Here is a 60948-nt window from a genome sequence, read left to right on the forward strand (position 1 = left end):
TTAACTTGTTTAAATTCAAATTGCACCCCATTATCTCCCCGATGAGGATCTGGGCACTTGCACTTGTGAAATGAGATTCTTCTTCCACAACATCCACATCACCTAAAAAAAAACACACACCATGTATAAAAATGCAGGCACACATCTATTACTTGAAGCTGTGGTCTCAGACACTCACCTGTTGTGGCCACTATTTCGCCCACTTCATAAATGTCTCCCTCCTCATCCTCAGGTTGTGGTGTGGGGAGTTCCCCTTCTTTAGGAGGTTGGGGGTCCCTGGTGTCCTCAGATGTCCAGAGTCTTTTCTCCCCTATGTGAATTGAAAAAAGGTATACTTAGGTCAGATATAGGAATATGAAACATTGCTTGGAAGTGTCGTACAATTGTCTGTTTTGGCAGAGTTCCAAGCTGAAGACATTATTTTTTTCCCTTTCTAAAGCTGGAATACTTCCCTTTTTTGTACAATCTTCACACATGGAGACACCCCTAGTATCCACTGGAGCACCTGTGTGGGATACCATAAAAAGGTTGTTATGGTGTCCCAGACTAGTGCTCCTGCGTCCAGATGTGTAAACAGCTGCTGAGTGTCCTCTCCTTACACTGAATCAAGTTTGCATTTCATTCTAGTTACAAACCCATCTAGACAACAATGTAATAAACTTCTTTTAATACAAATAGGCATGACCAAATGTAGTTAACCTGCATCTGCCAAAAACATTGTACTAGTGGGCGAACAAACGATGTTTACTACAACCGATTACTGTGCCCATGAACCTGAAAGTTGCCATTTTAAACTGTACAACAGTAAAAAAAAGCACATGGAGCAGCATGCAAGTAATAATAATAATAATAATAATAATAATAGGAACACAGGACAAATACTTACTTTTTAGAAGCACTTTCCTGATCCTTCTGTACTGATCCTGCTTCCTCAATTTCAGGTCTGACCAGCGTTTCCTCAATTGCTCCTTGGATCGTCGTACCCCAAAATTCCTGTGCAGACTTTTCACAACTTTAGTCATGAACTTGGCCTTTTTTACATTTGGGTTTGGGTACGGTCCATACTTCCCATCATAGTCGGCTCTCTTCAAGATGTCCACCATCTCCACCATCTCTACAAAGGACATTGAGGCCTTATATCTCCTCCAGGATCAGGACGTTTGTGGCTCCGGGCTTTCCTCGTCGTTGCTTCTATTATCACGCATCTGTTGTCTCTCCGCCATGTGCTCTCCCACTGCGCCGAAAGAGAAGGGGCAAGGAATAGACTAGAAAGTAGGTCAGGGGAGGGCGGAGTTTAACGCATGCGCAGTGTATATAAGCATAACACGCGTGTGTCATACGTATGATCTGTGAGCAGGAGTAGGAGTAGCGGAAGCTCCGATCGTGATAACGAAGGTACAATTTTAACTTGGGAGATCAGTGGCCTATACTGCTTATAGATAGAGGCCTATATTGGGACAAGATTAAGAGAGTTTAGCCTGACATTAGGGTTTGTTTTGTGTTGTGTCTTGCAGAGAAAATGGATGGCTTCAATGATCATGACTTTCTCCCCCTATTTATTGATAAGTACAGGGAGCTGCCCTGTCTGTGGCAGGTGAAACACCCCTTTTATACTAATAAAAGAAAGAGGAAGGCAGCGCTGGATCAATTGCTGGAATTAGTGAAGCCCCAGATCCCCACGGCAACCATCCCCTATTTAAAGGCAAAAATTGGTGGTCTGAGGAGCACTTATAATAGGGAGCGCAAGAAGGTCCAGGATTCCCAGAGATCAGAAGCTGCAGCAGATGACATTTATGTCCCCAGGCTGTTGTACTATGACAGACTGCGTTTTCTGTCAGACCAGAGTGAAATCAGGCCATCACTCTCCACTCTTCAACGCTTCCTTCCACCTCAGATGAGGCTTCCGACGTACAACCTGGGCCTTCCAGCCCGGAAGATGTGGAGGAGCCCAGATTGAGCCAGGTATAGCATTATTCAACATATTTCTTGTCGTAAAATTAGTGATGTTAACTAGATGTTATCATTGATCACTAATTTCTGATTTAACAAAGTGGTTTACATATCAATAGACAGTAGTAGCCAAAAATGATTGGGACAAGAATGAAAAATGCTGGGCTCAGAATGATAGTCTTTTCTATTTATTAACATTCAATTTGCAACAATCATGAGCTGAAAATTGTGTGTGATTGATGAACAAAAAAATAAAACTATGTCCCTTTTTCATACACAGGAAAGTCTCAGCCAGGAGGAGGCTGTGGAAAGTGGCAGCCAGGAGGTGGTGGGGGTAAGTAGCAGCCAGGAGGTGGGGGGGGGTAAGTGGCAGCCAGGAGGTGGCCGGGCCCAGTAGCCTGACAAAAACCCAGATCCTTCCCCTCCGCCTTCAAAACAAAAGGCCCAGGAAGGGGAGTAAAATGAAGGAGGCAGCACTTGAGTTAATTTGGCAGGCTAATGCGAACCCCCCCAATCTTCAAGAGGCCTATGCCTGCATGACAGCCTGCAAAATGCAGGAAATAGAGGAGGGCCAACGCCTCTTCTGTGAGGAAGTGATCTGTCTGGCCCTAAATAAGGGGTTGAGGGGCGAACTCACAAGCCAAACCCACCTGTGTGAGTTGGACCATCCTCCTCCTCCTCCACCTCCTGCCACAACACCAACACCAGAGCCACAGCCTGGAAGCAAGCATAGAAGCAAGCGTGGAAGGAAGACAAGAGAGTGATGGCCTGGGTTCAGTCTGGTCTGACAGAAGACGTTGTATGACCACAGCCTGGGGACATATATGTCATCTGCTGCTGTTCCTGATCTCTTGAAGTCCTGGACCGGATTGTGCTCACTATTATATGGACTCCTCAGGCTACCATTTTTGCCTGTAAAATAGTTGATGTCTGCTCTGTGGTACAAAGGCTTCGCCAATTTCACCAGTTTATCCAGCATTGCCTTCCTCTTTATTTTGTTATGACCCCTAATAAATGTCTATTTTTTTTCACAAATACTTGCCTATGTGTTTTACTTCATAAAGGAGAGTTTGTGAGTAGGCAGGTACATTTCAAAAAGACAATGTCAAATTAACAAGGGACACCAATACCAACCAATCCCCTTGAGGTTAAAAAATACAAGATGATAATGGTGTTGTGGTAACTTGACACACAAAATGACAAAAAATATTATGGAGATCACTAGAAAAAAAAAAAAAAACAGGAGATCTTGATAAAAAAATAAATAAAAAAAATCACTATAAGAACAATTTGAAACATTATTATGGAGATCTGACCAAAAAAATAAAAAATATTATTCAGGAGATCACGAGAAATAATAAAGAAATCAGTTTGTCAGAACTCTGTGTGAATATGAGCAGGAAAACAACTTCATTATTCTAGCATTATAAAGAAGAAGAGAATGCGCTGCATTAAAAGATAAAAAAATTTGCAGCGTGACAAATGTGCTATCTCCATTACGAATGGTAGTTTTACCAGACCGAGCGCTTCCGTCTCATACTTGATTCAGAGCATGCGTGGAAATTTGTGCGTCTACACACGCTCGGAATTTACGAGAACGGATTTTGTTGTCGGAAAATTTGAGATCCAGCTTTTAAATTTTTGTTGTCGGAAATTCCGACAGCAAATGTCCGATGGAGCCTACACACGGTCGAAATTCCGAGCGTGTATACGCGGCATAAGGGTTTGGGCAGAGGAACAACAGTTTTACAGGACATTAATGATTAGGAAAGCAGAGAATAAACAACTTTTTCAGAGGCAAAAGACCTTTGGGGAGGGGGAAAGGGTGGAGCGAATGTTGGCCTATCTGGTCAAGACAAACTCTTGAGGGTAGGGTTTCTTCACATACTCCAGAAATTGTAGATAAGTTCAAAGAATATTATGAGCACCTGTATAGTTCTCAGCAATAGGAAATGGGGGAGGAAGTGGATGCTTTTTTTAGGGGCTTGGCGATTCCAGCCCTCTCTGAAACTGACAGAGATGAACTGGACCTGCCAATAATATTAGAGGAACTGCAGCAGGCCACAAGGGAGATGGCAGACCAGAAGTCTCCTGGTCCTGACGGTCTTCTGGCAGAGACCTATAGACACTATGGGAAGGTGTTATTACCCGAGCTGTTGGGGAACTTAAATTGATGGAGGGGGAGCTCCCCACATCTATGATGGAATCTACCATAGTTGTGATACATAAGGAAGGCAAGGATCCACTTAATACATCCTCATATAGACCCACTTCTTTACTGAGTAAGGATGTTAAAATTTTGGCAAAGGTCTTGGCGACCAGGTTAACTAGGGTCATCCAGAAACTTGTCCACCCCGATCATTCGGGATTTATACCTGGAAGATCCACTAGCATAAATATAAGACATGTGTATTTGAATTTACAGGTCCCGGCTGATGGGGATGGATCAAGGGCCATTTTTTCTTTGGATGCCGCTAAGGCATACTTGTGGAGGGTCCTGGCTGAGTTTCAATTCGGCCCACACTTTATTAACTGGATAAAAATGCTATACAAGGGGCCAGAGGCAAAAGTGAGAGTGAACAATGTCCCCCCTGCTCTTTGCCCTCGCAATCGAACCTCTGGCAGTGGCTCTTAGGTCTTCCCCGCAGGTAATAGGATTTAAAAGGGGAATAGTGGAAGAAAAAGCGCCATTATATGCGGATGACCTTTTATTATATCTAGGAGATACGCAGGCTTCCTTGCTGAAGGCAATGAAAATAATAAAAAATTTTGGCCAATTTTCTGGACTCACTATCAACTGGGAAAAATCCGCACTGTTACCAATAGATCCCCTGGACAGTGCCTTGCCTGAGGAGGTCGCCCAAATTCAAATAGTGGACAAAATGAAATACTTGGGAATTAATATCACAAGAGACCCTAAACAGTTTATCATAAATAATATTATCCCACTATTGGAAAAATTCAGGGGAAAAACTAAAACATGGAAACGTCTCCCATTATCAGTAGCAGGACGATGTAACTTGATCAAAATGCTATGGATGTCACAGCTTTTGTATGCATTGCATAAGTCTGCAGTGTGGATATACAAAAAGTGGCTCCAAAAGTTAGACGTTCTTTTCAGAGAATTAATTTGGAAAGGTGGTCCGACAAAAATCCGTCTGCGTACCTTACAATTACAGAGACAGGAAGGATGGGTTGCACTTCCACACCCTTAGAGCTATTTCCTCGCGGCACAATTCAGCATATAGGAGGGTGTAGCGGATCGGAAAGGGGGATATGTAGGGAAGGAAATGTTGCTACAAAACAGCCCACATGGATCAATGGTAGAAGCTATGGAGGCGGGCTCTTTCCCCTCTAGGCTCCCCAACACTTATGCCCTGTACATATGATAGGATTTTCCGATGGAAAATGTGTGATAGGACCTTGTTGTCAGAAATTCCATCACACATTTTCCATCGGAATTTCCGACACACAAAGTTTGAGAGCAGGCTATAAAATTTTTCGACAACAAAATCCATTGTTAGAAATTCCGATCGTGTGTACACAAATCCGACGCACAAAGTGCCACACATGGTCAGAATAAATTAAGAGATGAAAGCTATTGGCTACTCCCCCGTTTATAGTCCCGACGTACGTGTTTTACGTCACCACGTTCAGAACGATCGGATTTTCCGACAACTTTGTGTGACTGTGTGTATGCAAGACAAGTTTGAGCCAACATCCGTCGAAAAAAAACCATGGACTTTGTTGTCGGAATGTCCGATCAATGTCCGACCGTGTGTATAGGGCGTAAGTCTAATGATTTTTTTACCAACTATGTCTGACTATGCTACATTCTGCCAATTATGTTTTGTTCTATATCATGTGCAACATGGATGTTGATAGTGGGCATGATACTATTTCCACCTCCATGTTACTATGTGTATATATTGTATCTTATGTTATTATTATTATTATTCAGAATTTATATAGCGCCAACAGTTTACACAGCGCTTTACAATATATAGCTATACTTATATTACCTGCATTGTGGTTTCTATTATCTGTATTAGTATATGTTATTAAAAACACTTTACAGACCCACAGCGTGTTCTTGCGTCCAGGTACATGCTTCATCTAAAGTCCAAAACCCCACCTTTTGTCTCGCATATTAGGGATGGAGGCATTGGACTGATACGTCCTACACCTCATCTAAAGTCCCAAATCTTTCTTTTGTAAGTCTAATGATTAAAACATGGAATACAGTGAAGACATTGCTAGGGTATAAGGGACTTACAGAGTATACTCCCTTATGGGAGAATAGAAATCTGGGTGAAATCCAGAAGATGGGGACAATTAAGGAATGGGAAAGGTGCAGAATAACGTTTATTAGCCAGGTATATAAGGAAGATACTCTGAAATCTTTTCAGAAATTGAGGGATCAATACTCAATATCGAATAAATCCTTTTTTAGGTACCTACAGGTCAGGCATGCTTTGGAGGCACAGTTTAGAGAGAGGGCACTTAAATAAAGCAAGATTCCTTTGCTCCAGAAGGTTATTAACACAACCACCCAAAAGGCCTTTTTTCAAGCTTATATCCACATATATTTAAGGGGAGCCTGGAGGGGGTAGGGGCCCCACTAAGTAGGAGGAGATGGGAACAAGATGTAGGAACTATATTGGAAGAGCAATGGAGTAGAATCCTTGAATTGAGCTCCTTGGTCTCACTTCCCCCCTCCCAAAAGATGTCACATTTGTTCCTGCTAATAGAGCTTATTATATTCCCTAAAACATTTTTTGTTTGGCCGTAAATTAGACGTTAGTTGTCCAAGATGTGTGGAAAGGGAAGGTGATTAATTGCACATGTTTTGGAGGTGTCCGAAGCTATTCCGGTACTGGAAGGAGGTGTCCGGAGTTATAGGTCAGGTATTCGGAGGACCTCCAAACCCCGATGTAAGGCTTTGTGTATTGGGGTTTGTAGAGGGGGAGGGGAACCCCGGATGCACCCACATTGCAATCCTCAGATGTCTATTTCAAGTGAGGAAATTGATAGCACAAAGGTGGCAGTCGTGTCGCCCCCATCCTGTATAGAATGGGAGTGAGGCATGAATGAGACAATCTGGAAGGAAAAATCTGTATATCTCAGACAAGGCTGTTTAAAGAAATATGAAGAGATCTGGAAACCCTGGTGGGAGGTAAAAGGATATCCTTCCTAGAGTGAGGTGGAAGACATTAATAGCCATGAACCATTTGTACAGAGGAGGAAGTAAAAGAAGGTTTGAAGAGAGGACAGAGATAAATGATACCTATGTCAAAGGAAAAAGAAAAGGGGTAGAGAACGAACGCAATAAAAATAAGAGGTGTCGTATAGGAATGGTAGAGTAGTGTGAATGAGGGTGAAAGGTGTGGGGCATGGAGGGGAGGGAGGTCGAGAGTAGGTATTGGGATAGTGAGGAAAGAGATGGAATAGAAGGGAAGTGAATGGTGCGACAGGGGGTGTTATGAGGGTAGGAATTGAGGTCTCAAATGGGAAATTTATGGGAGGAAGATGGACTTGGTATGGAACAAATAACTGAAAAATGTATTGCGAATATGTTCTCTTTCTCCTCTCTCTTTATTTTTGTATATTAAATGGGGTGGGATGGGAGTGGGACAGGGGACAAGGGTTGCTTTGTATGTAAAGATGCTTAATGGGAAAAACATTTTCAATAAAGATTATAAATTTAAAAAAAAATGTCAGGTTTAGGGCAAAAGTCAATGGATCACTCTAACAATTAGCCAGGCTAGTTACCACCTAGCAAACTAAATTTGTGAGCAGCCCTGTTCAGGACCAGGGTGCTGCATGTACATTTACACTTATAAAAATTCATTTTTACAATAATTTTAACATTAACTTGATCAGCATTCCAGCATTCATATTCACAGGCCAAATCAAGGGTTGTAGTGCAGTATCTAGGGGTAGGGCACATGCGTCTTTATTAGCTAGCAGCAAGCTTGTTATAAACCCAGAGCTGAAGAGAAAATGGTAGAGTGGCTAACCAAATTATTATCATCCTCCTCTGTCTCCCAGAAGCAGAACAACTTGAAGTCATCAGTAGCTGCTAAATTTTTTTTTCCTAAGGGTTACCTTGTTATTGATTGTTGAAGTGGCGCTTCCTATCCTAGCCACCCACGAGTATTGGCGTCAGATCTGGCGGCGCAATGTCTCCTGGGGCGGCACACTGACTCCTGGGAGCTATGAATCAATCTTCCCAGGAGTCAGTGTGGCTAGCCGCCACTAATTATCGAAATCTTCCGAAAGCGGAAGTGACGCGATGACGCCAGGACATTGCCATCACAACGGGGCGGGCACTTCCGACGACGCTGCCCGTTGTGATTGCAAGGTGAGAACTTCTACGAAGAAATTATATAAGTTGCTTTTAGAGACGAAAACAGACATCAGGGGATATTATGCACCAAAAAAGCGAGTGGTACATTTTGATTACATGAAATATTATGTTGGAACTCCGCTTTAAGTATTGAGGAAGGGGATAGCATGCCTCCCAACTTTCTGAGATGGGAATGAGGGACACCTATTAGAAAAAGTATGTAGGCATAGGACACGCCCCCCTTAAAGGAGAATTGTACAAAAGAAATGATTGGTTAAACCCACAAGTGCTTTTTTTTACCACTACTATTCCTTTATATTGGCTTTTGGAGGTTACAAATGCAGAAATTTAGAAACTGGATGAAAGGTTTAGCACTGGGAAACACTTTTTCAAAGAGAAATAGTGCATTTTTAATACAAGTATATAGATCAGACCAAAATGAGGGACAAATGAGGAGGTAAGAGGGACAGAGGGACTTTGTTCTGAATGAGGGACAGTTCCTCAAAGTCAGGGACAGTTGGGAACTATGGGGATAGTGATGATCAGGGCCAGATCTAGCCTATCTGATGTGGGACTGCAGTAAAAATATACAGGGGGGCCAGAAAATGCAAGGTCAACACGCAGTGTATAGGAGTAGAATGGCAATGTACAGGGATCAGCAGGGCAGAGGATTGGGTCAGCAGTTTGTAGGAAAGTCTACAGAGGCTGATAGTTTGTAGGGCAGTGTAAAGTGGGTTATCAGGGAAGTGTAAAGGGGTTAGCAGGGCATTATACAGTGGGCAGCAGAGCAGAAGACAAGGAGACAGCAGGGCAAAGGGCAGGGGGTCAGCAGGGCAGAGAATGATAGCTCTGCAAGAGTCAGTAGGGCAGTGTACAGGGGTCAGAAGGACACAGGACAGGGAGTCAGCGGGGCAGTGTATAGGGCATCAGCGGGGCAGAGGAAAGAGGTCAGCTGGGTGGAGAGCAGGGGTTATCAGGGCATAACACAGGGGTCAGTAGCACAGAGCACAGGGGTCAGCAGGAAGGAGGACAGAAGCCATAAGGTCAGAGGACAAGCATCAGCAAAGCAGAGGAAAAGGGTCTGCAGGGCATTGTATAGGAGTCAGCAGGATGGAGGACAGGGATCAGCGGGGCAGAAAAAAGGGGGTCAAAAGGGCAGTGTACAGTGGTAAGAAGGGCAGTGTGCAGGGATCAGCAGGATGGAGGACAGGAGTCAGCAGGACAGAGGTCAGCAAGGCGTGGGACAGGGGTAGGCAGAGTGGACAACAGGGGTCAGCAGGTGCCATTTCCCCTCTTAGCCAAAATCCCCCGATCCCCTCCTAGCACAAATATCCTCCCCCCATTCCTCTTCCTAACACAAATCCCCCCCCCATTACTCTTCCCAGCACAAATAGCACCCCCTATTCAAAAAAATGCTCATCCCAAGCATATATAATTTTTACCCCCTCCTGCATGGAAGAGGAGGAGAACACAGCACAACCTGTACCTCCTCCTGGCCCTCTCCTGTCTGCTACTGTCACTTCTCAGCTGACTTTTTCTGACTTTTTCAGTTTAGTTCCCTGCAGCAGAATGCCCTCCTCTCCCCAGAATTTCCATGGGGTGGCACGCCTGGTGGGCACGACTGAAATTCAGAGGGGCACAGCCTACCCCAGAAACCCCATAAAAACCTGGCCATGGGGATGATGACTTCTCTGAGTGCCAGATATAGCAAAGGAGGAAAGTGAGGTGGAGGCACAACGTCAGTGAGAAAGGAATCATCTGGGGAAGGTCTCAGAGAAGTGGAGGGAGCAGCCATCCTGTTTCACCAGATGGAAGAGCTCCATGGGTGCCGGGTACTGTTATACTCCAGTCTATTGCCCACAGCTCAGTCGTGTGGACCATTTCCAAAACGTGCTGTCGACCGCACCATAGTAGTTTCCAGTCTCTGACTAAAGAGTATCAAGCTTAGAGATGCCATCAGTGATTTGGGTACCACGTGTTTGAAGAGACACATGACTTCTCACCACACAGATCATTGGGAGCAGCACCTCTATGCTAGCCTTCAGTGGAAAAAAGGCCACACTCCTCCTTCTGCTTCTAAACCTACCTTCCCACCTCTATTCCCACTATATGAGAGCCCCCATCAGCAGCCTCCAGCGATAGGAGTTCTTCATGGGGTTCAGAGGTTTACCATATGGCTCTTCCAATGGAGAAGAAGGTCAGAATGGTGCTACACAGAGCGAGGCCATGCATAGGCTTAACCCTTGCTCTGATTTTGTCAACCCTACCCTGCCACTGTAAGCTTTAGCACTTTACAGGCAAATTTCTATGTCCCAGCTTTTGGAATGGAGGAAGAAATACAACCCCAGCCATCCCTATGCACAATGACTCTATGGCAGCTTGGCAAAATTGCTAACTTTACAGCTCCTTCCTGTCTAGCTGGTGGATTTGGCCCAGTTTGGTGAATTTGTGGCATGTGTTTACTGCAGTGGAACATTCCCAAATTACATTTTTTTGCCCCATTATGCCATCCCTGCCCTCCACCATCATGTGGAAGGCAGTGTGTCTATGTCGCTGGATCACATGGTCAGCAGGAAAGACATGTATTCCAGCAAGTATGGGCAGAGACTCTACATATTGTTCTCAGTTCACTGGGTAACTCTGCTGGCAGCTGGAAAGAGTGCAAGATGGGGCACACTATTGGAGCCAGCTGTACCACCTGCATCATTACAGCTGGTGACAGTGACAGTTGCATCCATCTCTTCCTCCTCAATGCTCTCCTTGGGTGAGTTGTCCTCTGAAAAGCAACTCAAGAGGCTATGCAATGACTCAGGTAAAAAAAATGCCATCCAATATGGTATGCTTAGTGGACAGGAACCACACTGCGCCTGAGATTCTGTTGGCTCCTCAGAAGCAGGCCCAGAGGTGGTTAACTCCATCTTGTGTCAGGAAAGATTATGTGTGACAACGGCCCCAACCTGTTGTTTGCCCTATGGCAGGGAGAGTTCACACATGTGCCTTGCCTGGCACTAGGGATGAGCCAACAGTTCGGTCCTAACCTAGGTTCAGACAGAACTTTGTCTGCTTGGGCTTTCATACATTTGACACCACGTTCAGCAGGAGCCTTGCATCTTATATAAAAGTGGAATTTCTACCGCTTCTATATATGACAGTTTCCAGTTTTGATTGGTCCCTAAGGAACTATTGAGGTCATTGAATCCCCGCCCATTTTAAACGAAGTGGTGAGGAAAGCAGTGACATCATTGGCCATATTTGGGCAATGACATTGACCAAATATGGCCATGCCCAATAATATCACCACTATCCCCGTCCCTTCCCTTACATAGCTGACGACAGCTTGGGGAACTGTCATTAGACTAGTACCACTGTCAGGATCAACTGTGTGAGCCAGGTCTTTTTTTAACATTTTTGGCAATGTTTATTTTTTAATAAAGGACTTGTCAAAAGTTTGGATGTCTTTATTTCTAGAGTACAACATTTTTTGTAAATGAGTAGGGATACTATGTCCCCCATAACCATTTATGTGGGGGAGGGTATTTGGGGGCTCCTTTATTATTAAAGGGGGCTTCCAGATCCTATAAGCCCCCTGCCTGCAGATCCCCACAACTGTTGGTCAGGGTTGTGAGGAAAAGTTCCTTGTAATCATCATACAAGGTGCTTTTTCAGGTAGGGTTTCCATAGACAAGGCACCCACCCCATTGTTGAGAACATGTGGCCTGGTATAGAGAAGGAGGTGGTCAGGAGGAGGGGGGTGCGTGATTGTTTCCCCCCTTTTCTGGCCAGATAGGCTACATGTTCAAATTAAGGGTCTAGTATCACATTTTTATGGGAATCTCAATTTTGTTTCATTGTTGCTGTAGGATGTACTACAGCAACTGTGACATTTACAACAACAACAACAAAAAAAAAGGAATGACAGGTCCTCTTGATAGAGCGATCTGGAGTCAAAAAGACCCCAAATATCTCCTTTACCTTTTAAAGCAAAAGGTCAAAAAACAAAAAAAAATGATCTTTTGCTTTAAAAAAAAAAAAGTTTACTTCCACCCTAAACCAAAATTGACCTCATGACGTTGCTCCAGTCCTTCAAGGCCATAGCAGGTGATCAAAGACAATCTAGCCTTTTATTGCCTCTGTGACCATCCGGCCGCACCGTCGGAACGTTTCTTGGGCGAGTCGGTGGAAACGTTAAGCCCCCAGAAACACCGTTGAGCGGCGGGAGGCGGGGGGGGGTGTGTCCCTGTCCTGACACTTCTGAAAGCTCATGAGCCGCTTGGAATGCTTTCAAGAGAAAGCCAACTTCAAAAAACAATGCCAAGGTTATGGCTGATATCTTCAGCCATAATTATGGTAAACCACTTGCAATGTATATATAGATATATCTATAGATATATCTATAGATATAGATATATCTATAGATATATCTATAGATATATCTATATATACGAATTGCAGTCGGCAAGTGATTAAAGAGCTGATAACATTGATTGCAGCAAAAGCCAACAATTATGTATGAAAAAAAAAAAGAAAAAATGCATAAAAAAGGAAAAATAAATAAAAACCACAAAGAGCATTAAAGCAAAATTGAATTAAATGACCGTGTTGACCTCAGTTTTTTAATTTAACTCCCCTGGAGATATTGTATTCAGGTTAAATATCCATTATGTTCCTATATGTGAAATTAGTGGTGTGATGTTCTTTTAATTTCTTTTGTAAAAAATAAGCCTCGCAATAGAAAAATAAAAATAAAAAAAGTGCATTAGTTTTTGATTAATATTTTTACCCATTATATTTACATAATCTTTTTAAAGGTTCTTCTGGTATTAGTGTAATTGGTATGGATTCAATGACCCAAACTCTTGCCCCTCGGTGGCTATGTCAGTGTTACTCTGTTCAATGAACTTCTGGCGCTCACCCAACCTGGTCCGTAGGGTTCTGATGGTAAGTCCCACATATAAAAGACAAGTCAAGGAACAAGTCAAGCAATACACTACACATTCAGAAGAACAGCTATAGAAAGATCAAGAAAAGAGGAGGGTAGGGTAACGGCCGCAGTTGCTGCTCCTGTCAGCCAGTATCCCAACCCCCAAACCGGAGAAAGAGGGGGACTATTACGGTACTCAATGTCGGTATACGGTAAGGGTAAAAAGTAAAAGGGGAAATGAAAATTTTTTTTTATACAAATTCACTTTTATTAGAAACAGCATTCATAAAATTACAGTACCACATACAATAGCGGTTGTAAACAACAAAAGCAACAATACTACATATAACCATAAAAGGGGAGATACCACAAAGTCTGAACCAGTGGATTCCGCACAATTTTGATGGCAGTTATGTGTACAACTTTATTTCTCGACCGGTTTCGCGGTTAACACCGCTTCTTCAGGAGAACCATATCTACAATATGATATAGAGTAGTTGTGACATATACAAACATAACAGTATACACATATAAGAATATTAACCTAGGCTTTAACCTGCTTTTCCTGTAGTTAGCTATAGAAATATGACATGGAAAATGATTTACCATAACCAAGAAAGACCTTCTACCCATGAGATGACATTTTTTCTTTCTACACTGAAGAGCATCTATTGAGTTCCCAAACATGTCCCCCCCGACTGATACAAGGTTTAGTACCCTTAGTAATTTTGCTAGGTGCTACTTTTAATGTTGGGTGCCCACGGTAAGCAAATGTGGGTTTTGAAGGGAGGGTAAGTCCCAAATATGGATCCTGAAACAACATGGACCAACCTTTGGATAGCATTTTATCCACATTACGGAATTTGTCATGAAATTGGGTTAAATCCTTGTCCTGTCTTTACTGACATCTTTCTCTTTCACTGCTGGAACCAGGTATGTTAGATATGACTTTTCACCCACTTCAGGGGAGTAACCTTTTTCGAGACACTTAGTCTTTAATTCCTGGCTTTGTATGATAGAGTCTTCCTGCAAGGTTCAATTATTTCTAAGCCTGCAAAACTGGATCTTTGGTATGTTTCCGATCCACCTAGGACAGTGGTTCTCAACCTGGGGGACGAGACCCCCTCGGGGGTCGAATGACGATTTGCCAGGGGTCACCGAATCCTGGGCTGTTCCTGAAGCCTGCACCACTCACCCAGCCTTTTTGCAGCCGCCCAGCAGATCTGTCCCTGGAGCCTGTGGCCGCCAAGCTGGGCTGTTCCTGGAGCCCGCGGCCACCCACTCAGCCTCTTCGCAGCTGCCCATTCAGTTCTTGGCATTTGCATGGCTGAGGGGCAGAGACTAGAGGTCAGATGACTGGTAAGGAATGTGAAGTGGAAGGGGCTGGAGGAGACCCTATCACCTAATTTCGGCATCAGTGTCACTGCTTTGAGACACCACGGAGCTGGAGACACAGTGAAGCCGGAGACAAAGTGAGTAATACTATCTGTAATTAGAGTTGAGTCCCCACTACAGTTCTCAGATCAGCAGATGACCTTGATCAAGAGCACCTAAGTTGGCTGATCAGAACTCCCCCCAGCACTGCCACTGATCCCACCCCCACCAGCACCGCCACTCATTCCACCTCCCCCCCCCCACCATCAAGGAGCAAGAGAAGGAATAAAAATAGAGAATACATGGAAGGGAGAGGAAAAGAGGGGGAGGAACAAAGAAAAAGGGAGAGAAAGAATAAGAGAAAGAACAAGAAAGATGGCTAGAGAGATGGATGGGGAATAAAAACAAGAAATTAGGATAGAGAGAGATAAAAGGGAAAGAAAGGAAAACAAAGAGAGAGTAGTACATCCTAAAATGTACCATAATACTGTACAAGTGGAAGGGACTCAGGGAGCTCTAAATGTTCGTGCGTTAGGGACGCAAATTACTTGTCTTGCCTTGGGTGCTGACAACCTATGCTACGAAAATGTTACTGTTAGGGGTCCCCACAACTTAGGACATTTTATCACGGCACTAGAGGGTTGAGAACCACTGACCTAGGAAGATGACAATTGGTGGAATGCAGGTATGAATTTCTTGTGGCGGACTTGAAATGGCCTTTTGAGATGATGGTATGCCCTTGGAAGCTTCATTCTAGATCTAGTGATACAAGAGAGGTGACATTACAGACATATGTGAGAGAAAAGTCCAACAACATTGTTAATACTTTTTTGAACTGAATGACAGAAGAGGGTGGACTGTCCACGATGATAACTATATTATCTACAGTATATATTTAAAGCAGAGGCCCTAAAAGGTGGGTTCTGCAATTTTTTATGTCACACGGTATTTGTGTACCGTTTTTTCAAAAGCAATTTTATGGAAAAAATACACATTTTTAAATTTTAACTACTTCAGCCCTGGAAGGATGTAACCCCTTCCTGACCAAGCCATTTTTTTGCAATATGGCACTGTGGCGATTTAACTGAAAATCGCGCGGTTGTGGGATGTTGTACCCAAACAAAATGTATGTCTTTTTTTTCCCACAAATAGAGCTTTCTTTTGGTGGTATTTGATCATCTCTGCAGTTTTTATTTTTTGCGCTATAAACAAAAAAAGGGCAACAATTTTGAAAAAAAAATGTTTTACTTTTTGCTATAATAAATATCCAAAAAAAACCCAAACAAATTTCTTCATCAGTTTAGGCCAATATGTTTTCTTCTACATAGAAGAAATAAGCGTATATTGATTGGTTTGCGCAAAAGTTATAGCATCTACAAAAGAGGGGAAAGATTTATGGCATTCTTCTTATTATTTTTTTTTACTAGTAATGGCGGTGATCTGCAATTTTTATCGGGACTGAGAGATTGCGGTGGACAGATCGGACAACTTTGACACTTTTTTGGGACCAGTGACATTTATACAGCGATCAGTGCTAAAAATAGCCACTGATTACTGGCATGGAAGGGGTTAACAAGTTAGTGGTGATCATGGGGTTAAGTGTGTCCTAAGGAGGTGTTTCTAACTGTAGGGGGAGGGGACTGACTGGGAGTACAGAGAGATCGGTGTTCCTGATCACTAGGAACAGCAGATCTCTCTCTACTTTTCTGATAGAACAAGGATGTTTGTTTACATTGACAGATCCCCATTCAGGTGGCCGGCAGACATTGCGGGCGCCAGCCACACGCATTGGCTCCCGTGTCGTGCCCGCCCCCCCCCCCCCAGAGCTCTTAAAGTGGCCGACGTACAGCTACGGCGATTTGCGCAGCCGTGTCAAACTGCAAGCAGTTAATTCAAAGAAACAAAATACATAACACAATTTTTTTTGCAAAATATAAAAAAGATGATGTTATGCCGAGTAAATAGATACCAAACATGTCATGCTTTAAAATTGCGCACGCTCGTGCAACTGTGACAAACAACGTAATTTTATTATCCATAGGCAACACTTTAAAGGACTTTACAGGTTACCACTTTATGTATACAGAGGTGGTCTAGTGCTAGAATTACTGCCCGTGATCTTGCGTTCGAGGTGATACCTTACATGTGTAGTACGATCTCTGTTTAGTTGCAATGCGGGACTGATATTTGTCTTTGCGCGTGAGCAAGGGGGAATGGGAGCACTTCATTTTTTTTTTTATTATACATTTTTTTTTTTTTTTACACTGTTGCTTTAAATGTTTTTTGCATCACTTTTATTGCTGTTACAAGGAATGTAAACACCCTTGTGACAGTAATAGGCAGTGACAGGTACTCTTTATGGAGAGATCTGGGGTCAAAGAGACCACAAATCCCTCCTCTGCCATTCAAAATACCAAGATCTGTGTGACTGGGCCAACTCAATATTGAACCCTACGGACTAATGCCCCGTACACACGATCGGACATTCCGACAACAAAATCCATCGGATTTTTTCCGTCGGATGTTGGCTGAAACTTGTCTTGCATACACACGGTCGCACAAAGCTGGTCGGAAATTCCGAACGTCAAGAACGCGGTGATGTACAACGCGTACGACGAGCCGAGAAAAATGAAGTTCAATAGCCAGTGCGGCTATTAATTCTATGAACTTTAAAATGTTTGACAACTGTTGGTCTATTTGGCCCAAATGACTCTGATAAAATGACAATATAAGGATGTATATCAGATGATGCGTATACCAATGTATCTTTTGTATTTTGTTTAACTATGATAATAACCAATAAACAATATTGAAATAAAAAAAAAAATAGCCAGTGCGGCTCTTCTCCTTGATTTCGAGTATGTGTGGCACTTTGTGCGTCGGAATTGTGTACACACGATCGGAATTTCCGACAACGGATTTTGCTGTCGGAAAATTTTAGATCCAGCTCTCAAACTTTGTGTGTTGGGAAATCCCGATGGAAAAAGTCCGATGGAGCCCACACACGGTTGGTATTTCCGACAACAAGCTCCCATCGCACATTTTCCGTTGAAAAGTCCGACCGTGTGTACGGGGCATAAGTCTGAGATACCATTAAAGTTCATGCGCGTGTAAAGGCAGGAGTCCCAAAACTCGTGGTGAGCTGTGTAATTGGGGGACCAGAGATAAAAGTAGTCTATTTGTTATTATGATTACATTACACGTTGTGTAAGTTTTAATTTCTCTTTTTATGGTGAACAATGAGGCTCTTGTTGTATAATTTTAGCTTTTGAGAAATGGTGATCACGCTGATGGAGGTCACAGGAGGAGTTATTAATGAGGAAAGAACATTATAACACCCCTCCATCCTCTCATCTCACCATTACCAGGAGGAACTTCTGAGGGCTGAGACTGGACAAAGGGAGAAGGCTTCAACCAGACCAACAACACCATACACAGAGATTGCAGGTAACACACAAAGCTGGGGAACTAAGCTGAATATGTGTGGTTGTCCTTGGAGTAAGGATGAAGATGAGAAAAATCCGCAATCCTAATAATTCTTGATTCTGGTCAGTGACCAACAATATTAAAGCCAGAAGTCAGGTCAGGACAGTCAGGAACCCAACACCCTTAGAAGGAAGGTCACCACTGAGCTCAGACACTGCTGGGATAGGAAAGGAGAGGGAACCGTGCAAAGACGGATTTTACAGTATATCAGGCAAGCTCATCCATGTGATGCTGGGGGGGGGGGGGTGCTCAATGTATGCTTTGTCCTGGAAATAAGTTGGGACGTAGGAAAGGAAACATTGGGAGTATTTCACCCGGGCTTCTTTGGCGGTGTTAAAGACCTTCAGGTATGACATTTGTATTACACAATATATTTACAAATGACACAGTGCTTTTTAAACCACCGGTCCCCTTGTCTGCATGGACCCGTTTATGGAAAAGGTGAACTTAGCCTTTATTGTAGAGAATAGATAGATCCAGTCTCACCAGTCCCTGTCCTCCAGAGGATGGTTACCATTATATATATATATAGAGTTGTGGGAGGAAACCAAGCAAGATTCCGAAGCTGGTTGCAGTATGATAACGCAAAACCACCAATTGAATAATAGACCCCAACCCCTCCCTCCCCATCCCCCTCCCTAGCTTCTCTGTTCAGACAGTAATAGAGGTTCAATTAACCACTTGCCTATCAAGCACTTACACCCCCTTCCTGCCCAGGCCATTTTTCAGCTTTCAGCGCTGTCGCACTTTGAATGACAATTGCGCGGTCATGCTACATTGTACCCAAACTAAATTTTTATCATTTTCTTCACACAAATAGAGCTTTCTTTTGGTGGTATTTAATCACTGCTGGGTTTTTTTTTTTTTTTTTTTTTAAAGACCAAAAATTTTGAAAAAAAAAATGTTTTTTACTTTTTTCTGTCAGTAAATTTTGTAACTAAGTAATTTTTCGCCTTCACTGATGTGCGCTGATGAGGCGGCACAAATGGGCACTGATAGGCTGAACTGGTGGGCATTGATGAGGTGGCACTTATGGGCACTGATGAGGTGGCACTCATGAGGAGGCACTAATATGCCGCACTTATGGGCACTGATAGGTGGCACTGATATGTAGCACTGATGGGCACTAATAGGCGGCACTGGTGGGCACTGATAGGCAGCACTGGTGGGCACTGATAGGCAGCACAGATAGGCAGCATGGATAAGTGGTACTGATGGGCATTGATGGGTGGCACTGATGGGCGACACTGATGGGCATTGATCGACAGCAGTGATGGGCTTTGATGGGCAGCACTGATAGGCGGCACTGATTGCCAGCACTGATTGGCATCACTAATGGGCACTTATTGGTGGCACTTGTGGGCACTGATTGCTGGCACTGGTGGGAACTGTATGGTGACACTCTTTTACTATACTGTAATCAGGGCACTGATGATCAGTGCCCTGATTACATTCCTACATGTCCCCCTGTGAGGAGATGCCGCTGATCGGCTCTCCTCGCCACACACTCTGTCAGTGTGAGGCCAGGAGCGCAGATTACCGGCACTTCCTTGTTTACATGTGACCGGCTGTGATTGGACACAGCTGACCACATGGTTAAAGAGCCGCAGACGCGGCTCTCTACAGAGATCGGGGTTGCGCCGTTTTATGACGTTGTCCCAGAACGAGAGCCGCACCACCCCGCCATCATTTGATGGTGGGCGGGCGGCAACCAGTTAAAGAGAGACAGTCTGAAGACAAGCACCTTCTTCTCTCTCTCTAGAAAACCCATAGGGGTCCATCTATAAAGGTTTTCCCGCAGCATTTTCCCAGGACTTACACATTGCTTTAATTGGATTTAACCACTTAGAGACCGCCCACCGCACATATACTGTGACAGGGCGGCTTTATTGCATGAAACAATGTACCTGTACATTGTTTCATGCACAAGCTACTGTGGGCGCTTGCTGAACGGTGGGGGAGCCAGTAAGCGGGTCTGGTGGCCACCTGCGATCGCTCCACAGAGGGGCAAAGCAGGGATCTGCCTATGTAAACAAAGCAGATCTCCGTTCTGACAGGGGAGGAGAGAGAGATCACCTGTTCCTAGTAATTAGTGTGTGTGTGTTCTTCCTGTCAGCCCATCCCCCGCACAGTTAGAACATACTAGCAGCGAACACATTTAACACTTTGGTCGCCCCTGATGTTAACCCCTTCCCTGCCAGTGTCCTTTATACAGTGATCAATGCATTTTTTTTTAGCACTGATCACTGTATTGTGTCACTGGTGCCCAAAAAGTGTCATTAAGGGTCATATTTTTCCGCCGCAATGTCGCAGTCCCACTTGAAATCGCTGATCGCCGCCATTACTAACAGTAAAACAATAAAAAATAATTATAAGTCCATAAATCTATCACATATTTTGTAGACACTATAACATTTGTGCAAACCAATCAATATACGCTTATTGTGATATTGTTTACCAAAAATATGTAGCAGATGAATAAATTTGTTTTTTTACATTTTTTTTGGATATGTTTTATAGCAGAAAGTAAAATTTTTTTTTTTTTGTTTATAGCACAAAAAATAAAAACCGCAGAGGTGGTCAAATACCACCAAAAGAAATCTCTATTTGTGGGGGAAAAAAAGGACATAAATCTCATTTCGGTACAGCGTCGCATGATCACGCAATTGTCAGTTAAATTAACGCAGTGCCGTATCGCAAAAAATGGCCTGGTCATGAAAGGGGTAAATCCTTTCGGGGGTGAAGTGGTTAAATAAAAAAATGTTAGAATCACGGGAGAAAGTTGTATGAAGACATTTATACTGGAAATAGATCCCCATAGTGCTCTGTGATTCCAGTCTCATCAGTGCTCCCGTTATGAAATATGAAAGTTTTGTAGACATGTGCACTCTGGAAATTTCTGTTTTTGTTTCGGTTGCATTTGTTAAATGAAGAATTTAATTTCAGATGCTTTTCATTAATTGAACCGATTCTTTTTCGGAATTAGTTTCGTAACTTTGGCATTTGGCCCATCCCTAATCCTGATATCTGTACTCCTAAAAGGAGAGGTCATCATACAGAGAACTCTATTATACTGATATGGCATGTTGGTGGTTGTTAGGCATCATGACTGACATGGATCTACATTGCTACATTGCTGGACAACATGACTGACGGTGGTTGCACATCGTGGGTCATTTTTTTCTCAGTCTGGTATGGATTGTATTGGAGAACCCCATGCAAAAATAGAAAAAGCATGAGGTCCACACCAGACCCTTATCAGAGCATGGCAGGCCAGGAAAGAGGGGGTGAGGGTGCCTTGCCAAGGGGGACTCCACTGAAAAAGCACCTTGTGCCCATATTGTTGAGGACAAGGGCCTCTTTCCCACAACACTGGCCAGTGGTTTTGGGGGCCTGTGGGCAGAGGGCTTATTAGAATCTGGAAGCCCCCTTTAATAAAAGGGGGGCTGTCAGGGCCTGGATCACTTGCTGGTGGCATTGTGGTTACCAGAGCTGAAAGGCGCAGTTCCAGTGGCATTTGTCCCCCAGCAGCCAGCAGATCCCAGTAAGTAGGCTCCACCTAATGCTGGGTGCTGGAAAGTTACATAATCTCTTCCTTGACTTTTCAACAGTGCTTCAGTGTTAGCCTTTATACCTGCTTGCTGATTATCTTGATCCCTGCCTTATTCTGTATCCTGTTACCCTATCTCTGCTGCCCTTGTTCCCAGTCCTAGTCCTGCTCATGCCCTGTTTATGAGAGCTTCAGCCCATTAAATATAGTGTATTATAGTTAGGTTGTTGGTTTGGTTGTACTTCACTGTCAAGTTATTGTCAATTCCTGGATCACCTGCTGGTGGCACTGCGGTTCCCAGAGCTGAAGGGCTCTGGGAACTGCCCACTGTTGGCAAATTGTTTGCTGGCTTTCTTGTGCATCATCTTTAGAAGAGGTTTCCTTCTTGGACGACAGCAATGCAGTCCGATTTGATTGCGTATGGTATGAGAACTGTTCCAGGGTCTTGGCAAACTTCTTATAGCCTAGGACATCTTTATGTAGAGCAACAATTCTTTTTTTTCAGATCCTCAGAGAGTTCTTTGCCATGAGGTGCCATGTTGAACTTCCAGTGACTAGTAAGAGAGAGTGAGAGCGATAACACCAAATTTAACACACCTGCTCCCCATTCACACCTGAGACCTATTAACACTAACGAGTCACATGACTCAGAGGAGGGAAAATGGCTAATTGGGCCCTATTTGGGGTGTACTGACTTTTGTTGCCAGCGGTTTAGACATTAATGGCTGTGTGTTGAGTTATTTTGAGGGGACAGCAAATTTACACTGTTATACAAGCTGTACACTCACTACTTTACATTGTAGACAAGTGTCATTTCTTCAGTGTTGTCACATGAAAAGATAGAATAAAATATTTACAAAAATGTGAGGGGTGTACTCACTTTTGTGAGATACTGTATGGTCAATGATGTCACCCTGGAAGCCACACCCCTTTGTATATATCAGCTGTCATCAGCCAGACCTGTCAGTTGACATGAGGGAAGCGCTGGAACAAGACATGTTCAGACTAATGCCGCGTACACACGGTTGGACTTTTCGACAACAAAGGTCCGGCGGTCTTTCCGACGGACTTTCTAATGACCGGACTTGCCTACACACGATCACACCAAAGTCCGACGGATTCGTACGTGATGACGTAGGACCAGACTAAAATAAGGAAGTTGAAAGCAAGTAGCCAATAGCTGTCCTAGCGATGGTTTTTGTCCTTCGGACTAGCATACAGACGAGCAGATTTTTCGACCGGACTCGAGTCCGTCGGAAAGATTTGAAGCATGTTCCAAATCTAAAGTCCGTCAGATTTTCGACCGAAAAAGTCTGTTGGACCAGTCTGGTCGAAAAGTCCGCTCATGTATTACGTTTGGACTGAACACTCATCTCATCTCTAGTTGTGACTTATCTGGTCATTAATTGAAGACGGTGTCCAGATACCTTTGGCCATAAAATTTTTTGTCTGTTTCTACTAACAAATGCTGAGCAGAGATGACTTATTTCTCATTCATGTTTGTATGTTCTCAGGGAGATGGAGCTGAGTGTGCTGGTGTTGCTGTTGGTGGTCCCTGCATCTTTTGCACAGGAAGGTAGGTTGTAGAACCTGTGTACACTTACTGCTAGTGGAAATCAGTCGTGTAATATTCCATCTTCTTTGCTATTCAAACACTCCTCTGCTTTTCTTTTTCTCCTTCATTTATAGAGGCTCCACAGAGAACAGCTTGGCTTCTCCCCAGCCCCCCACCCATTCCCGACCCCACCGATAGGATATTCTGCTCACTGAATTACAGCCCTTAAATCTCTGGGTTCCATTGGAGAGCCGGGACTGGGGGAGGTCTGAGCCATGACCTGAATTCTGAGACAGCAATAAAACCTGACAGGGGGTCTAATCCTTCTCCATTCTGTCCAAAAAAAAAAGTTATGCCTTTAGTTGTACTTTAAGGGTGGAGCTGTCATAGACACCCATTTACAGTATGTAGTGTGAGTGCAATACTTTGCTGGTATTGGACAAGTTTTGGGGTCGGCCATCCAGTGCAGCAATTCTCTGCATGGACCTTTTGGAACCAGAAACAACTGAAAGTCATAAAGTCCCCCCAAAAGTGTCCTTAACTTGTTAAATTAGATTTTTTATCTGCAACCCTTTCTTCTCTACAGCCGTTCAAAGTGCACAGACCAAAAGATATTTCTCAGCTCCAGAAGGCAGGTGTGAGGATCTGCCGACACTCAAGCATAGAGCTGAGTGTATTCTGAGACCTGAGTGGAGAGAATGGACACACCCTCTTCAGCACAGTCTCATAGAGAAAAGTGTACAGCTGAGGCTGTCAATCTTATTTTTAAATAATCATTAAAGTGTACTATGTGAGAGAAAGTAGCAACAAATATTGTTCAATGGCTGGACTGTATGGCATTATCTTAGCTAAGCTGCAATTTAAGAGGGAGAGACGGGGCAAGTTTTATATTGAAATAGGCAATATAGTGTATTATCTGAGATACAACAGCCACAAACAAAGGTGTAACTAAAACCTTTCGTGCTCTGGTGCAAGAAACCATCAAGGGCCCCCCTGATCCCATGGCCCTTCCCTTCAGGCCCAGGGTCCTTCCCACTGATTCCAGGGCCCTTTACTCCTGTCATGGGGCCATTTATTACGGTCCCACAGTGGGACCCTTTCACATGTTCTGCAGCTGGCCACCTTCCTGCCATCTTGGCCCCCCACGGTGGCAGAACATCAAGGCCCGTTCGCGAGTGCAACTTTTGTGACCATGGTAGTTCTACCACTGTCCCATCCCCTTTCCATCCCCTTTCCTGTCCCTTGTTAGTTAATCAGTGGGTGCTTTAAGTAGTACATGGTAGAGGTATCTGGCAATTGAGGGGTTAATTGTTAGCCACCCGCTCATCTTTCTTCTTGTGATTTGATAATTTTGATAAAATCTTTTTTCTCAACTTGAAACAAAATACTGGTAATAAATAATAAAACACAAGATACACATAATCTCTATACCAACCTAATTCTTTCTGTGTACTGTGTCACTTTATCAGTGGTAGAAAAATGAAATCTAAAAGATTAATGGAGTTACTATCAAAGGTACAATTGTCATTTGATGTTATAGAGGAACCTGCAAGCATTAGCATACCAATGAAATTATATCATTATTAAAGCTAAGTTTCTTTTGTAAAAAGTGAAGGCACACTATGAGTTAAGTCAAATTAGGTGCAAGCCACCTCCCGAACTTATCACTATTATTTATATCTGACAGCTTTATGGCTCTGCCAGAGAATACACTGAGCAATCTAAGACTGTGAGAGGGGAGAGAAGGACACAGAGCAGCAATGCTCACCTCTCCCTTCTGTGGCCCATTCAGAGTAGCCTTTGTATTTTCTGAATCATTTCATATAATACAAAGGCTTCTGTGATTGGGCAGGAGGATTGGAGTGGCAGCCATAACAGCTACAGTTGACTCTACTGTTGAAGATGCTGAGAGCTGAAGCATCAGTGTCAGGCTCCCAGAACTACAGCGATAGTTGTCTTTCGGGAGTACCAAAAAGCTGCCCAATGTAAATAATAGAGATAAGTCCAGGAGATGTCATGCATCTTGTTTGACTAACTTATAGTTGTGCATTCACTTTATACAAAGGAGCTGAATATCTGGAGTTTAGCTTTAATAATACATTCATGAACGTGCCAGACAAATTTTATACCTGCTAGTGTTAGGACACTTATACTTTGACATGTGAGACCTCCACTTTTAATAAAATGTGAACAGAACATGTGGAGAGAAGTCATACCCCCCAGTGGCTCTCTTGGAAGATGAACGGGCCGATGCACATTCATTTCTGAATTTGAGCCAAATATTTATAAACAAAATAAAATGGAATATACTGATCTTCCTGAGATATGTGAAAGTATCCAGTCATTTTTTTTTCTTTTAGATTCTAACATCTATAAATATATAGTTTATTGCTAATCATCTAATCAGCTTTGACATGTAGCAGTAATGATCTTTGTCTGTTTTCTTCTCTAGACATGGAGGGTAAAGTCTTCGTCTTCCATGACATGACATGGGCGAGGCTTGCACCATCCACACGCACAGCCTCTGCCAGACCTGCCTCCCCCCCCCCCCGGCGGCCGAGCAGCAGCGGCCAAATGCAGGGTCAGCTCATGTGCAGTTCTGAGCCGGTCACAGACTTTTTTTTTTACTGGCACTTTTCTCCTGCTACGGACATTTACAGGCAGAAGAAAAGTGCCCTGTTTTTGCGGGCTGCCTGTAAAAATATTGGCGGTTGGCAACACTGATCTCCTCTCACTAGCAACTAGCTTGCCATTAGTTAAAAGAAAAAAGTTCAAGCCTGAATACACCTAAACAAAGGGCAAAAACATGGCTTGGTTCTCTGCTACAGGTGCAACAAGGCACGGGCACGTTCCAGTCTGCCACGTGTAGGGCAGTTCATTCATTTCAAAAGTCTGCCCTATGCACAAGAAATACTGTAAAGAAGTCCCTGACTCTTTTGCAGAAATGCATGCATTTGGAGATGCGGGGGGGGGGGCATTAACAATCAATAGCACCACCAACTATCTGCTAAAGGGTGGAGCATTCCTCTGTGTGCCAGAAAATCATGCGAGTTTGCACACGTTGTCGACACGCAGAGATGTGAGCCTGACCTAAATGGTCTGTAAACACCCATGCTCAGGTGTGAATGTAGCCTTCAAATTGTTTTGGAACTTGCAAACCTTAATGTACTAAAGAAATGTACTTATATCATTATTACTAATATTACATAGTTACATAGTTACATAGTAGGTGAGGTTGAAAAAAGACACAAGTCCATCAAGTCCAACCTATGTGTGTGATTATATGTCAGTATTACATTGTATATCCCTGTATGTTGTGGTCGTGCTTATCTAAAAGTTTTTTAAAACTATTGATGCTCCCCGCTGAGACCACCGCCTGTGGAAGGGAATTCCATATCCTTGCCGCTCTTACAGTAAAGAACCCTCTATGTAGTTTAAGGTTAAACCTCTTTTCTTTTTCTTTCTAAAAAGTTTTATCCCTATTGTGGAGTCACCACCCCGAAAAAAATGTAATATTCTTTATGATACTGTATGCGTGCAGCTGGGCTTTATTAAGCAAAGCAAGGCAAGGCAGGGCAAGGCAAAGCAAGGCAGCCAGATTTATATACAGTGCTTGGTAGTGTTAGTACCTACCTTACACCTTAATTAAAGGATTAGGTTACCTTTTATAACATGTTATATGTTACAATTATACTCAGGGTGTAACATGCTACTGATGCAGCAGCCCGCACCCAACAGGCTCCTAATAAAAAAAATAATAAATGCTAATCTTTTTGCCTGAAAAGGTGAACTTATCCTTTAAAATGTCAGGAAAACCTTTGAAGGTAAATTGAATCCCCTTTATTGGTGAACTGAGATGGTGGAAAATGTAAGCTTGTAAGAGACCTGGATTGGACAGCGGTTCCCACCAAGCTGGTCCAGATCCTGCTTTTTCCCCAGATAGGATATGCACATACCTATCTTTTTTGGAGATACCCCCCATATTGTGTTACTCACTGTCCTGGCCTGAGGCTGGCTTTCTTACATATTCTTGGCCTGAGGCCTGTTACCCGGAATAAAGAATATCCAGTCAAGTTGCTTTTCAATGCTTTATTGCATCAGTATTGGCACACATGACATTTCTTTCTCATGTATCAGTGCAGAACACTCAGTACCATAACACAATACCATAGTTTCCATCCATCTTCCCAGTTCTCTTTAGTGAGTCCCCCAAAGGTGGTTTCTCACACAAAGTGTCCCTCTATCACAGTCAGGGGTCAGGCTCAGAGACCAGTAGCTATAGCAGTAGAGAGGTTCACACCAACCAGCACTAACTGGTCCAAAGGCTGGTCTTCATCAGAGCTCCTGATGATGGAGATAGATTTTGCTGTGTGTTAGTACCAGGTCGTGGTCCTCAGGCTCTCACCACCAGAAGGTGAGCAATCTGGGGACCGTAAACAGATATAACAGGTAGGGATCAAGCAGACATGTAGTCAGTAAACAAGCCAAAGGTTGGTAACAATCTTATAGTCTAGGAAACAGGAAGTGCAGAAACATGACTTAAATAGGAAGTTCAAGGGAGGAGCAAAGAGTTCAAGGTTCACCAGAAACAAGATACCAGGCAATGTTGTCCAAGGGATCAGACAGGCAGCTACCTAGCATCTCAGGTGGAACAGCAAGAAGAGCTGCAGCCAGACATTGCAGAGCTCCCAGGTTCAGATCTGGATCCCGACACCCTCGGTCCCAGACCCTGAGGCCTACTAAAAGCCAGCTACAAACCTACCAAGCTACAGACCTGCTGGGGAAATGTAGTGGTAGCAAGATTCTTCCTCATTCTCCATTGTGAGTCTATAACTACTCCTCCTGGCAGTCCATCCCTGCAGAGGGCTCTCTCCTCCACTCAAGTACACAGGCTGTCAGGAAAGACAAAATATACCCAGTCGCAGAGTAATGCGCAGACGGAAAAATTCCTATTAGCCAAACCTATTGTCAAAGACCAAATGTGCACAGACACATAAATGTGCACGAACAATGAATTCCTGTTAGCCAGAGCTGCACTCTTGCAAATGTGCATGCATGAATGCGTATGCACATCAGCGTGCACACCCGCCACTAGATTGACACCAATTGGGCTATTTAAACACCTCTGCTGCACTGGACCTTCACTTATGGTCTACAATGTTCTGCTACCTGTTACCCGTCCCTGCTATTCATCTGACCACGCTTGAACTCTGCCTGAACCAACCCCTGGCTTGCTCTTTGGCCACATCCCTGCCTGATCCTTCTGCCTATGTGCTTACTGTTGCTAACTGTAGCCTTAACCTGACTATTCTTCTACCTGATGTGCCTGCTAGTTACTAACCCGGCTTGACTGAGTCTGCTCTGTGTCCAGCCCATGGAGGCCATCCCTACTCATGCAGCCTGCCAAATACCTGCTCTCTGCCACCTGCCAGCCTGCTGAGTGCTTGCTGTCAGCCTTCCAAGTGCCTGCCGACTGTCTTATAGCCTACTGCACCTGCTGCCCTGTGCCACAATCCAGCCTGCATCCAAGTGCACAAAGACCTCTCATCTGCAACCGCCATCACCAGAACTGCCAGGCACTCGTGTCCCTCCAGGCCCTGTGCCTCCTGTTACCTTATCAGGGGTACCGAGCCAGATATGTAAAAGTTTGCCTTCCTCCCCACATCAGGCTCCATCACCAGGTATATGACACAGGCCACAGGCCTACATGGTGTTGGTCAGTGGTGACCGGTTCCTATACCTGAACTACCAGGCCCCACCCATAGCTAGTATTAAAAGGGCACTGACTCCACCCACCACATTACCAGAGGAGTGGCATTAAATAAACACACGGTTCAGGATCTGCAAATTACATAGTTATACACAAAGAAAAATAAATATAATTACCTTCCTAAAATTTTATCATTGTGTCTTTTTTTAAATGTAAGATTGTAGCATTCATAAATAAATTCTGGACCCAAAGCTTTGATACGTATCAGTAATGAGTTTTGTCTGTTTTCTTCCCTAGACTTGGAGGGTAAAGTCTTTGTCTTCCCCAAAGAAACCAACACTGCTCATGTCATTCTAAGACCTACAATTACAAAGCCATTGCAGAAAGTCAGCGTCTGTCTACGATCCTACAGTGAGCTTTCCCGTTCCTATTCTTTGTTCTCTATGGCTACCCGAAGAAACGCTGATGCCTTTCATATCTACTTCCAGCCTCCATACACCTATCAGGTATTCATAAATGATTTAGTAGGTGCTTTTACACCAATCTGGAAACCTTTTTACTGGAGGCACATCTGTGTGACCTGGGACAACAGCAATGCAGAGGGCCTCTATCTTTGGCTCAATGGAAAGCTCTCCTCTGAAAGACCTTACATGAGACATTATCATTATGCTGCTTATTATATTGATGCTGAAAGCAGTATTGTTCTGGGACAGGACCAAGACTCTTTTAGAGGAGGGTTTGTTGCTAAGCAGCCATTGGTTGGTGAAATAAGTGATGTCCACATGTGGGATTATGTCCTGACTAAGGAAGACATCCAGAAGGTCCTTTCTGGTGATCTCCATGGAAATGTCATTAATTGGAACTCCTTACATTGTGAAATTAAAGGGGAAGTTCTTGTGAAGCCCGAACCTCAACGTAAGTCTTTCATCTTACTATATACACCTTAATAATTAATAAGATCCTTCAACTTTCAGTACGGAATTACAGTGAAGAAGACTTTATGTGCCATGCACATCAGCAATGAGAGGTGACACTGACAATTATAAGTGAAAGATGGTCATTAGGGATGAGCCGAACACCCCCCTGTTCGGTTCGCACCAGAACATGCGAACAGGAAAAAAATTCGTTCGAACACGCGAACACCGTTAAAGTCTATGGGACACGAACATGAATAATCAAAAGTGCTAATTTTAAAGGCTAATATGCAAGTTATTGTCATTAAAAGTGTTTGGGGACCTGGGTCCTGCCCCAGGGGACATGAATCAATGCAAAAAAAAGTTTTAAAAACGGACGTTTTTTCAGGAGCAGTGATTTTAATAATGCTTAAAGTCAAACAATAAAAGTGTAATATCCCTTTAAATTTCATACCTGGGGGGTGTCTATAGTATGCCTGTAAAGGGGCGCATGTTTCCCGTGTTTAGAACAGTCTGACAGCAAAATGACATTTTGAAGGAAAAAACACATTTAAAACTACCGCGGCTATTGCATTGCCGACAATACAAATAGAAGTTCATTGATAAAAACGGCATGGGAATTCCCCACAGGGCAACCCCGAACCAAAATTAAAAAAAAAAAATGATGTGGGAGTCCCCCTAAATTCCATACAAGGCCCTTCAGGTCTGGTATGGATATTAAGGGGAACCCCAGCCAAAATTTTAAAAAAAAATGACGTGGGGTTCCCCCTAAATTCCATACCAGACCCTTCAGGTCTGGTATGGATTTTAAGGGGAACCCCGCGCCAAAAAAAAAAAAAAAAAAAACGGCGTGGGGTCCCCCCAAAAATCCATACCAGACCCTTATCCGAGCACGCAACCTGGCAGGCCGCAGGAAAAGAGGGGGGGACGAGAGTGCGGCCCCCCCCTCCTGAACCGTACCAGGCCACATGCCCTCAACATTGGGAGGGTGCTTTGGGGTAGCCCCCCAAAACACCTTGTCCCCATGTTGATGAAGACAAGGGCCTCATCCCCACAACCCTGGCCGGTGGTTGTGGGGGTCTGCGGGCGGGGGGCTTATCGGAATCTGGAAGCCCCCTTTAACAAGGGGACCCCCAGATCCCGGCCCCCCCCCTGTGTGAAATGGTAAGGGGGTACTTACCCCTACCATTTCACTAAAAAACTGTCAAAAATGTTAAAAATGACAAGAGACAGTTTTTGACAATTCCTTTATTTAAATGCTTCTTCTTTCTTCCTTCATCTTCTTCTGGTTCTTCTGGCTCTTTTGGTTCTTCCTCCGGCGTTCTCGTCCAGCATCTCCTCCGCGGCGTCTTCTATCTTCTTCTCCTCGGGCCGCTCCGCACCCATGGCATGAGGGGAGGCTCCCGCTCTTCTCTTCATCTTCTTCTCTTCTTCATCTTCATCTTCTTCTTCATCTTCTTCTTCTTCTCTTCTTCCTTCTTCTCTTCTTCATTTCTTCTCCGGGCCGCTCCGCACCCATGCTGGCATGGAGGGAGGCTCCCACTGTGTGACGGCGCTCCTCGTCTGACAGTTCTTAAATAACGGGGGTGGGGCCACCCGGTGACCCCGCCCCCCTCTGACGCACGGGACATGACGGGACTTCCCTGTGGCATTCCCCGTGACGTCACAGGGAAGTCCCGTCAAGTCACCGTGCGTCAGAGGGGGGCGGGGTCACCGGATGGCCCCGCCCCCCATTATTTAAGAACCGTCAGACGAAGAGACGCCGTCACACAGCGGGAGCCTCCCACCATGCCAGCATGGCTGCGGAGCGGCCCGGAGAAGAAATGAAGAAGAGAAGAAGGAAGAAGAGATGAAGAAGAAGAAGAAGATGAAGAAGATGAAGAGAAGAGCGGGAGCCTCCCCCCTCATGCCATGGGTGCGGAGCGGCCCGAGGAGAAGAAGATAGAAGACGCCGCGGAGGAGATGCTGGACGAGAACGCCGGAGGAAGAACCAGAAGGGCCAGAAGAACCAGAAGATGAAGGAAGATAGAAGAAAGAAGAAGCATTTAAATAAAGGAATTGTCAAAAACTGTCTCTTGTCATTTTTAACATTTTTGACAGTTTTTTAGTGAAATGGTAGGGGTAAGTACCCCCTTACCATTTCACACAGGGGGGGGGGCCGGGATCTGGGGGTCCCCTTGTTAAAGGGGGCTTCCAGATTCTGATAAGCCCCCCGCCCGCAGACCCCCACAACCACCGGCCAGGGTTGTGGGGATGAGGCCCTTGTCTTCATCAACATGGGGACAAGGTGTTTTGGGGGGCTACCCCAAAGCACCCTCCCAATGTTGAGGGCATGTGGCCTGGTACGGTTCAGGAGGGGGGGGGCCGCACTCTCGTCCCCCCCTCTTTTCCTGCGGCCTGCCAGGTTGCGTGCTCGGATAAGGGTCTGGTATGGATTTTTTGGGGGACCCCACGCCGTTTTTTTTTTTTGGCGCGGGGTTCCCCTTAAAATCCATACCAGACCTGAAGGGTCTGGTATGGAATTTAGGGGGAACCCCACGTCAATTTTTTTTTTAAATTTTGGCTGGGGTTCCCCTTAATATCCATACCAGACCTGAAGGGCCTTGTATGGAATTTAGGGGGACCCCCACATCATTTTTTTTTTTTTTTTTATTTTGGTTCGGGGTTGCCCTGTGGGGAATTCCCATGCCGTTTTTATCAATGAACTTCTATGTGTATTGTCGGCAATGCAATAGCTGCGGGTAGTTTTAAATGTGTTTTTTTCTTCAAAATGTAATTTTGCTGTCAGACTGTTCTAAACACAGGAAACATGCGCCCCTTTACAGGCATACTATAGACACCCCCCAGGTACGAAATTTAAAGGGATATTACACTTTTATTGTTTGACTTTAAGCATTAATACAATCACTGCTCCTGAAAAAACGTCTGTTTTTAAAACTTTTTTTTGCATTGATCCATGTCCCCTGGGGCAGGACCCAGGTCCCCAAACACTTTTTATGACAATAACTTGCATATAAGCCTTTAAAATGAGCACTTTTGATTTCTCCCATAGACTTTTAAAGGGTGTTCAGGGGCATTCGAATTTGCCGCGAACACCCCAAATTGTTCGCTGTTCGGCGAACTTGCGAACAGCCAATGTTCGAGTAGAACATGAGTTCGACTCGAACTCGAAGCTCATCCCTAATGGTCATAATGCTGTAGGATTGTGTATTAGAAGACTGAGGTCCACACTGAGTCCATTATCTCTTGTTCCAAACAGAATTATTATTTGCAGATCATAATTTTTCTATTTCCTGAGTATTTTTTTTTTTTATTACATAAAGATTTTATTGAGAAGGTACAAACTTAGTACATACATCAATGGCTTCATGAGCCTAGAACAGTATAACATGTACAATTCAGTTGAACAAGAACATATTAGAACATGTCAAAATATCTCTAATGCCGCGTACACACGAGCGGACTTTCTATCCTACTTGGTCCGGCACACTTTCCGACGGACTTTGTCCGCCAGGTGCGCCGGACTTTAAAACGGACGGACTTGCCCACACACGCCGGGACTTTCCGGCGGGCTAAGTCCGCCCGTCTTTCCGACGGACTTTCGCCGGAGTTCCGGCGGACTTTCAGAATGAACGGACTTGCCCACACACGGACAAGTCCGTTCATTTTGAACGTGACTCAGGTGCGACGGGACTAGAAAAGGATGTCAATCTTGCCGCTTTTATCGGCGAGATTGACACCTTACTAGCCCCGTCGCGGGGCATACCAGGCCCTTAGGTCTGGTATGGATTATAAAGGGGAACCCCGCTACGCCGAAAAAACGGCGTGGGGTCCCCCTAAAATCCATACCAGACCCCGATCCGAGCACGCAGCCTGGCCGGTCAGGAAAGGGGGTGGGGACGAGCGAGCGCCCCCCCCCTCCTGAACCGTACCAGGCCGCATGCCCTCAACATGGGGGGTGGGTGCTTTGGGGGAGGGGGGCGCCCTGCGCCCCCCCCAAAGCACCTTGACCCCATGTTGATGAGGACAAGGGCCTCTTCCCGACAACCCTGGCCGTTGGTTGTCGGGGTCTGCGGGCGGGGGCTTATCGGAATCTGGGAGCCCCCTTTAATAAGGGGGCCCCCAGATCCCGGCCCCCCACCCTATGTAAATGAGTATGGGGTACATGGTACCCCTACCCATTTACCTAGGAAAAAAGTGTAAGTAATAAAACACACTACACAGGTTTTTAAAATATTTTATTAAACAGCTCCGGGGGGGGGGATCTTCCTCCGGCTTCGGGGGTCTTTTTCCGGCTTCGGGGGTCCCTCCGCTTCATCTTCTCCCGGCGTCCGGTTGGTTCTTCTCCGCTCTCCGGCCTCTTCTCCGGTGTCGCAGGTCTTCGGCCGGCCCCTCCGCTGTCTTCATGTAGCTCTATTGCGAGCGGAGGTCCGGACTTCTGGGCTTCTTGGCTTCTTGGCTTCTTGGCTTCTCTTCTCTTCTCCCAGATGTTGACACGACGCTCTCTCCGGCTGGACTGGTCTCTGAGGGCTGCGTTGTGACTTATATAGGCGGAGACCCCGCCCCCATATGATGTCACAGTCCCTGGGCATGCTGGGACTGTGACGTTTTAGGGGGCGTGGTCGACCACGGAGAAGATGAAGCGGAGGGACCCCCGAAGCCGGAAAAAGACCCCCGAAGCCGGAGGAAGACCCCCCCCCCCCGGAGCTGTTTAATAAAATATTTTAAAAACCTGTGTAGTGTGTTTTATTACTTACACTTTTTTCCTAGGTAAATGGGTAGGGGTACCATGTACCCCATACTCATTTACATAGGGTGGGGGGCCGGGATCTGGGGGCCCCCTTATTAAAGGGGGCTCCCAGATTCCGATAAGCCCCCGCCCGCAGACCCCGACAACCAACGGCCAGGGTTGTCGGGAAGAGGCCCTTGTCCTCATCAACATGGGGACAAGGTGCTTTGGGGGGGGGGCGCAGGGCGCCCCCCTCCCCCAAAGCACCCACCCCCCATGTTGAGGGCATGCGGCCTGGTACGGTTCAGGAGGGGGGGGGGGGGCGCTCGCTCGTCCCCACCCCCTTTCCTGACCGGCCAGGCTGCGTGCTCGGATCGGGGTCTGGTATGGATTTTAGGGGGACCCCACGCCGTTTTTTCGGCGTAGCGGGGTTCCCCTTTATAATCCATACCAGACCTAAGGGCCTGGTATGCCCCGCGCTCGCCGCAATAGGAAGATTTGTTTTTCCTATTGCAGCGAGCGCGAGATGCAATACCATCCCCTCGTGTCGTATTTGGTCTGTCGGACCAGCCTACACACGAGCGGGCTTTCCGTCGGACCAGCACACACACGAGCGGACTTTCCGCCCGAAACTGAGTCCGACGGAAAGATTTGAAACTTTCTTCAAATCTAGGTCCGGCGGCCTTTTGGGAAGAAGTCCGCCGGAAAAGTCCGCCGCCGCCCACACACGGGCGGATTGTCCGGCACACTCTGGTCCGCCGGACCAAGTATGCCGGAAAGTCCGACCGTGTGTACGCGGCATAAGTGGTGTGTTGCTAGATGGGGTAATAACGTGTAAGACTGTATGCCCTCTAAGAGAGGTATATGAGAGAAAACACTAGAGGAGAGCTGAGATTAGAGAGGAAGGGAGTGAAGGGAAAGAAGAAGAGAAAAAAGAAGGGAAGAAAAGGGATGAGAAGGGAAGTGGGGCTAAGGGGGGGGGGCTGAGGGAGGGGGGGGTGCAGATGAGGAGAGAGAGGTATGGTAGTCTCCAGCTACCCTCTCCAGCTTCTAGTAATCAAAGCCTTATGATGTGTCGCAGATGGGTGTGAGCCCCTTTCAATCTTTAAGGACAGGAGTAAAATTCCCCCTGTTGGGAGTTAATTTGTAATGCTTATAAGATCTTAGTATGGTTGGGATTTTTTGAAGGTTATCCATGCATCCCATGTGGCCGTGAATTTGGAGATATTATCCATGGCTGTATAGATCAGCTCCTCCATCTCAGCAACATGATTTATTCGATTAAGCCACACGGAATGGAGGGGGGAGATGTAGACCGCCAATGGACTGGTATTCACATCCTCGCAGCATTAATCATGTGCATGGCCACCGACTTATGGAATTGTTTTTTGGGAATTTTAGTAAGATGCAAGAGGTACTGTGCAGGGCAGAAGTCTAATGGAAGTAGGGACACTTTATTAATTAGATCATGTACTTTACGCCAAAAGGTTTGAAGTGCCGGGCAATCCCACCAGATATGAAGAAATGTGCCTAGCTCCTTGCCACATCGCCAGAAGACGTCAGGGGGCGAATTTATGTATTATGTCCGGGGTTCTGTACCAGCGGGTTTTCAATTTATATCCATTCTCCTGAACGGATACATTTAGGGATCCTTTATTGATATACAAATGTATGCGGTCCCAGCTCTCTTCGTCAATCTCTAAGCCCAGGGCAGTCTCCCAATAGGTCCGCTCTGAGCGTAGGAGTGTAGAGGGATCGTCGAATAACGACGGATAGAGCATGGCAATGACGTGGCATTGGGGGGTCGAGCGAGAGCAGATCGACTCCATGATTGTGGGAATCTTTGTACAGCCTTGTTTGCGGAGCGGGTCAGCTAAGTAGTGTTTAAGCTGGATATAAGGCCAGAATGGAAATGTGCCCGTATTGGAGAGCCTAGCTAGATCAGCTTGTCGTAGAAAGGGGCCTCTTTGAAAAAAATGTTTAGCTAACATTTCCGTATGTGGCCACTCGGTTTTCAGGAAGGCACCAGATAAGCCTGGAGGGAAGTCTGGATTGCCTCTCACTGGGGTGATGGGGCACCACTTAGATGAGACTGCGTGCATGGTGCAAGCCCTCTCAAATTCATGTAAGGTGGCTCTAACTAGTGGATGGGTTAGAGCTTGTGGGTATATATGTTTCCTAGAGAGCCAAGGAGTACTACCTAGATCTGAGTTTGTCGCCATATATTCTAAAGACACCCAATCCTTACATCGACTATGAACCCTCCAGTCGATGATTCACGCTAAATGAACTGCCCGGTAGTACCATTGTAGGTCAGGAAGACCAATTCCTCCGTACACTTTAGGTAACACTAGTTTTGACCCGCATATCCGAGAGGGTTTATTACGCCAAAGGAAGGCCCTGCATATGGACTTATAAAGTCCAAAAAAGGAGGGTGTTAAGCGGATTGGTAGTGTTTGCAATTTGTATAGCAGCTTGGGAAGGACCGTCATTTTGAGGATGGATGCTCGTCCGAACCAGGAGATGGTCGGTTTATCCCATTTTTGAAGATCTCGGTGTACATTTTGTAGTTCCATCTGGAAGTTTCTGCTATAGAGTTCTGTTAGGTCGGCAGGGAGCTGGATGCCCAGGTAGGTTATGGCTTCTTTTTTCCACTGAAAGGGCAAATTTAGTTGACATTGTGTGGCCAGTTCCACGGGTAGGGACACGTTTAAGGCGAAGGACTTGGAGTAATTAATTTTAAGGTTGGATAGGAGTTTAAAGTGTTCTAAAATTTGGAGAAGATTGGGTAAGGATATTAATGGCGAAGATAGAAAGAGTAGAATGTCGTCAGCAAAGGCCGCAATCCTAAATTCTCGGTCCCGAATTGGTATACCTTTGATGTCTCTATTAGCTCAGATGCAGCGTAGGAGGGGTTCTAGCATGAGTATATAAAGCAAGGGGGAAAGAGGGCATCCCTGCCTGGTTCCGTTATGGATGGAGAAGGCGTCCGACAAATGGCCATCGACCCTAACCCTCGCTCTGGGGTTCGCATATAATGCTAAGATATAAGCCCGCATACGGGGCTGGAGCCCCAGTGAGGTCAAAACAGCATCTGTATAATCCCAGGCCACCCTGTCGAACGCCTTCTCCGTGTCCATCACCAGAAAGAAGCCCTCCTGTTGAGAGGAAGTGAGCCAGGCATGCAAGTTCAGGGCCTTAATGGTGTTGTCCATGGCTTCTCTCCCGTGGGACAAATCCTACTTGGTCCAGGTCTACCCAGGTCGGAATGTGGTGGGACAAGCGGTTTGCCAGCATTTTGGCAAAAAGCTTGATGTCTACGTTTAGGAGGGATATTGGGCAGTAGCTAGCAACATTAGTGGGGTCTTTCCCTTCCTTGGGGATAACAGAGATATAAGCTTCAAGAAGTCTGTCTGACCTGCAGGGATCAGTGGGGAGGGAATTGAATACTTTAAGAAAGTGTGGCGCTAGGATGTCTGAGAAGGTCTTATAATATAGGGCTGTATAACCATCTGGGCCTGGACTTTTACCTAGTTTCATGGATTTAAGTGCCTCTATGAATTCCTCCGACGTAAGGGGGGCCTCCAGGGCCTGGGAATGATCTGCCGACAAAGTAGAGGGACTGTATTTACATAGGAAATATTTAATTAGTTTCTGACGGTTCAACCGCGCAGCTGGATCCGTGTTCCCTGAACGCAAGTTGTATAGACTACTGTAGAAGGAATGGAATTGACATGCAATATCTTTGTTTCTAGTATAGGTCCTACCCGAGGAATCCATGATGTGATTGATCGTTTAGGGCCTATTTTGTGTTATTGAGCGGCTCTAGCTAATAACCTACCCGGTTTGTTACCCTCTTCGCAGAACAGTTTTCGGGTTAAAATGATACGTCGACGTTTCCGTTTATAAAGCTCTTCTAGTAGAAGTGTACGTGCTTCCATCAACTCCTGTGATGTTGTAAGTGCTAATGTGCATTTGTGTTGGTCCTCCAGGATACGTATCTTATCGGACAATGCTGAGTAGGGATGAGCTTCGAGTTCGAGTCGAACTCATGTTCGACTCGAACATTGGCTGTTCGCAAGTTCACCGAACAGCGAACAATTTGGGGTGTTCGCGGCAAATTCGAATGCCGCGGAACACCCTTTAAAAGTCTATGGGAGAAATCAAAAGTGCTAATTTTAAAGGCTAATATGCAAGTTATTGTCATAAAAAGTGTTTGGGGACCTGGGTCCTGCCCCAGGGGACATGAATCAATGCAAAAAAAAGTTTTAAAAACGGCCGTTTTTTCAGGAGCAGTGATTTTAATAATACTTAAAGTCAATCAATAAAAGTGTAATATCCCTTTAAATTTCGTACCTGGGGGGTGTCTATAGTGTGAATAGTTAATGGGGGTATGGCGCTCCCTTGTGGGCTGTACAAAATTCAATGACATAGACAGTGACTATGTAGAATAAATAAATAGTGATCCAAACCCAAACGATGAGAACTGTGAAATTCTTAATGGGTGAAACTCATATTAAATCATAAAAACTTTGTGGAAGTATACGTATACGTGTTGGCAAACCTTAGCTTAAAAAAGGAAACTACTAAGGTGCTGCTGCTATGCAGCTAATTAAAATACCAACTTCTATATATACAAAATTCGTGGCATGTGTATGTATACCAGTGCAAAAACGAGCATATGACAGTGCAATGTATGTAATATGACAGTGCAATACTGCACCTACATATATATTTGACCGTACACTCCTACTTATAAATCTGCAATACAGTGCAGTATAGTGCAATCAAGTCCAACAAGACTCTAAATGACCAGTGCAAAAACAAGTGTATAACAATGCAGTATATGTGTGTAATATGACAGTGCAATCCCACACATACGTGTATATGTAACCAACAATCCAACTTCTAAATGTTCAATAAAGTGCAATATGTGCAATCAAGTCCAGCAAGACTCTAGATGACATCAAAATTTCAAATTAGGCAAAAAAGAGAGAGAAAGAGTCTGTCTCAAATAGTGCATTCCAATTTTGAATGGCAGCAAAAAAGTTCCAACAGCTTAGTGACTTTTGGTGCCCACAGAGGTAGATCCGTGACTTCTGTGCTCCCCTTTGGCTCCCCACTCACCAGCTTCCACTACCCCTGCAGGGGTGATAGACAATCTAGGATCCCAGAACCGTCCTCTTATTCGGTATCCCGTGGTGCTGCGGTGGAATGGCCTCTCTCCCAGGAGTTCCGGATTACCATTTCATACGATATCCCGGATGGGGATCAGCAACTAAGCCCAGCTTCCACTACCCCTGCAGGGGTGATAGACAATCTAGGATCCCAGAACCGTCCTCTTATTCGGTATCCCGTGGTGCTGCGGTGGAATGGCCTCTCTCCCAGGAGTTCCGGATTACCATTTCATACGATATCCCGGATGGGGATCAGCAACTAAGCCCTCAAGGAAAGAGATGCCACCTCATAGTGTAGTATGATAAAAATCTTTAATACCATAAAACCATAAAAACTCCCCTCTCGGGGAAAAAACACACAGCGTACTACACTATGGGTGAAGCCGAGAGCCAGGAAGTATGTCCCGCAGCGTGCGGCGTGCGGTTCAGCTGCGTTCCAGGCTCTCTCGCTCCGTACCCGGAAATGACGTAAGTGCGTAGCCCCGCCTTACGCGTTTCGTCAGACGTTTTCAAAGGCCGCCTTTGAAAACGTCGATGACGAAACGCGTAAGGCGGGGCTACGCACTTACGTCATTTCCGGGTACGGAGCGAGAGAGCCTGGAACGCAGCTGAACCGCACGCCGCACGCTGCGGGACATACTTCCTGGCTCTCGGCTTCACCCATAGTGTAGTACGCTGTGTGTTTTTTCCCCGAGAGGGGAGTTTTTATGGTTTTATGGTATTAAAGATTTTTATCATACTACACTATGAGGTGGCATCTCTTTCCTTGAGGGCTTAGTTGCTGATCCCCATCCGGGATATCGTATGAAATGGTAATCCGGAACTCCTGGGAGAGAGGCCATTCCACCGCAGCACCACGGGATACCGAATAAGAGGACGGTTCTGGGATCCTAGATTGTCTATCACCCCTGCAGGGGTAGTGGAAGCTGGGCTTAGTTGCTGATCCCCATCCGGGATATCGTATGAAATGGTAATCCGGAACTCCTGGGAGAGAGGCCATTCCACCGCAGCACCACGGGATACCGAATAAGAGGACGGTTCTGGGATCCTAGATTGTCTATCACCCCTGCAGGGGTAGTGGAAGCTGGTGAGTGGGGAGCCAAAGGGGAGCACAGAAGTCACGGATCTACCTCTGTGGGCACCAAAAGTCACTAAGCTGTTGGAACTTTTTTGCTGCCATTCAAAATTGGAATGCACTATTTGAGACAGACTCTTTCTCTCTCTTTTTTGCCTAATTTGAAATTTTGATGTCATCTAGAGTCTTGCTGGACTTGATTGCACATATTGCACTTTATTGAACATTTAGAAGTTGGATTGTTGGTTACATATACACGTATGTGTGGGATTGCACTGTCATATTACACACATATACTGCATTGTTATACACTTGTTTTTGCACTGGTCATTTAGAGTCTTGTTGGACTTGATTGCACTATACTGCACTGTATTGCAGATTTATAAGTAGGAGTGTACGGTCAAATATATATGTAGGTGCAGTATTGCACTGTCATATTACATACATTGCACTGTCATATGCTCGTTTTTGCACTGGTATACATACACATGCCACGAATTTTGTATATATAGAAGTTGGTATTTTAATTAGCTGCATAGCAGCAGCACCTTAGTAGTTTCCTTTTTTAAGCTAAGGTTTGCCAACACGTATACGTATACTTCCACAAAGTTTTTATGATTTAATATGAGTTTCACCCATTAAGAATTTCACAGTTCTCATCGTTTGGGTTTGGATCACTATTTATTTATTCTACATAGTCACTGTTTATGTCATTGAATTTTGTACAGCCCACAAGGGAGCGCCATACCCCCATTAACTATTCATTACATGTTAGTTCTCTTTGAGGGCTTAACTTGGGGAGGCAGCATACCTTCTATTCTCTTTCCTTTCTCCCATCTCTCCCCCCTCCCTTTATCTTATCTTCTCCCCCCCCCCCCCTTTCTCCTATTTCTGCTTTATGTCCTAAGCGCATAGTTTTTGTGGTTTGGTGTCTATAGTGTGCCTGTAAGTACCCCTACCATTTCACGAAAAAAGTGTCAAAAATGTTAAAAATGACAAGAGACAGTTTTTGACAATTCCTTTATTTAAATGCTTCTTCTTTCTTCTATCTTCCTTCATCTTCTGGTTCTTCTGGCTCTTCTGGTTCTTCTGGTTCTTCCTCCGGCATTCTCGTCCAGCATCTCCTCCGCGGCGTCTTCTGTCTTCTTCTCCTCGGGCCGCTCCGCACCCATGGCATGGGGGGGAGGCTCCCGCTCTTCTCTTCTTCTCTTCTTCTTTTCTTCTTTTCTTCTTTTCTTCTCTTCTTCTCTTCTTCTTCATTTTCTTCTCCGGGCCGCTCCGCAATCTATGCTGGCATGGAGGGAGGCTCCCGCTGTGTGACGGCGCTCCTCGTCTGACAGTTCTTAAATAACGGGGGGCGGGGCCACCCGGTGACCCCGCCCCCCTCTGACGCACGGTGACTTGACGGGACTTCCCTGTGGCATTCCCCGTGACGTCACAGGGAAGTCCCGTCAAGTCACCGTGCGTCAGAGGGGGGCGGGGTCACCGGGTGGCCCCGCCCCCCCGTTATTTAAGAACTGTCAGACGAGGAGCGCCGTCACACAGCGGGAGCCTCCCTCCATGCCAGCATGGATTGCGGAGCGGCCCGGAGAAGAAAATGAAGAAGAAGAGAAGAAGAGAAGAAAAGAAGAAAAGAAGAAAAGAAGAAGAGAAGAGCGGGAGCCTCCCCCCCATGCCATGGGTGCGGAGCGGCCCGAGGAGAAGAAGACAGAAGACACCGCGGAGGAGATGCTGGACGAGAACGCCGGAGGAAGAACCAGAAGAACCAGAAGAGCCAGAAGAACCAGAAGATGAAGGAAGATAGAAGAAAGAAGAAGCATTTAAATAAAGGAATTGTCAAAAACTGTCTCTTGTCATTTTTAACATTTTTGACACTTTTTTCGTGAAATGGTAGGGGTACTTATGTACCCCCTTACCATTTCACACAGGGGGGGGGGGGCCGGGATCTGGGGGTCACCTTGTTAAAGGGGGCTTCCAGATTCCGATAAGCCCCCCGCCCGCAGACCCCCACAACCACCGGCCAGGGTTGTGGGGATGAGGCCCTTGTCCTCATCAACATGGGGACAAGGTGTTTTGGGGGGCTACCCCAAAGCACCCTCCCAATGTTGAGGGCATGTGGCCTGGTACAGTTCAGGAGGGAGGGGGGGCCGCACTCTCGTCCCCCCCTCTTTTCCTGCGGCCTGCCAGGTTGCGTGCTCGGATAAGGGTCTGGTATGGATTTTTGGGGGGACCCCACGCCGTTTTTTTTTTTTTTTTTGGCGCGGGGTTCCCCTTAAAATCCATACCAGACCTGAAGGGTCTGGTATGGAATTTAGGGGGAACCCCACGTCATTTTTTTTTTTTAATTTTGGCCGGGGTTCCCCTTAATATCCATATCAGACCTGAAGGGCCTGGTATGGAATTTAGGGGGACCCCCACGTCATTTTTTTTTTTTAATTTTGGTTCGGGGTTCCCCTTTGGGGAATTCCCATGCCGTTTTTATCAATGAACTTCTATGTGTATTGTCGGCAATGCAATAGCCGCGGGTAGTTTTAAATGAGTTTTTTCCTTCAAAATGTCATTTTGCTGTCAGACTGTTCTAAACACAGGAAACATGCGCCCCTTTACAGGCACACTATAGACACCCCCCAGGTACGAAATTTAAAGGGATATTACACTTTTATTGTTTGACTTTAAGCATTATTAAAATCACTGCTCCTGAAAAAACGGCCGTTTTTAAAACTTTTTTTTGCATTGATCCATGTCCCCTGGGGCAGGACCCAGGTCCCCAAACACTTTTTATGACAATAACTTGCATATAAGCCTTGAAAATTAGCACTTTTGATTATTCATGTTCGTGTCCCATAGACTTTAACGGTGTTCGCATGTTCGAACGAACTTTTTTCCTGTTCGCATGTTCTGGTGCGAACCGAACAGGGGGGTGTTCGGCTCATCCCTAATGCTGAGACAAGAGCTTGACGCTCTCTCTTTCTCCGTGCTGAGGCCGAAAAGCAACTGGCCTCTGATGACACATTTGTGAGCCTCCCATTGCGTCATGGGAGAGACATCCGATGTGTCATTGTGGAGGAAGAAGGCGCTCAGCTCCTGTCTAAGACTTGCCAGTCTCCTGATTCTGCAAGCAGAGACGCATCTAGTTTCCGAGTTTTGGTGGAGGTGACCGTTTTGGGGAGATGCAAGGTGTTGGTGATAGGGTGATGATCGGACAGTGTCATGCTCTCTATAGATGCGCTATGGAGGTATGATAGGTCCGCCTGTGTTATAAAATCAGTGGTAATCCAGTCTTGAGTACCGATTGTGTGGGGGTGAAAAATAGGTGTAATCCCTATCCCGGGGGTAAAGTCCTCCAGGTATCATGTAACATCAGGGATGTGAGTTGGAGCTTAATTTGGTGCAGGGCAAAGTAGGGAAGGGAGGTAGTACCCGTGGACGTATCTGTCAAGGGATCTAGAGGTATGTTTAGGTCTCCTCCTAAGATTAGGAGACCCGTTTGGAAAAGCGTTAGTTTCGCCACAATCTCCCGTGTAAATGTGACTTGTCTAGAGTTGGGGCAATAAATGTTAGCCAACGTCACCGGCTTGTTTCTCCACAGACCCTTCCGGAAGACAAATCTGCCTTCTGGATCTAGCATCTGGTCTTCAACATTAAACACTAATGTTTTAAAGAGCAGGATGGAAACCCCCTTAGTCTTGGAGTCTGGGCAAGTGGCATGATAAGCTGTGGGAAAGCGGGCATTATGGAAGCATGGTGTTGCTGTAGATTTGAAGTGTGTTTCTTGGATAAAAAGGATTTGTGCCCTAAGTCGGTGTGCTTCACCAAGGACGCTGCTGCACTTTTCTGGGATGTTCAGTCCTTTAGCATTAAGAGAATAAATTTTAAGGGAGAGAAGAGCTGAGCGTATTGGGGTAGGCGACGTGATTTATGATATATCGTAAATAGTTTAGGGTTGGTCCTATAAGCGGGCTGTTAAGGCCACGTGAAGCTGGAGAAGGTAGTGCTGGAAATCAGGAAAGGAAGGGTATGGGTAAAGAGTGGGGGAGGAAAGGGGGGGGGGGAGGTCCTCCAACCTACCGAAGCTTGTCATTCCTTCACCCATAGCCTGTATGCATTACCCTTTGCCAGTTATATTGCGCCTTTGGGCTGTAAGTGCCCAGAGGTTGAGCCTACACATCCGAGTATGGTTATTAGGTTATTAGGGTATGGTTATTATCCGCGTTCCTTCTCGGTGAATTGGAGATAGATCTACGGCACCTCTGGCTGTAGTGTTGTGAACGAGGTGTAGGTCCTTGCTGCGTGGAGATCCAGGGTTAGGTTGCATAAATGAGATGTACCACTCAGGCACAGCAACCAACGGGATGCCCAGGGTGTCACAGAAGGCACGGAGATCAATTGGCGTGCGCAGAAGAGCTGTATGGTTTCCAACGGTCGCTGCCAAACAAAAGGGGTACATCCAGGGATACATAATGCGTCTGTCTCGCAGAACGTTGATGAGAGGGTGGAGCTCTCTTCTGTGTTGTAGTGTAATGGCAGAAAGATCCTGGAAGATTTGTATGGGAAAACCATCGTGCTGCAGCTGCCCGTGGTTACGGGCTAGGTGTAGAATATCTTCCTTCTGTGTATAGCTGACCAAACAGCAAACCGTATCCCTGGGAGGGTCCCCTTCTCTACCCCTGGGTCTAAGGGCTCTGTGGCATCTCTCGATTTTTATGGGGGCATCTGGGGGTCTGCCAAGGAGTGTGTTGCAGATTGCCCATACCGCTGGTTGTAGTTGCGGGGTTTCTATCGTTTATGGTGTCCCCCTGATGCGTAAGTTGCGCCTTCGCCCCCTCTTATCAAGGTCCTCCAGATGGCGATGCATTTCAATGAGGTGTTGCGCGTGTGTGTCAGTGACCTGCTGTACCTGTATTATAGCATTTCCATGCGTCATGGCTGCCGATTCCACTGTCCCTATACGGGATGCTACTGCTTGAAGGTCAGTTTTAAGGTCTGAGATCGCGGCGGGCAGCGTATTTTTAATGTCCAATGCCACCAGCTGTAGGTCAGCCATGCTGAGGAGTGGGGATATTTGTGGGACATACCTGCTAGCGTGCTGTTGTTCCCCGGGATCAGAGGAGCTGGGCTGGCTGGGCTGATCTATCCGCAGTATGGCTTGTGAGCTGTGTAGAGGCCTGTGTGGATGCCTGCGTTGAAGCCTGTGTGGCCGCCTGCTGGGATCGGAATAACGCCAGAATAGTCCGGCTCAGCTGTGTGATTTGCTCCGCCTGGGAGCGGGTTCAGCCGAGTATTTTTAAAGGTTCCTTTAAAGTGGTTCTAAAGGCTGAAGGTTTTTCATTTTTACCTTCAGTGTGCAGCCCCCCCTTATACCCAGCTGAACCCAATCCTGATAAAGCAATGTTCACGAGAGTAGAAGCTCTCCCGAATCTCTCCCTCTTCATTGGCTGAGACACAGCAGCAGGTGTCATTGGCTTCTGCTGCAGTCAATCACATACAGTGAGGAGGGAGGGGGCATGCTTTGTTTGTCTCATAGACACAAAGAGGCGCCTCAGGAGCGAGTACACATGAGTACTCCCAGAGCAAGCAGCTTGCTTTGGGAGCACTCAGCAGGGGGGAGGTGCCAGGAGCACAGGCGGGGGGCCCTGTGGGGACTAGAGAAGTGGACGATCAGGGCTGCTTTGTGCAAAACCATTACACAGAACGGGTAAGTATAACATATTTATTATTGAAATAAAAAACTGAACCTTTACAAGGGCTCTAACCATTTCAATACTGGACACTTTCACCCTCTTCCTGCCCAGACCAATGTTCAGCTTTCAGAGCTGTCACACTTTAAATGACAATTGCGTGGTTATGCTACACTGTACCCAGGTGAAATTTTTTATCATTTTGTTCACACAAATAGAGCTTTTTTTGGTGGTATTTAATAACCACTTGTTTTTTTTTTTACTTTTCGCTAAATAAATTAAAAAAGATTGAAAATGTTGAAAAAAAAACATTTTTCTTCATTTCTTTTATAAAATTTTGCAAACCAATTTTCTTCATAAATTTAGGCCAAAATGTATTCTGCTCCATTTCTTTGGTGAAAATAACCCAAATCAGTGTAAATTATTTAGTCAGTAGGAAAGTTATAGAGTCTAATTTCTTGGGGTCTGAAATGTCAGGACAGTACCAATATCCACCAAATGACCCCTTTTTGGAAAGTAGACAGTCCAAGGTATTTAGTAAGAGGCATGGCAAGTTTTTTGAAGTTGTAATTTTTTTGTCATCATTTCTTGGAAAATGAAGACATTAATAGGACGAGGTTTCACATATATGACGTCATCCCACGGCCATCTCTGCATCTAGTGGTCCTGTGATTGTATATGACAGACACACGATCTATGGTTAGCACTGCCTATAGTGCCATCCTTGTAAGTGCAATACTTTATCATTTTTAAATAAATTAGATGTTTTAAAACGGAGAGCACTAGATCTGTTTGCTTTTTCTTTCTGCATACATGCTGTGGGGATTGGAAATCTACCAACTCACCCATTCATCCAAGTAAGAAGCATTTGAAGAGGTAGCCATTTGTCTTCATCCCAAGAGAGGGAAAAATATGTGGTGAGATCTACTGGTAATGCAGGGTCACAGCAGTGAGGTGAGAGGCTAATTTTCAAGGGTGGAGGATTCACATTTCATATTACATGTCACAGTTGTGATTGGAGTGGATTCAAGTTGGACATCATTTTCTTTTTGATATTTTTGGATATTTATTGGACTATTTTTTGCACATTATAAATGGGAAAAAAAATGTGCTTAGTGAATTGTTATAATAATTAAATGACACAACAGCAGCACAAATATGTATGTAGCGCCCTGTGGTTTAGTCAGGGAGCTCCTCACCAAATTCCTTGTCAGGAGTAGCTACTGTAGTTAATTGCTAGGGATCCATTGACTTCTCCCTAAGTTTGACCTGGTTGTACTTTCCTCTTCTACCACCAGGTGGCTGGGCGCTTGGAGGTATTAGATTGAGAAGGACACATCAAGGTCAAGTTATGGGTATATGGGGTATCTCAGTCAATGGGCGGGGATTTTGCTGAATCCCTTGGCCTGCTGGGAGGGAGAGCCTATATATTTGGGTGACATCAGGTGATCCAGGTTCTTGTGTGACACCCAGACCGCCATCTAGGTGGATGGGTGTCCTCTGTCCCGGGCTGCTAGGACATAGATTGTGCCTATCCTGGGGGCATGAGGCTGCCAGGCTGTGCGAGGGCCTATCCAGAAGTAAGAGGGCAGTGCAGGTTTGGGACTGCGGCTTGCAGTCCAACCAGAAGTGGCGGTTCTGCCGGCCAGGGAATCTGTCGTGGTCGGAGGTAGAAGGGAAGCTGTCGCCACTAGGGGGCCAATCGCCTTTACCAGGGACCACAGTGAGTAACTGAAGCAAGTACCAGAACAAAATTCTCACCGAACAGACACGGTGGAGGATCTAGAAACTTCAGGCGGTGATCAAGTCAGGGACCCAACCAGCGGAGGTGACGCTTGCAGAGCTGCCTTGTGTGCCAAGCCAGGGACTGAGCCGTTCAGCAGGGGTGAAGCTTGAAGGCATGCAAAGTGTCAAGCTAGGGACCCAGCAGGGAAGCGTGGGTGACGCTTGAGGGGATACTACCACAAAAGCCTCGAGGAGCTCACGGGATTCAGAGTCAGTGAATCAGAGGGTCTAGTGAAAGACCAGGAGCTCAAGGGGCTGAGGCTAAAGAACTACAAGGAGAAGTTGTAGTACAGCTGATAGAAGTGTTACTTTGAGTTAGGAATTGTTTAAGTACTGTTGCTATAGGAGACAGCAATCCTGAACGTGCAGAAGTGGCACCTTGCTGGGGCCTTTCCCTGTACGGCTGTCTTCCTGTTGAAGTCTCTGTGTCTGCTATTTGAAATTGCAACTACTTAAGGGTGTCCTGGCCCTAACCCTCTTTGCCTTGCAAAATATAAAAAGGACTGTCAAAGGACTGTCAAAGTAATAAAAGCCCTGACGAACCGGGGCTTCCCGCGAAACGCGTAGGCCATATCCTCGACATCTTATACCAGGACCCACACACCCTGGACTAAAGAAACAGTAAATTGTACTCTTTCTCAGACTGTATTGTGTTTTTAAAAGTTTCCATCCATGGATGGCAAATAAAGTTTTTCTATAATTTTTTTAAAAATTGTGTTGTAAATTATTATTTACACTCCACTGAGGCATGCGTAAAGCCCCACTCTACTTCTTCTCGAATTTGAATCTTGTATCTACTAGGGACGGTGCCTCTGTGGAGTTATAATTACTCCACGTCTACTCCCACCCCAATATATCTCTTTACATCCAAGAAGTGTCTGGCGCCCAATGACTTTTATCACCTTTGCACCCAACTATGCCTCACAACCCACCACATATTGAAGGATGTCAGCTATCTTTGGCCTTGAAGGTTCACATTAGACTGGAAGAGGTCAGAGATTCTGCTACTTGTACACACCATTGGAACAAATAAAGAAAGAAAATGTTGCGCTGTCAAAAATAATGATATAGTGAAAAAATCTTTCTTCAGTATAATAATATCAGAGGATATAAACCATTAAAGTCCGTCACATAATCTTAAATCTTAAAGTGAAAAGAATGTCCAAACACCAGCAAATCCTTCAGTGAAAAAAGGGTGGTGTCCTTTCAATTAACAAGAGGTGTAACACCTTGTGCTCCCCAAGAGATAGATAAAACAAAATGATCTTCTTACCAGATATTAGGACCTTTGAAGGCCTATACACACATTAGTGAGTAATCACCTCTCACTTCAGGTATAAGCCAGCTTTACTGTCCAGCCTGTTAGGGAACGCCAATAGTACATATAATGGTCTCATATGAGCCTTTAGACCTGATCATGCAGTATGCCAGAAAGAAGAGGAAACAAACTCATTGCGCAGCGTTCACTAATAAGCACAAGAGTTTAATTTATAAATCTACTTACAGCAAAGATAAGTAACAAAGACATATCGGAAAAACATCAGTCAAACACTCTCCACGAGTGCTGAGACATCACTGCTATTCCTTGCTCTGCCTTGCCTGACATTAGACATGTGCACTGACAAAAAATGTGTTTGTTTTCGTTTCATTTGTTTGTTTGTTTTTTCATTTTTCGGGTCATTCGTTATACGCGCAATTCTTAATGTCATTCATTCGTAAATTCGTACATTCATAAATTCGAAAATTCAGAAATTCCTACATTCGTACATTCGTAAATTCGAAAATTCAGAAATTCAGAAATTCCTACATTCGTAAATTAGAAAATTTGGAAAATTAGAAATTCAAAATTCCCGAAAATCTGAGAAACCGAAAACTCGAAAATCTGAAATAATAACTAACTATTACATTCTAGGTATTGGAATTTCCTTTCAAATTTCGCTGTTAGTGAATTTATCTGAAGTTACAAATTATCCGAAATAACGAATGCCGCATCTAAACAAGTGGAACGAAACAAATTAATAACAAATAATAATAGTAAAATGTTTTTATTATTATTATTGTTATTTATTATTATTAATTCATTACGTTCCATTCGTTTAGATGCGGCATTCGTTATTTCGGATAATTTGTAACTTCGGATAAATTTGTATTGGTTACGTTCACTAACACCCAAATTTGATAGCAAATTCCAATACCTATAATTAATAGTTAGTAATAGTTAAGTTATTATTAGTTAAATATTATTTCAGATTTCCGAATTTTCAAATTTACGAATTTACAAATTTACGAATTTAAGAATGTACGAATTTACGAAGGTACAAACTTAAGAATTTACGAATGTTAGAATTTACGAATGTATGAATTTACGAGTGTGCAAATTTACAAAAGTACGAATTTACGAACTTAAGAATGTACAAATTTACGAATTTACGAATGTGCGCTTGTGCGAATTTACAAATGTAGGAATTTACGAATGTGCGAACTTAAGAATGTACAAATTTATTAATTTACGAATATGCGAATGTACGAATTCGCAAATTTACGAATGTACGAATTTACGAATGTGTGAATGTACAAATTTATGAATATATGAATTTACGAATATTTGGAAAAATTTGTTAAACAGGTTTTCGTTAATTCGGATATTTCCAAATTAACGAATTTGTCGAAATTCATTTAAAAATGAATTCGGAACAAAACGAATTGGACATTTTTCCTTCAATGGAACGAGGCAGTAGGTCTATTTTTCGCACATGTATAGACATTTTTTTGCACAATTGTTTGATAATATTGTGTTTATTCTTTGCAAGTCGTGCTACATTGATTTTTTATATATATTAGTTTAATAAGGTAGAATCACTTATGGGTGTTGGCCAGCAACTTTTATAATTAATTTGGTTGACACATTATTGGATTGCGCAAATTGAATATTGGTACACGATTGAATGATCACTTCACAGCAGAAGATTGCGAATTTTCGGAGCCACGCGGGACCCCTACATCAGGCATGTGATCTTACCTTGAAGTATTTTCGATTGCAAGCCGGAGGTCACTCCCGCACAAACTCACTCTTCAGCCACATTCAGGATTGTGTGGGTTGGGAATATTACTTTGGCTTTATATAGAAAAGGAGGTTGCAATTGTTTTTTCTTAGAAGTCGTACCTTCATAAAATGCAAATCTTGTCAAAAAAAGTTACACAGTTCCTGGAAACGTGCCACATTAGTAATTACCAACAAATAATATAAACTGGGAAGGGTAATAAGGGAAGAAAGAGAGGCAGTAGCATCTCAGTATGTAGGTAGGAGGATGGGAAGGGGAAAAAAGGGGAAGGGGTAGCATAGAAGAATGAGCGAGAGAGCAAAACAGCTTTCCGGGGTCACTTTTTGGAAAATAAATTCCATATTTGTTCTACAAAGAAGCAACAAAAGCAGGCCCAAGGGTCCCACACCCGTTCAAAGGCAATAGATTGGGTAGTGCTGGGCTGAGTATACGCTTCCAACAAGAGGAGATTAAACAATTGGCAGCTGGAAGTATATGCAAGAATAGCTTTCTGGCCTCTTTTAACACCGTAGATGGGGGAAACCCAGCAAGTACTTTGATGGATCTTTAAAATATTTGTGACTAATGGTTTGATCTTTGGAGAAGTCCAATATATGTGATAGAGTGTTCCTGGTTGGTTAAACCACCTCCAGTAGCGATCTGGTATAGCCAGATGATTAATAGCAGGTAAGAAGACAGGGGCATGGTACCAATGATATAGAATATACTTTAACTGCTTAGACCTAACCAAGGTTATAAAAAGGTACCTCATACCTAGTAGCAAGTGAACAAAAAGTGTGGAAGTGGACTTTTTATAGTTACCAAATAACCATAAAGTTTTTAAAATTATATATTTTTTTAAAAACATAGTTTAAAATATGTTACCATACATGTGACATGTTACAAACAAACACATCATGATTACAGCATCCATCAATAAGGTGTCTTCAATGTCAGTCTGAAAAACCTCAACGGGTTTCAACTCATAAAGAATCTTCATCAGGAGTAAAAGAGCTTACATCTCAGTCCCCTCCCTTTCACATCACAGTCCCTGTTAGGTACCTGGTAGTAGAGCCTGACTTGTAGGAGAAGACCTCTCATACAACGCTGGTTCAGGAGCCACTGGAGTGGGGACAGTGGTCTCCTGAGCGCAGTGGGGTAGGAGCGCCTGTTGAATAGAGTCTCTGATGCTGAAGTGAGGAGAGATCCCACAGGGATGGCTGGACTGCAGATCAGGTGGAGACTGGAGATGCAGAGATCACTGGAGCTGAAGCTGAAGGTGCAACAGCAAGAACAACAGCAGGCACAAGCAGGGTCAGACGGTCCGGGTCAGCAGGTAGATGAGACAGGCAATAACAGCAGGCAGAGGCAGAGTCGGTAGGCAGGCAGAGGTCGGCAACGGTATCAGGCAGTAGCAGTAGAGTAGTCAGGCAAGCTGGGTCGGATGGGAGCTGGAGGGATGGTCAGACAAGCCGGGTCAGATAGGTAACAATCAATCAGGTGCAGATTTACAGGAATCACAGAGCTGAGACGAAGCAGCAATGTGCCAGAGGCACAGGGGAACTTTTATGTGCTCTTTGGCGCCAAACCGGCGCTAACGCGAACGCGTGCGCGCCCGTACGCCCGAGCGCCGCGCTGATGCCTGGAAACAGCAGGATCTTGCTGCAAGGTTCGTAACAGGAGCGCGCCGGCGCATAGGCGGATGCAAACGCCCAGGTCTGGCGCCGGTGGTACCCTGACACTTCTCCTTCTGGATCCTGACATTTCCAGCTCCGGGCTTTCCTCCCCCTCCTCCTCATTGCTATAATTACCACGCACCTGCTGTGTCTCCGCCATGTGCTCTTCCCCCACTGCGCCCAACATAAAGGGGCGGGGAATAGACTAGAAAGAACGTCAGGGGCGGGCGGAGTTACACACATGCGCAGTGTGTATAAAGCGTAACACGCGTGCATAGTACGTACGATCTGTGAGCAGAGGAAGGAGTATCAGAGGCGCCGTCGTGATAACGAAGATAAGAGCCAAACTTGGGCCTATACTGCTTCTAGATTGAGGCCTATATTGTAACAAGATTAGGAGAGTTTTGCCTGACATTAGGGTTTGTCTTGTGTTGTGTCTTGCAGTGAAAATCTATATCTTGAAAGATAACGACTTTATGGCAATCTTCATTGATATGTTCAGGGAGCTGCCTTGTCTATGGGAGATAAACCACCCGGAATATAAGAACCAAACAAAGAGGAAGGCAGCACTGGATCAATTGCTGGAATTTGTGAAGACGGTGATCCCCACGGCAGACATCACCTATTTGAAGATCCTAATTGGTGGCCTGAGGAGCACTTATCTAAGGGAGCACAAGAAGGTCCAATATTCTCAGAGATCCGGAGCTGCAGATGACATTTATGTCCCCAGGCTGTGGTACTATAACAGGCTGCATTTTCTGGCAGGTCAGACTGAACCCAGGCCAGCACTCTCCACTCTTCCTTCCACGCTTCCTTCCCCCTCAGCTGAGGCAGCAACATGTGGAGGAGCCCAGATTGAGCCAGGTATAGCATTTCTCTAAATATTTCTGCTTGTCTAATCAATGATGTTAACTAGATGTTAGTTTGGAGTACTAATTTATGATTGTGATTGATGAAGCAAAAACTAAAACCATGTCCCTTTTTCATACACAGGGAAGTCTCAGCCAGGAGGTGGCCGGGCCAACAGGCTGCCTGATATCCAGGTCCCTCCCCTACACCCGCAAAGAAAAAGTGGCAGGAAGAGGAGTAACCTGGAGGAGGCTGCCATAGGCCTCTTTTGGAAGGCTACAGAGGCCCTGAGAAGCCCCCACACTGTGGAGGAGGACTTTGCTGGCATAACTGCCTGCAAAATGCTGCAGATGGAGGAGGGCCAACGACTCCTGTCTGAGTCCTTAATTTTGGAAGCTCTCAATAAGGGGTTGAAGGGCCAAATAACATCTGCTACCCACATTTGTGACCTCACACATGGTCCTCCTCCTCCTCCTCCAGGTCCTACTACTCCTCCTCCTCCTCCTCCAGGTCCTAATACTACTCCTCCTCCTCCTCCAGGTCCTACTCCTCCTCCTGCCACATCTCCAACACCAGAGCCACAGCCAGGAAGGAAGCGTAGAAAGAAGACCAGAAAGTGATGACCCTGTGTCCAGTCTGGTCTGGCAAAAGATGCAGGCTCTTGTAGTACCACAGCCTGGGGACACAGATGTCATCTGCTGCTTTCCGGATCTCTGGGACTTCTGGACCAGACTGCACTCCCTTAGATATGGACTCCTCAGGCCACCAATTTTGATGTTAAAGAATTTATGTCTGCCCTGGGGGTCCAAGGCTTTGCCAATTTCTGCTGTTTCTCCAGCATTGCCTCCCTCTTTGTTTGGTTCTGAGCCCTTAATAAAGTTTTTTTTGTTTAAATTATACTTGCCTATGTGTGTTTTCCTTCAAAAAGGACAGTTTGTTTGTGAGGAGGCAGGTACATTTCAAAAATACAATGTGAAATTAACAAGGGACACCGACACCAAGCAATCTCCTTGAGATTAGATAATATAAGATATCAATGGTGTTGTGGTAACTTGACACACAAAACACAGACAAAAATATTATGGAGTAAAACTAAAAATAAAATAAAACAAAGATCAGCCTTGAAAAAAAAACAAACCTAAAAAAAAAAAAAAAAAAAAAAACAGGCTTAAAAAAAAAAAAAAAAGAAAAGAAAACAACCCAAAAATAATTTTGTCAGATGTGACAAATCAAAATATGTTGAGGGAATCACAATAAATAATAAAGAAAGAAGTTTGTGAGAAGTATGTGTGAATATAAGCAACATTGCAGCGTGACGAAAGTGCTGTATCCATTCCGAACGTTAATTTTACCAGACCTGAGCTGTTCCGTCTCGGAATTTCTTCTGAGCATGCGTGGCACTTTGTGCATCGGAACTGGCCACACACGGTCGGAAATGACGCGATCGGATTTTGTTTTCTGACCGTGTGTACGGGGCATAACAGTTACAGCTCTTCCCCCTTCACTGTCCTACCTTAACACGGTTGGCAGAGGGCAGAAGTCACAGCAGGGTGCATTCCTCTTCTGTTTATGTATTTGCCTGCCTGCCACCGCTGCTGTTAAACTCACAGCAGGAAAGAGGGCAGGAAATACAGAAGGTCTGCACTCAGGGCGGAAGATGACCAACTCTTCTTCGTAACAAGCAAAACGTTGGACAGCTCCCGTTCCTTTTGTAGACCTGCCATATATCCCGCCCTCTTCCCTGCTGAGAGCTTAAAGTGGTTGTTACCCTCCAAAAAAATCATGCTCCTGTCCCTTTAAGGCATGAGCTATAGCATAGTGCTTTTGCCTAGTCAATTGCCCCTTTGTATGTTCTACAGAACCTGCTTGATTCTGCCTGGTCCTGACTTCCCCCTCTGTCAGTTGACCACATTTATCATGGCTGCTGAGCTATGAGCTCATGGTCAGGATACATGCCTCTGTCATCTAGCTTCTCTCCTGTGCGTCTGTGTGTCCCTGCAGCTCCCGCCTCCTCTCCCTCCTCTCCCTCCTCTCCCTCCTCTCTCTCTGTCAGCTCTGTAGTGTAGTGTCTAGTGAAAACATGATCTCCTTCCCACCCCTCTCCTCTCCTCTTCTCACTGCCCCTCCCCTCTCCTCACAGTCCATCCCCTATCCTCTCCTCACAGCCCCTCCCCTCTCCTCTCCTCACAGCCCCTCCCCTCTTCTCCAGCCTTCATTCACTGACTATACTATTTACCCAAAACAGAAGGGGAATCTCTGCCCCTCCCACTTGGCTCTCTTAGATCGATATACAGAGCAGAGAGAGGAGGTGACCACAAATGAGCACAAAGAAAAAAAGGTATTTAGGATTGAAAAACAAACAAACCACCGTGTACTGCTTAATGAACAAACACATGGAGGCTAGATCAATTTCATCCACTTTAACAGCAGCGGCAGCAGACAGGTGAATACATATTTAGAAGATGAATCCACCCTCCTGTGACTTCCGCCCCTCTGTCGTGATGTGAGTTTTAACAGCAGTAGCGGCAGCAGCAGGAGAGTCCAACTCAGGCTGCTAAGTGGTGCGGCCGCGGTACGGACAGGACTGTCACTCGGTCCGGGGTCCGCCATTTGGTGACACCTAATCTGTAGCATTCATTAAACAGTAAAACCTACAAAAATGTATGTGGGAGACAGACAAACCACAAGAGCCTTCAAAGATCTCAAAAAGAGATGGTTTGTGGATTGTAATAATGAATGACTAATATATTAATGAATATGTGTCACACATACCCCTAACGCAGGTGGTCAGACACTATAGCTGGCTTCTGTGTTCTTCACCTATAGCAGCACCCTTTCCCATAAGGTTAGCAGGCCTACCGGTACTCAGTTGCCCCCAGGACTTATACGCAAGGCTATAGTCTCTGGCTATTATGCCAGGGCATTAGTAAACTGAGCAAAGAAAACAGGTTCTTGTGGTTAGCAGACAGGTAAGGTTCAGAATAGTCAGGGAAAACAGGCGTATAGGCGCTGCAACCTTCCCACATTAAAAGCTCCACCCAGTGCTCAGACCTTGAGGCTGCTGACACCTCCAACGTACCAAAATAAAGGAAAGGGATGGTCGACACTCAGGATGACATCCAAAATAGTATTTCTTTATTAAATGCATGTACAAAGCTGTAAAGCAGCCTATGTGTTTCGGAAGTTAGTCCTTAGTCATGGATGAATAGTCAGGGTCAAAATTCAAAGTCAAAAGGCAGGCAGAGTTCAGAGAACAGTTGATATCCGATCTGAGGTCGTCAATGAGGTAATCCAATCTAGCCAAAGGGCAGACAAACCGGGAGCTTGATCAGGTATTACACACGCTATTACAAGCATGACACTGCAGGGTTGGCTAGCTTAAATCAGGTTTGCTCTCCACCCAGAGTCTGGCCACATCAATCACCTTGCAGGTGGAGAGACAGCCAAGGAGAATGCCACAGCCTAAACCAGGATGCTGGAATGAAAAGCAGGAGGGCTAGATGTTCCTGACAATCTAACAGCCAGTTTATATTATCGGTGCTGTTAGGGCTTCTATACTTCTATACTACAACTGAGGTCTCCATTTTAATCAAAATTTGGAGGACATTTGGAGATCAAAATAACACCCTTGACTGGATAACTGAAAGGTGCCAAAACACATTTGTTACTGGATCTGAAAACCACATATATTAAAAAAAAAGAAAAAAATATAATGATCTTCCTGAGGTATATGCGAGTACACATACAGTATATATATTTTTTTTAATTTCTAGCTTTTATAAATATTTTATAATTTATTGTTCAGCAGCTAAAGCTTTGATTTGTTACAGTAATGAGTTTTGTCTGTTTTCTTGTCTAGGCTTGGAGGGTAAAGTCTTCGTCTTCCCCAAAGAAACTGACACAGATCATGTCATTCTAAAACCTACAATTACAAGGCCATTGCAGAAAGTCAGCGTCTGTCTACGTTCTTACACCGACCTTTCCCGCCCCTATACTCCCTTCTCTCTTGCTACTCCTGGGAAGGACAATGCCTTTGTGATCTACTTACAGCCTCCAAACACTTGTTCTGTATATATCAACCAGGAACTCTCTAGTTTTAAGACAGACTCTGAGTCTTTGGACTGGAGGCACATCTGTGTGACCTGGGACTCCAACACTGGAGTGGTCCAACTTTGGGTCAATGGGAAACTATACCCCAGAAGAGTCTCTATGAACGGGTCTTCTATCGCAGCAGAGACCAGCATTGTTCTGGGACAGGAACAAGATTCTTTTGGTGGAAAGTTTGATGATAAGCAGTCATTGGTTGGTGAAATAAGTGATGTCCACATGTGGGATTATGTCCTGACTCCAGAAAACATCAAGAAAGTAATCTCTGGCGAACACAATGGAAATGTCATTAATTGGATATCTCTATACTTAGAGATCAAAGGGGAAGTTCTTGTCCAGCCCAAATTTCAGTGAAAGCCAACGAGCTCATCATATAGACTTCATTCTTAAGATACCCCAACTGCTGCTTCTGAATTACAGTGATAATGATGATTTATTTGTCATCTCCATAAATAATGAGGATTGACAATGATGAGTGAAGATCAAATAATCAATGATCTTATAGTGTAACTAAAACACATGAAATTTGTAACCAGGATTCTAAATCATTGGAGTTTTTATTTTCTCAATGGTAACATAATAGTCCTGGTTGTATAATCTTATAATCAAACATATCATTAACATAAACTATCTTAAGTAAAATATATATATATATAAGCAATATACAAGTGGCATTCTTTCTGTTTTCACTTTGTTATACAATTTGACATCTAATTGGTTAGTTTTATTCACCTTTCACTCCTTCCTTCTACTTCAAGTATTTTTAGGAGGTAATAAGGGTTAGAACCAAAGATGACACTACCAGCCTAGCACAAGGGGCAGTAAGTGTGGCAGCTGTGATCTGGTAAGTCCAAGAACAATCACCGCACCGTACATATCTGGCATCCATTGATAATATTCACCATAGTTATAATTTGCAATAAGCCAAAATGTACCCAGTTTCGGTCTGGGGTACTTCACCAAAATGTGGATGTCGAATCCAAACCCCATTGAAATCCATGGGAATGTAGCCCTCTTGTCCTAAACAGGGGCTACTATCTAAATTTACTTTTTTACTGGGCTGTAGTCAGCTCAGGTTGATTTATAGTTTTTCATTTGGTCTTTCCCTAAGCTTAAGTTGGGTTGTGATTCCTTACTGCTGCCAGTAGGTGTCACTGGTGGCAATAGAATAAGATTTCACAAACAAACGAACTGAGTCATGGACATTTATATTTCCTTTATAGAACAATGGGGTGGCCATCTAGGTGTCCTGGAGTGGTGAGTAGAGTGGTAACCTCAGCCTGGACTCCAACCAGGCCAAGCTCTCAACGCATTTCACTCTGCCCCGGGAGCTTAGTCATGGGGACAGGGAACTCATGCATGTGGGGAGTATTTACGCATCATTGGTAATCACTCATTGGATGTAAAGAGTTAGCAGGTGTATGTAATTAATTGTAATGGGTGTTGTATTTAGAAGTGAATTCTGTCAATACAATTGAATCTGTGATGCTACTCTCTTTGTAATACATAGTGTTGTGAATGAAAAATATTTCCTTTAGCCAGCCCAGTAAGAGGTTCAGGTCACTTGTGCATGCTGGGAAAAGATATAAATATTTGGGACAGGCCATGTGCTCACTCTCTTCCCCTGAGGCCTGGGGAGGTGCTGCTGGATGGAGCTCTGCTGTTAGGCCCAGTAGCAATATGTGTGCTGAAGTGGTCCTGAAGCTGCCCTGCCTGGTGTGGAGGAAGCTGTGCCAAGGAGAAGATTCAGGAGAGGAACCTTGCTGGAGAGATCCAGGTAAAAGGTTGGTTTCTCACATAGCTTGGTGACTCACTTGAAGGACGCACTGAATTTGGGAAAATGCTTATAGTGTTGCCGGGTCAACTTAAAGGTTCTGACACTGTGAAGCTGGAAGTTGATCTGAATCTGCAGAGTCTGTAAGTGATCTACACTGGTATTTGGGACCCCTAACCCTCACCTCCATCATCATTCTAAAATAAAAGTTCAACAGACAAAAGTTACTGGAACCCAATGTTTCTCTCAATGCCCCTTAGAAATCAGCAAGGGGCCATTTTATAAGAGCAACAAACTGCCAAGAACAATTATTTGGAACTTTTCAGACATTCCAATGATAAAACACATGTAAATAAAATTGATAATTAAATATACAAAGTTCCTTTGAAATATACAGTGGGGACGGAAAGTATTCAGACCCCCTTAAATTTTTCACTCTTTGTTATATTGCATTTGCTAAAATCATTTAAGTTCATTTTTTTCCTCATTAATGTACACACGGCACCCCATATTGACAGAAAAACACAGAATTGTTGACATTTTTGCAGATTTATTAAAAAAGAAAAACTGAAATATCACATGGTCCTAAGTATTTAGACCCTTTGCTCTGACGCTCATATTTTTAACTCAGGTGCTGTCCATTTCTTCTGATCATCCTTGAGATGGTTCTACACCTTCATTTGAGTCCAGCTGTGTTTGATTATACTGATTTGACTTGATTAGGAAAGCCACACAACTGTCTATATAAGACCTTACAGCTCACAGTGCATGTCAGAGCAAATGAGAATCATGAGGTCAAAGGAACTGCCTTAGGAGATCAGAGACAGAATTGTGGCAAGGCACAGATCTGGCCAAGGTTACAAAAACATTCTGCTGCACTTAAGGTTCCTAAGAGCACAGTGGCCTCCATAATCCTTAAATGGAAGACGTTTGAGACGACCAGAACCCTTCCTAGAGCTGGCCGTCCGGCCAAACTGAGCTATCGGGGGAGAAGAGCCTTGGTGAGAGAGGTAAAGAAAAACCCAAAGATCACTGTGGCTGAGCTCCAGAGATGCAGTCGGGAGATGGGAGAAAGTTGTAGAAAGTCAACCATCACTGCAGCCCTCCACCAGTCGGGGCTTTATGGCAGAGTGGCCCGACGGAAGGCTCTCCTCAGTGCAAGACACATGAAAGCCTGCATGGAGTTTGCTAAAAAAAACACCCAAAGGACTCCAAGATGGTGAGAAATAAGATTCTCTGGTCTGGTAA

The 60948-nt window shown here is 44.7% G+C and overlaps 1 protein-coding gene across 1 annotated transcript; it reads left to right on the forward strand.

The window, feature by feature from the left end:
- The first annotated feature begins 17912 nt into the window (after window positions 1-17912).
- On the forward strand, window positions 17913-58819 carry LOC141133779 (serum amyloid P-component-like). Its single transcript, XM_073623335.1, has 4 exons — window positions 17913-18041; window positions 23145-23206; window positions 29193-29810; window positions 57679-58819. Exons 2-4 carry the CDS (start codon window positions 23149-23151, stop codon window positions 58278-58280), a joined length of 1278 nt encoding a protein of 425 aa, XP_073479436.1. The 5' UTR covers window positions 17913-18041; window positions 23145-23148; the 3' UTR covers window positions 58281-58819.
- The last annotated feature ends 2129 nt before the right edge of the window (window positions 58820-60948 follow it).

This window comes from Aquarana catesbeiana, linkage group LG03, assembly GCF_042186555.1.
Source record: "Aquarana catesbeiana isolate 2022-GZ linkage group LG03, ASM4218655v1, whole genome shotgun sequence".
Lineage (NCBI taxonomy): Eukaryota > Metazoa > Chordata > Amphibia > Anura > Ranidae > Aquarana > Aquarana catesbeiana.

Excerpts from the sequence above, each read along its gene's own strand:
- LOC141133779 (XM_073623335.1), top strand. The coding sequence starts at position 23,149 with ATGGAGCTGAGTGTGCTGGTGTTGCTGTTGGTGGTCCCTGCATCTTTT. Across the intron at positions 23,207-29,192 it reads TGCATCTTTTGCACAGGAAG|ACTTGGAGGGTAAAGTCTTT; the intron begins GTAGGTTGTAGA and ends TTTCTTCCCTAG. Across the intron at positions 29,811-57,678 it reads TGTGAAGCCCGAACCTCAAC|GCTTGGAGGGTAAAGTCTTC; the intron begins GTAAGTCTTTCA and ends TTTCTTGTCTAG.